This window comes from Excalfactoria chinensis, unplaced genomic scaffold (assembly GCF_039878825.1).
Source record: "Excalfactoria chinensis isolate bCotChi1 unplaced genomic scaffold, bCotChi1.hap2 Scaffold_85, whole genome shotgun sequence".
Taxonomy (NCBI): domain Eukaryota; kingdom Metazoa; phylum Chordata; class Aves; order Galliformes; family Phasianidae; genus Excalfactoria; species Excalfactoria chinensis.
Window position 1 is genome coordinate 19,734 of NW_027315717.1, and position 65,267 is coordinate 85,000.

Genomic DNA, 65,267 nt, shown 5'->3' on the forward strand with positions numbered 1-65,267 from the left:
TGCAGGCTTGCATTCTAGAACATGCTTGCATCATAATACAGGCTTGCATTCTAGAACAGGTTTGCATCATAGTGCAGGCTTGCATTCTAGAACAGCTTTCCATCATAGTGCAGGCTTGCATTCTAGAATATGCTTGCATTCTAGAATACGCTAGCATCATAGAGAAGTCTTGCATTCTAGAACGTTTGCATCATAGTGCAGGCTTGCATTCTAGAACAGCCTTGAATCATAATGCAGGCTTTCATTCTAGAACAGGGTTGCATCATAGAGAAGTCTTCCATTCTAGAAAATGTTTGCATCATAGTGCAGGCTTGCCTTCTAGAACATGCTTGCATTCTAGAACACGCTTCCATCATAGTGAAGTCTAGCATTCTAGAACAGGGTTGCATCAGGCTGCAGGCTTGCATTCAAGAACATGCTTGCATTCTAGAACAGGGTTGCATCATAGTGCAATCTTGCATTCTAGAACAGCCTTGAATCATAATGCAGGCTTATTTTCTAGAATATTTTTGCATCATAGTGCAGGCTTGCATTCTAGAAAACTCTTGCATCATGGTGCAGGCTTGCATTCTAGAACAGGGTTGCATCATAGAGCAGGCTTGCATTCTAGAACAGCTTTCCATCATATTGCAGGCTTGCATTCTAGAACATGCTTGCATCGTAATACAGGCTTCCATTCTAGAACAGGGTTGCATCATAGTGCAGGCTTGCATTCTAGAACAGCTTTCCATCATAGTGCAGGCTTGTATTCTAGAATATGCTTGCATTCTAGAATACGCTTGCATCATAGAGAAGTCTTTCATTCTAGAACGTTTGCATCATAGTGCAGGCTTGCATTCTAGAACAGCCTTGAATCATAATGCAGGCTTTCGTTCTAGAACAGGTTTGCATCATAGAGAAGTCTTCCATTCTAGAAATGTTTGCATCATAGTGCAGGCTTGCCTTCTAGAACATGCTTGCATTCTAGAACACGCTTGCATCATTGTGAAGTCTCGCATTCTAGAACAGGGTTGCATCAGGGTGCAGGCTTGCATTCAAGAGCATGCTTGCATTCTAGAACAGGGTTGCATCATAGTGCAATCTTGCATTCTAGAACCGCCTTGAATCATAATGCAGGCTTATGTACTAGAAAATTTTGGATCATAGTGCAAGCTTGCATTCTAGAAAACTCTTGCATCATAGTGCAGGCTTGCATTCTAGAACATGCTTGCATTCTAGAACAAGCTTGTATCATAGTGCAGGCTTGCATTCCAGAACACGGTTGCATCATAGTGCAGGCTTGTATTCTAGATCAAGCTTGCATCATAATACCGGTTTGCATTCTAGAACAGGGTTGCCTCATAGTGCAGGCTTGCATTCTAGAACAGCTTTCCATCATAGTGCAGGCTTGCATTCTAGAATATGCTTGCATTCTAGAATACGCTTGCATCATAGAGAAGTCTTGCATTCAAGAACAAGCTTGCATCATAGTGCAGGCTTGCATTCTAGAACAGGCGTGCATCTTAGTGCATTCTAGAACAGGGTTGCATCATAGTGCAGGCTTGCATTCTGGAACAGGGTTGCATCATAGTGCAATCTTGCATTCTAGAACAGCTTTCCATCATATTGCAGGCTTGCATTCTAGAACATGCTTGCATCATAATACAGGCTTGCATTCTAGAACAGGGTTGCCTCATAGTGCAGGCTTGCATTCTAGAACAGGCTTGCAACATAGAGCATTCTTGCATTCTAGAACAGGTGTGCATCATGGTGCAGGCTTGCATTCTAGAACAAGCATGCATCATAGCACAGGCTTGCATTCTAAACAGGGTTGCATCATAGTGCAGGCTTGCATTCTAGATCAAGCTTTCATCGTAATACAGGCTTGCATTCCACAACAGCTTTCCATCATAGTGCAGGCTTGCATTCTAGAACATGCTTGCATCATAATACAGGCTTGCATTCTAGAACAGGTTTGCATCATAGTGCAGGCTTGCATTCTAGAACAGCTTTCCATCATAGTGCAGGCTTGCATTCTAGAATATGCTTGCATTCTAGAATACGCTAGCATCATAGAGAAGTCTTGCATTCTAGAACGTTTGCATCATAGTGCAGGCTTGCATTCTAGAACAGCCTTGAATCATAATGCAGGCTTTCATTCTAGAACAGGGTTGCATCATAGAGAAGTCTTCCATTCTAGAAAATGTTTGCATCATAGTGCAGGCTTGCCTTCTAGAACATGCTTGCATTCTAGAACACGCTTGCATCATAGTGAAGTCTAGCATTCTAGAACAGGGTTGCATCAGGGTGCAGGCTTGCATTCAAGAACATGCTTGCATTCTAGAACAGGGTTGCATCATAGTGCAATCTTGCATTCTAGAACAGCCTTGAATCATAATGCAGGCTTATTTTCTAGAACATTTTTGCATCATAGTGCAGGCTTGCATTCTAGAAAACTCTTGCATCATGGTGCAGGCTTGCATTCTAGAACAGGGTTGCATCATAGAGCAGGCTTGCATTCTAGAACAGCTTTCCATCATATTGCAGGCTTGCATTCTAGAACATGCTTGCATCGTAATACAGGCTTCCATTCTAGAACAGGGTTGCATCATAGTGCAGGCTTGCATTCTAGATCAAGCTTGCATCATAATACAGGCTTGCATTCTAGAACAGGGTTGCATTCTAGAACACACTTGCATCATAGAGAAGACTTGCATTCTAGAACATGTCTGCATTATAGTGCAGGCTTGCATTCTAGGACACGCTTGCATTCTAGAACAAGCTTGCATCATAGTGCAGGCTTGCAATCAAGAACAGGGTTGCATCATAGTGCAGCCTTGCATTCTAGATCAAGCTTGCATCATAATACAGGCTTGCATTCTAGAACAGGGTTGCCTCATTGTGCAGGCTTGCATTCTAGAATATGCTTGCATTATAGAATACGCTTGCATCATAGAGAAGTCTTGCATTCTAGAACATGATTGCATCATAGTGCAGGCTTCCATTCTAGAACATGTTTGCATCAAAGAGCATTCTTCCATTCTAGAACAGGGTTGCATCATAATGCAGGCTTGCATTCTAGAACAGCTTTCCATCATATTGCAGGCTTGCATTCTAGAACATGCTTGCATCATAATACAGGCTTGCATTCTAGAACAGGGTTGCATCATAGTGCAGGCTTGCATTCTAGAACAGCTTTCCATCATAGTGCAGGCTTGTATTCTAGAATATGCTTGCATTCTAGAATACGCTTGCATCATAGAGAAGTCTTTCATTCTAGAACGTTTGCATCATAGTGCAGGCTTGCATTCTAGAACAGCCTTGAATCATAATGCAGGCTTTCGTTCTAGAACAGGTTTGCATCATAGAGAAGTCTTCCATTCTAGAAATGTTTGCATCATAGTGCAGGCTTGCCTTCTAGAACATGCTTGCATTCTAGAACACGCTTGCATCATTGTGAAGTCTCGCATTCTAGAACAGGGTTGCATCAGGGTGCAGGCTTGCATTCAAGAGCATGCTTGCATTCTAGAACAGGGTTGCATCATAGTGCAATCTTGCATTCTAGAACCGCCTTGAATCATAATGCAGGCTTATGTACTAGAAAATTTTGGATCATAGAGAAGACTTGCATTCTAGAAAACTCTTGCATCATAGTGCAGGCTTGCATTCTAGAACATGCTTGCATTCTAGAACAAGCTTGTATCATAGTGCAGGCTTGCATTCCAGAACACGGTTGCATCATAGTGCAGGCTTGTATTCTAGATCAAGCTTGCATCATAATACCGGTTTGCATTCTAGAACAGGGTTGCCTCATAGTGCAGGCTTGCATTCTAGAACAGCTTTCCATCATAGTGCAGGCTTGCATTCTAGAATATGCTTGCATTCTAGAATACGCTTGCATCATAGAGAAGTCTTGCATTCAAGAACAAGCTTGCATCATAGTGCAGGCTTGCATTCTAGAACAGGCGTGCATCTTAGTGCATTCTAGAACAGGGTTGCATCATAGTGCAGGCTTGCATTCTAGAACAGGGTTGCATCATAGTGCAGGCTTGCATTCTAGAACAGCTTTCCATCATATTGCAGGCTTGCATTCTAGAACATGCTTGCATCATAATACAGGCTTGCATTCTAGAACAGGGTTGCCTCATAGTGCAGGCTTGCATTCTAGAACAGGCTTGCAACATAGAGCATTCTTGCATTCTAGAACAGGTGTGCATCATGGTGCAGGCTTGCATTCTAGAACAAGCATGCATCATAGCACAGGCTTGCATTCTAAACAGGGTTGCATCATAGTGCAGGCTTGCATTCTAGATCAAGCTTTCATCGTAATACAGGCTTGCATTCCACAACAGCTTTCCATCATAGTGCAGGCTTGCATTCTAGAACATGCTTGCATCATAATACAGGCTTGCATTCTAGAACAGGTTTGCATCATAGTGCAGGCTTGCATTCTAGAACAGCTTTCCATCATAGTGCAGGCTTGCATTCTAGAATATGCTTGCATTCTAGAATACGCTAGCATCATAGAGAAGTCTTGCATTCTAGAACGTTTGCATCATAGTGCAGGCTTGCCTTCTAGAACATGCTTGCATTCTAGAACACGCTTGCATCATAGTGAAGTCTAGCATTCTAGAACAGGGTTGCATCAGGGTGCAGGCTTGCATTCAAGAACATGCTTGCATTCTAGAACAGGGTTGCATCATAGTGCAATCTTGCATTCTAGAACAGCCTTGAATCATAATGCAGGCTTATTTTCTAGAACATTTTTGCATCATAGTGCAGGCTTGCATTCTAGAAAACTCTTGCATCATGGTGCAGGCTTGCATTCTAGAACAGGGTTGCATCATAGAGCAGGCTTGCATTCTAGAACAGCTTTCCATCATATTGCAGGCTTGCATTCTAGAACATGCTTGCATCGTAATACAGGCTTCCATTCTAGAACAGGGTTGCATCATAGTGCAGGCTTGCATTCTAGATCAAGCTTGCATCATAATACAGGCTTGCATTCTAGAACACACTTGCATCATAGAAAAGACTTGCATTCTAGAACGTTTGCATCATAGTGCAGGCTTGCATTCTAGGACACGCTTGCATTCTAGAACAAGCTTGCATCATAGTGCAGGCTTGCAATCAAGAACAGGGTTGCATCATAGTGCAGCCTTGCATTCTAGATCAAGCTTGCATCATAATACGGGCTTGCATTCTAGAACAGGGTTGCCTCATTGTGCAGGCTTGCATTCTAGAATATGCTTGCATTATAGAATACGCTTGCATCATAGAGAAGTCTTGCATTCTAGAACATGATTGCATCATAGTGCAGGCTTGAATTCTAGAACATGCTTGCATCTTAGTGCATTCTAGAAATGGGTTGCATCATAGTGCAGGCTTGCATTCTAGAACATGTTTGCATCATAGAGCATTCTTGCATTCTAGAACAGGGTTGCATCATAGTGCAGGCTTTCATTCTAGAACATGCTTGCTTCATAGTGCAGGCTTGCATTCTAGAACAGCTTTCCATCATAGTGCAGGCTTGCATTCTAGAACGTGTTTGCATCATAATACAAACTTGCATTCTAGAACTTGTTTGCATCATAGTGCAGGCTTGCATTCTAGAACAGGCGTGCATCATAGTGCATTCTAGAACACTCTTGCATCATAGTGCAGGTTTGCATTCTAGTACATGCTTGCATTCTAGAGCATGCTCTCATCATAGAGAAGTCTTGCATTCAAGAACAGGGTTGCCTCAGGGTGCAGTCTTGCCTTCTAGAACATGTTTGCATTCTAGAACACGCTCGCATCATAGAGAATTATTGCATTCTAGAACAGCGTTGCATTATAGCGCAGGCTTGCATTCTAGAACATGTTTGCATTCTAGATCAAGCTTGCATCATAATATAGGCTTGCATTCTAGAACAAGCTTGCATCATAGTGCAGGCTTGCATTCTAGAACAGCTTTCCATCATAGTGCAGTCATGCATTCTAGAATATGCTTGCATTCTAGAACACGCTTGCATCATAGTGCAGGCTTGCATTCTAGAACAGGGTTGCATCATAGTGCAGGCTTGCATTCTAGAACAAGCTTTCATCATAATGCAGGCTTGCATTCTGGAACAGCTTTCCATCATATTGCAGGCTTGCATTCTAGAACATGCTTGCATCATAATACAGGCTTGCATTCTAGAACACTCTTGCATCATAGTGCAGGCTTGCATTCTAGAACAGGGTTGCATCATATTGCAGGCTTGCATTCTAGAACATGCTTGCATCATAATACAGGCTTGCATTCTAGAACACTCTTGCATCATAGTGCAGGCTTACATTCTAGAACAGCTTTCCATCATAGTGCAGGCTTACATCCTAGAACATGCTTGCATCATAATACAGGCTTGCATTCTAGAACAGGGTTGCATCATAGTGCAGGCTTGCATTCTAGAACAGCTTTCCATCATAGTGCAGGCTTGAATTCTAGAACATGCTTGCATTCTAGAACATACTTGCATCATAGAGAAGACTTGTATTCTAGAACATGTTTGCATCATAGTGCAGGCTTGCATTCTAGGACATGCTTGCATTCTAGAACAAGCTTGCATCATAGTGCAGGCTTGCATTCAAGAACAGGGTTGCATCATAGTGCAGCCTTGCATTCTAGATCAAGCTTGCATCATAATACAGGCTTGCATTCTAGAACAGGGTTGCCTCATAGTGCAGGCTTGCATTCTAGAACAGCTTTCCATCATAGTGCAGGCTTGCATTCTAGAATATGCTTGCCTTCTAGAACATGTTTGCATCATAGTGCAGGCTTGCATTCTAGAACAGGCGTGCATCTTAGTGCATTCTAGAACATGTTTGCATCATAGTGCAGGCTTGCACTCCAGAACATGTTTCCATCATAGAGCATTCTTGCATTCTAGAACTGGGTTGCATCATAGTACAGGCTCGCATTCTAGAACAAGCTTGCATCATAGTGCAGGCTTGCATTCTAGAACAGCTTTCCATCATAGTGCAGGTTTGCATCCTAGAACATGCTTGCATCATAATACAGGCTTGCATTCTAGAACAGGTTTGCATCATAGAGAAGTCTTGCCTTCTAGAACATGTTTGCATCATAGTGCAGACTTGCATTCTAGAACAGGCGTGCATCTTAGTGCATTCTAGAACAGGGTTGCTTCATAGTGCAGGCTTGCATTCCAGTACATGCTTGCATTCTAGAACATGCTCGCATCATTGAGAAGGCCTGCATTCTAGAACATGTTTGCATTATAGCGCAGGCTTGCATTCTAGAACACGCTTGCATTCTAGAACACACTTGCATCATAGAGAAGTCTTGCATTCTGGAACATGTTTGCATCATAGTGAAGGATTGCATTCTAGAAAAAGTTTGCATCATAATACAGGCTTGCATTCAAGAACAGGGTTGCATCATAGTGCAGGCTTGCATTCTAGAACAGCTTTCCATCATAGTGCAGGCATGCATTCTAGAATATGCTTGCATTCTAGAATACACTTGCATCATAGAGAAGTCTTGCATTCTAGAACATGATTGCATCATAGTGCAGGCTTGCATTCTAGAACAGGCGTGCATCTTAGTGCATTCTAGAACAGGGTTGGATCATAGTGCAGGCTTGCATTCTAGAATATGCTTGCATCATAGAGCATTCTTGCATTCTAGAACAGGGTTGCATCATAGTGCAGGCTTGCATTCTAGAACAGCTTTCCATCATATTGCAGGCTTGCATTCTAGAACATGCTTGCATCATAATACAGGCTTGCATTCTAGAACAGGGTTGCATCATAGTGCAATCTTGCATTCTAGAACCGCCTTGAAACATAATGCAGGCTTATGTACTAGAACATTTTTGCATCATAGTGCAAGCTTGCATTTTAGAAAACTCTTGCATCATAGTGCAGGCTTGCATTCTAGAACATGCTTGCATTCTAGAACACACTTGCATCATAGAGAAGACTTGCATTCTAGAACATGTTTGAATCATAGTGCAGGCTTGCTTTCTAGGACACGCTTGCATTCTAGAACAAGCTTGCATCATAGTGCAGGCTTGCAATCAAGAACAGGGTTGCATCATAGTGCAGCCTTGCATTCTAGATCAAGCTTGCATCATAATACAGGCTTGCATTCTAGAACAGGGTTGCCTCATTGTGCAGGCTTGCATTCTAGAATATGCTTGCATTATAGAATACGCTTGCATCATAGAGAAGTCTTGCATTCTAGAACATGATTGCATCATAGTGCAGGCTTGCATTCTAGAACAGCTTTCCATCATATTGCAGGCTTGCGTACTAGAACATGCTTGCAGCATAATACAGGCTTGCATTCTAGAACAGGGTTGCATCTTAGTGCATTCTAGAACAGGGTTGCATCATAGTGCAGGCTTGCATTCTAGAACAGGCGTGCATCTTAGTGCATTCTAGAACAGGGTTGCATCATAGTGCAGGCTTGCATTCTAGAATATGCTTGCATCATAGAGCATTCTTGCATTCTAGAACAGGGTTGCCTCATAGCGCAGGCTTGCATTCTAGAACAGCTTTCCATCATATTGCAGGCTTGCATTCTAGAACATGCTTACATCATAATACAGGCTTCCATTCTAGAACAGGGTTGCATCATAGTGCAGGCTTGCATTCTAGACCAAGCTTGCATCATAATACAGGCTTGCATTCTAGAACAGGGTTGCATCATAGTGCAGGCTTGCATTCTAGAACAGCTTTCCATCATAGTGCAGGCTTGTATTCTAGAATATGCTTGCATTCTAGAATACGCTTGCATCGTAGAGAAGTCTTCCATTCTAGAAATGTTTGCATCATAGTGCAGGCTTGCCTTCTAGAACATGCTTGCATTCTAGAACACGCTTGCATCATTGTGAAGTCTCGCATTCTAGAACAGGGTTGCATCAGGGTGCAGGCTTGCATTCAAGAACATGCTTGCATTATAGAACAGGGTTACATCATAGTGCAATCTTGCATTCTAGAACCGCCTTGAATCATAATGCAGGCTTATGTACTAGAACATTTTTGCATCATAGTGCAAGCTTGCATTTTAGAAAACTCTTGCATCATAGTGCAGGCTTGCATTCTAGAACATGCTTGCATTCTAGATCAAGCTTGCATCATAATACAGGCTTGCATTCTAGAACAGGGTTCCATCATAATGCAGGCTTGCATTCTAGAACAAGCTTGCATCATAGTGCAGGCTTGCATTCTAGAACAGGCGTGCATCTTAGTGCATTCTAGAACAGGGTTGCATCATAGTGCAGGCTTGCATTCTAGAACAAGCTTTCATCATAATGCAGGCTTGCATTCTGGAACAGCTTTCCATCATATTGCAGGCTTGCATTCTAGAACATGCTTGCATCATAACACAGGCTTGCATTCTAGAACAGGGATGCCTCATAGTGCAAGCTTGCAATCGAGAACAGCTTTCCATCATAGTGCAGGCTTGCATTCTAGAACAGGCGTGCATCTTAGTGCATTCTAGAACAGGGTTGCATCATAGTGCAGGCTTGCATTCTAGAACAGGGTTGCATCATAGTGCAATCTTGCATTCTAGAACAGCTTTCCATCATATTGCATGCTTGCATTCTAGAACATGCTTGCATCATAATACAGGCTTGCATTCTAGAACAGGGTTGCATCATAGTGCAGGCTTGCATTCTAGAACAGGCTTGCATCATAATACAGGCTTGCATTCTAGAACAGGGTTGCATCATAGTGCAGGCTTGCATTCTAGAACATGCTTGCATCATAATACAGGCTTGCATTCTAGAACAGGGTTGCATCATAGTGCAGGCTTGCATTCTAGAACATGCTTGCATCATAATACAGGCTTGCATTCTAGAACATGCTTGCATCATAATACAGGCTTGCATTCTAGAACAGGGTTGCCTCATAGTGCAGGCTTGCATTCTAGAACAGGCTTGCAACATAGAGCATTCTTGCATTCTAGAACAGGTGTGCATCATGGTGCAGGCTTGCATTCTAGAACAAGCATGCATCATAGCACAGGCTTGCATTCTAAACAGGGTTGCATCATAGTGCAGGCTTGCATTCTAGATCAAGCTTTCATCGTAATACAGGCTTGCATTCCACAACAGCTTTCCATCATAGTGCAGGCTTGCATTCTAGAACATGCTTGCATCATAATACAGGCTTGCATTCTAGAACAGGTTTGCATCATAGTGCAGGCTTGCATTCTAGAACAGCTTTCCATCATAGTGCAGGCTTGCATTCTAGAATATGCTTGCATTCTAGAATACGCTAGCATCATAGAGAAGTCTTGCATTCTAGAACGTTTGCATCATAGTGCAGGCTTGCATTCTAGAACAGCCTTGAATCATAATGCAGGCTTTCATTCTAGAACAGGGTTGCATCATAGAGAAGTCTTCCATTCTAGAAAATGTTTGCATCATTGTGCAGGCTTGCCTTCTAGAACATGCTTGCATTCTAAAACACGCTTGCATCATAGTGAAGTCTAGCATTCTAGAACAGGGTTGCATCAGGCTGCAGGCTTGCATTCAAGAACATGCTTGCATTCTAGAACAGGGTTGCATCATAGTGCAATCTTGCATTCTAGAACAGCCTTGAATCATAATGCAGGCTTATTTTCTAGAACATTTTTGCATCATAGAGCAGGCTTGCATTCTAGAACAGCTTTCCATCATATTGCAGGCTTGCATTCTAGAACATGCTTGCATCGTAATACAGGCTTCCATTCTAGAACAGGGTTGCATCATAGTGCAGGCTTGCATTCTAGATCAAGCTTGCATCATAATACAGGCTTGCATTCTAGAACAGGGTTGCATTCTAGAACACACTTGCATCATAGAGAAGACTTGCATTCTAGAACATGTCTGCATTATAGTGCAGGCTTGCATTCTAGGACATGCTTGCATTCTAGAACAAGCTTGCATCATAGTGCAGGCTTGCATTCAAGAACAGGGTTGCATCATACAGCAGCCTTGCATTCTAGAGCAAGCTTGCATCATAATACAGGCTTGCATTCTAGAACAGCGTTGCCTCATAGTGCAGGCTTGCATTCTAGAACAGCTTTCCATCATAGTGCAGGCTTGCATTCTAGAATATGCTTGCATTCTAGAAAACACTTGCATCATAGAGAAGTCTTGCATTCTAGAACATGCTTGCATCATAATACAGGCTTGCATTCCTGAACAGGGTTGCATCATAGTGCAGGATTGTATTCTAGATCAAGCTTGCATCATCATACAGGTTTGCATTCTAGAACAGCTTTCCATCATAGTGCAGGCTTGCATTCTAGAATATGCTTGCATTCTAGAATACACTTGCATCTTAGAGAAGTCTTGCATTCTAGAACATGATTGCATCATAGTGCAGGCTTGAATTCTAGAACATGCTTGCATCTTAGTGCATTCTAGAAATGGGTTGCATCATAGTGCAGGCTTGCATTCTAGAACATGTTTGCATCATAGAGCATTCTTGCATTCTAGAACAGGGTTGCATCATAGTGCAGGCTTTCATTCTAGAACAAGCTTGCTTCATAGTGCAGGCTTGCATTCTAGAACAGCTTTCCATCATATTGCAGCCTTGCATTCTAGATCAAGCTTGCATCATAATACAGGCTTGCATTCTAGAACAGGGTTGCCTCATAGTGCAGGCTTGCATTCTAGAACAGCTTTCCATCATAGTGCAGGCTTGCATTCTAGAATATGCTTGCCTTCTAGAACATGTTTGCATCATAGTGCAGGCTTGCATTCTAGAACAGGCGTGCATCTTAGTGCATTCTAGAACATGTTTGCATCATAGTGCAGGCTTGCACTCCAGAACATGTTTCCATCATAGAGCATTCTTGCATTCTAGAACTGGGTTGCATCATAGTACAGGCTCGCATTCTAGAACAAGCTTGCATCATAGTGCAGGCTTGCATTCTAGAACAGCTTTCCATCATAGTGCAGGTTTGCATCCTAGAACATGCTTGCATCATAATACAGGCTTGCATTCTAGAACAGGGTTGCATCATAGAGAAGTCTTGCCTTCTAGAACATGTTTGCATCATAGTGCAGACTTGCATTCCAGTACATGCTTGCATTCTAGAACATGCTCGCATCATTGAGAAGGCCTGCATTCTAGATCATGTTTGCATTATAGCGCAGGCTTGCATTCTAGAACACGCTTGCATTCTAGAACACACTTGCATCATAGAGAAGTCTTGCATTCTGGAACATGTTTGCATCATAGTGAAGGATTGCATTCTAGAAAAAGTTTGCATCATAATACAGGCTTGCATTCAAGAACAGGGTTGCCTCATAGTGCAGGCTTGCATTCTAGAACAGCTTTCCATCATAGTGCAGGCATGCATTCTAGAATATGCTTGCATTCTAGAATACACTTGCATCATAGAGAAGTCTTGCATTCTAGAACATGATTGCATCATAGTGCAGGCTTGCATTCTAGAACAGGCGTGCATCTTAGTGCATTCTAGAACAGGGTTGGATCATAGTGCAGGCTTGCATTCTAGAATATGCTTGCATCATAGAGCATTCTTGCATTCTAGAACAGGGTTGCATCATAGTGCAGGCTTGCATTCTAGAACAGCTTTCCATCATATTGCAGGCTTGCATTCTAGAACATGCTTGCATCATAATACAGGCTTGCATTCTAGAACAGGGTTGCATCATAGTGCAGGCTTGCATTCTAGAACAGCTTTCCATCATAGTGCAGGCTTGTATTCTAGAATATGCTTGCATTCTAGAATACGCTTGCATCATAGAGAAGTCTTTCATTCTAGAACGTTTGCATCATAGTGCAGGCTTGCATTCTAGAACAGCCTTGAATCATAATGCAGGCTTTCGTTCTAGAACAGGTTTGCATCATAGAGAAGTCTTCCATTCTAGAAATGTTTGCATCATAGTGCAGGCTTGCCTTCTAGAACATGCTTGCATTCTAGAACACGCTTGCATCATTGTGAAGTCTCGCATTCTAGAACAGGGTTGCATCAGGGTGCAGGCTTGCATTCAAGAGCATGCTTGCATTCTAGAACAGGGTGGCATCATAGTGCAATCTTGCATTCTAGAACCGCCTTGAATCATAATGCAGGCTTATGTACTAGAAAATTTTGGATCATAGTGCAAGCTTGCATTCTAGAAAACTCTTGCATCATAGTGCAGGCTTGCATTCTAGAACATGCTTGCATTCTAGAACACACTTGCATCATAGAGAAGACTTGCATTCTAGAACATGTTTGAATCATAGTGCAGGCTTGCTTTCTAGGACACGCTTGCATTCTAGAACAAGCTTGCATCATAGTGCAGGCTTGCAATCAAGAACAGGGTTGCATCATAGTGCAGCCTTGCATTCTAGATCAAGCTTGCATCATAATACAGGCTTGCATTCTAGAACAGGGTTGCCTCATTGTGCAGGCTTGCATTCTAGAATATGCTTGCATTATAGAATACGCTTGCATCATAGAGAAGTCTTGCATTCTAGAACATGATTGCATCATAGTGCAGGCTTGCATTCTAGAACAGCTTTCCATCATATTGCAGGCTTGCGTACTAGAACATGCTTGCAGCATAATACAGGCTTGCATTCTAGAACAGGGTTGCATCTTAGTGCATTCTAGAACAGGGTTGCATCATAGTGCAGGCTTGCATTCTAGAACAGGCGTGCATCTTAGTGCATTCTAGAACAGGGTTGCATCATAGTGCAGGCTTGCATTCTAGAATATGCTTGCATCATAGAGCATTCTTGCATTCTAGAACAGGGTTGCCTCATAGCGCAGGCTTGCATTCTAGAACAGCTTTCCATCATATTGCAGGCTTGCATTCTAGAACATGCTTACATCATAATACAGGCTTCCATTCTAGAACAGGGTTGCATCATAGTGCAGGCTTGCATTCTAGACCAAGCTTGCATCATAATACAGGCTTGCATTCTAGAACAGGGTTGCATCATAGTGCAGGCTTGCATTCTAGAACAGCTTTCCATCATAGTGCAGGCTTGTATTCTAGAATATGCTTGCATTCTAGAATACGCTTGCATCGTAGAGAAGTCTTCCATTCTAGAAATGTTTGCATCATAGTGCAGGCTTGCCTTCTAGAACATGCTTGCATTCTAGAACACGCTTGCATCATTGTGAAGTCTCGCATTCTAGAACAGGGTTGCATCAGGGTGCAGGCTTGCATTCAAGAACATGCTTGCATTATAGAACAGGGTTACATCATAGTGCAATCTTGCATTCTAGAACCGCCTTGAATCATAATGCAGTCTTATGTACTAGAACATTTTTGCATCATAGTGCAAGCTTGCATTTTAGAAAACTCTTGCATCATAGTGCAGGCTTGCATTCTAGAACATGCTTGCATTCTAGATCAAGCTTGCATCATAATACAGGCTTGCATTCTAGAACAGGGTTCCATCATAATGCAGGCTTGCATTCTAGAACAAGCTTGCATCATAGTGCAGGCTTGCATTCTAGAACAGGCGTGCATCTTAGTGCATTCTAGAACAGGGTTGCATCATAGTGCAGGCTTGCATTCTAGAACAAGCTTTCATCATAATGCAGGCTTGCATTCTGGAACAGCTTTCCATCATATTGCAGGCTTGCATTCTAGAACATGCTTGCATCATAACACAGGCTTGCATTCTAGAACAGGGATGCCTCATAGTGCAAGCTTGCAATCGAGAACAGCTTTCCATCATAGTGCAGGCTTGCATTCTAGAACAGGCGTGCATCTTAGTGCATTCTAGAACAGGGTTGCATCATAGTGCAGGCTTGCATTCTAGAACAGGGTTGCATCATAGTGCAATCTTGCATTCTAGAACAGCTTTCCATCATATTGCATGCTTGCATTCTAGAACATGCTTGCATCATAATACAGGCTTGCATTCTAGAACAGGGTTGCATCATAGTGCAGGCTTGCATTCTAGAACAGGCTTGCATCATAATACAGGCTTGCATTCTAGAACAGGGTTGCATCATAGTGCAGGCTTGCATTCTAGAACATGCTTGCATCATAATACAGGCTTGCATTCTAGAACAGGGTTGCATCATAGTGCAGGCTTGCATTCTAGAACATGCTTGCATCATAATACAGGCTTGCATTCTAGAACATGCTTGCATCATAATACAGGCTTGCATTCTAGAACAGGGTTGCCTCATAGTGCAGGCTTGCATTCTAGAACAGGCTTGCAACATAGAGCATTCTTGCATTCTAGAACAGGTGTGCATCATGGTGCAGGCTTGCATTCTAGAACAAGCATGCATCATAGCACAGGCTTGCATTCTAAACAGGGTTGCATCATAGTGCAGGCTTGCATTCTAGATCAAGCTTTCATCGTAATACAGGCTTGCATTCCACAACAGCTTTCCATCATAGTGCAGGCTTGCATTCTAGAACATGCTTGCATCATAATACAGGCTTGCATTCTAGAACAGGTTTGCATCATAGTGCAGGCTTGCATTCTAGAACAGCTTTCCATCATAGTGCAGGCTTGCATTCTAGAATATGCTTGCATTCTAGAATACGCTAGCATCATAGAGAAGTCTTGCATTCTAGAACGTTTGCATCATAGTGCAGGCTTGCATTCTAGAACAGCCTTGAATCATAATGCAGGCTTTCATTCTAGAACAGGGTTGCATCATAGAGAAGTCTTCCATTCTAGAAAATGTTTGCATCATAGTGCAGGCTTGCCTTCTAGAACATGCTTGCATTCTAGAACACACTTGCATCATAGTTAAATCTAGCATTCTAGAACAGGGTTGCATCAGGGTGCAGGCTTGCATTCAAGAACATGCTTGCATTCTAGAACAGGGTTGCATCATAGTGCAATCTTGCATTCTAGAACAGCCTTGAATCATAATGCAGGCTTATTTTCTAGAACATTTTTGCATCATAGAGCAGGCTTGCATTCTAGAACAGCTTTCCATCATATTGCAGGCTTGCATTCTAGAACATGCTTGCATCGTAATACAGGCTTCCATTCTAGAACAGGGTTGCATCATAGTGCAGGCTTGCATTCTAGATCAAGCTTGCATCATAATACAGGCTTGCATTCTAGAACAGGGTTGCATTCTAGAACACACTTGCATCATAGAGAAGACTTGCATTCTAGAACATGTCTGCATTATAGTGCAGGCTTGCATTCTAGGACATGCTTGCATTCTAGAACAAGCTTGCATCATAGTGCAGGCTTGCATTCAAGAACAGGGTTGCATCATACAGCAGCCTTGCATTCTAGAGCAAGCTTGCATCATAATACAGGCTTGCATTCTAGAACAGCGTTGCCTCATAGTGCAGGCTTGCATTCTAGAACAGCTTTCCATCATAGTGCAGGCTTGCATTCTAGAATATGCTTGCATTCTAGAAAACACTTGCATCATAGAGAAGTCTTGCATTCTAGAACATGCTTGCATCATAATACAGGCTTGCATTCCTGAACAGGGTTGCATCATAGTGCAGGATTGTATTCTAGATCAAGCTTGCATCATCATACAGGTTTGCATTCTAGAACAGCTTTCCATCATAGTGCAGGCTTGCATTCTAGAATATGCTTGCATTCTAGAATACACTTGCATCTTAGAGAAGTCTTGCATTCTAGAACATGATTGCATCATAGTGCAGGCTTGAATTCTAGAACATGCTTGCATCTTAGTGCATTCTAGAAATGGGTTGCATCATAGTGCAGGCTTGCATTCTAGAACATGTTTGCATCATAGAGCATTCTTGCATTCTAGAACAGGGTTGCATCATAGTGCAGGCTTTCATTCTAGAACAAGCTTGCTTCATAGTGCAGGCTTGCATTCTAGAACAGCTTTCCATCATATTGCAGCCTTGCATTCTAGATCAAGCTTGCATCATAATACAGGCTTGCATTCTAGAACAGGGTTGCCTCATAGTGCAGGCTTGCATTCTAGAACAGCTTTCCATCATAGTGCAGGCTTGCATTCTAGAATATGCTTGCCTTCTAGAACATGTTTGCATCATAGTGCAGGCTTGCATTCTAGAACAGGCGTGCATCTTAGTGCATTCTAGAACATGTTTGCATCATAGTGCAGGCTTGCACTCCAGAACATGTTTCCATCATAGAGCATTCTTGCATTCTAGAACTGGGTTGCATCATAGTACAGGCTCGCATTCTAGAACAAGCTTGCATCATAGTGCAGGCTTGCATTCTAGAACAGCTTTCCATCATAGTGCAGGTTTGCATCCTAGAACATGCTTGCATCATAATACAGGCTTGCATTCTAGAACAGGGTTGCATCATAGAGAAGTCTTGCCTTCTAGAACATGTTTGCATCATAGTGCAGACTTGCATTCCAGTACATGCTTGCATTCTAGAACATGCTCGCATCATTGAGAAGGCCTGCATTCTAGATCATGTTTGCATTATAGCGCAGGCTTGCATTCTAGAACACGCTTGCATTCTAGAACACACTTGCATCATAGAGAAGTCTTGCATTCTGGAACATGTTTGCATCATAGTGAAGGATTGCATTCTAGAAAAAGTTTGCATCATAATACAGGCTTGCATTCAAGAACAGGGTTGCCTCATAGTGCAGGCTTGCATTCTAGAACAGCTTTCCATCATAGTGCAGGCATGCATTCTAGAATATGCTTGCATTCTAGAATACACTTGCATCATAGAGAAGTCTTGCATTCTAGAACATGATTGCATCATAGTGCAGGCTTGCATTCTAGAACAGGCGTGCATCTTAGTGCATTCTAGAACAGGGTTGGATCATAGTGCAGGCTTGCATTCTAGAATATGCTTGCATCATAGAGCATTCTTGCATTCTAGAACAGGGTTGCATCATAGTGCAGGCTTGCATTCTAGAACAGCTTTCCATCATATTGCAGGCTTGCATTCTAGAACATGCTTGCATCATAATACAGGCTTGCATTCTAGAACAGGGTTGCATCATAGTGCAGGCTTGCATTCTAGAACAGCTTTCCATCATAGTGCAGGCTTGTATTCTAGAATATGCTTGCATTCTAGAATACGCTTGCATCATAGAGAAGTCTTTCATTCTAGAACGTTTGCATCATAGTGCAGGCTTGCATTCTAGAACAGCCTTGAATCATAATGCAGGCTTTCGTTCTAGAACAGGTTTGCATCATAGAGAAGTCTTCCATTCTAGAAATGTTTGCATCATAGTGCAGGCTTGCCTTCTAGAACATGCTTGCATTCTAGAACACGCTTGCATCATTGTGAAGTCTCGCATTCTAGAACAGGGTTGCATCAGGGTGCAGGCTTGCATTCAAGAGCATGCTTGCATTCTAGAACAGGGTGGCATCATAGTGCAATCTTGCATTCTAGAACCGCCTTGAATCATAATGCAGGCTTATGTACTAGAAAATTTTGGATCATAGTGCAAGCTTGCATTCTAGAAAACTCTTGCATCATAGTGCAGGCTTGCATTCTAGAACATGCTTGCATTCTAGAACAAGCTTGTATCATAGTGCAGGCTTGCATTCCAGAACACGGTTGCATCATAGTGCAGGCTTGTATTCTAGATCAAGCTTGCATCATAATACCGGTTTGCATTCTAGAACAGGGTTGCATCATAGTGCAGGCTTGCACTCCAGAACATGTTTCCATCATAGAGCATTCTTGCATTCTAGAACTGGGTTGCATCATAGTACAGGCTCGCATTCTAGAACAAGCTTGCATCATAGTGCAGGCTTGCATTCTAGAACAGCTTTCCATCATAGTGCAGGTTTGCATCCTAGAACATGCTTGCATCATAATACAGGCTTGCATTCTAGAACAGGGTTGCATCATAGAGAAGTCTTGCCTTCTAGAACATGTTTGCATCATAGTGCAGACTTGCATTCTAGAACAGGCGTGCATCTTAGTGCATTCTAGAACAGGGTTGCATCATAGTGCAGGCTTGCATTCCAGTACATGCTTGCATTCTAGAACATGCTCGCATCATTGAGAAGGCCTGCATTCTAGAACATGTTTGCATTATAGCGCAGGCTTGCATTCTAGAACACGCTTGCATTCTAGAACACACTTGCATCATAGAGAAGTCTTGCATTCTGGAACATGTTTGCATCATAGTGAAGGATTGCATTCTAGAAAAAGTTTGCATCATAATACAGGCTTGCATTCAAGAACAGGGTTGCCTCATAGTGCAGGCTTGCATTCTAGAACAGCTTTCCATCATAGTGCAGGCATGCATTCTAGAATATGCTTGCATTCTAGAATACACTTGCATCATAGAGAAGTCTTGCATTCTAGAACATGATTGCATCATAGTGCAGGCTTGCATTCTAGAACAGGCGTGCATCTTAGTGCATTCTAGAACAGGGTTGGATCATAGTGCAGGCTTGCATTCTAGAATATGCTTGCATCATAGAGCATTCTTGCATTCTAGAACAGGGTTGCATCATAGTGCAGGCTTGCATTCTAGAACAGCTTTCCATCATATTGCAGGCTTGCATTCTAGAACATGCTTGCATCATAATACAGGCTTGCATTCTAGAACAGGGTTACATCATAGTGCAATCTTGCATTCTAGAACCGCCTTGAATCATAATGCAGGCTTATGTACTAGAACATTTTTGCATCATAGTGCAAGCTTGCATTTTAGAAAACTCTTGCATCATAGTGCAGGCTTGCATTCTAGAACATGCTTGCATTCTAGAACACACTTGCATCATAGAGAAGACTTGCATTCTAGAACATGTTTGAATCATAGTGCAGGCTTGCATTCTAGGACACGCTTGCATTCTAGAACAAGCTTTCATCATAGTGCAGGCTTGCAATCAAGAACAGGGTTGCATCATAGTGCAGCCTTGCATTCTAGATCAAGCTTGCATCATAATACAGGCTTGCATTCTAGAACAGGGTTGCCTCATTGTGCAGGCTTGCATTCTAGAATATGCTTGCATTATAGAATACGCTTGCATCATAGAGAAGTCTTGCATTCTAGAACATGATTGCATCATAGTGCAGGCTTCCATTCTAGAACATGTTTGCATCAAAGAGCATTCTTGTATTCTAGAACAGAGTTGCATCATAGTGCAGGCTTGCATTCTAGAACAGCTTTCCATCATATTGCAGGCTTGCGTTCTAGAACATGCTTGCAGCATAATACAGGCTTGCATTCTAGAACAGGGTTGCATCATAGTGCAGGCTTGCATTCTAGAACAGCTTTCCATCATAGTGCAGGCTTGTATTCTAGAATATGCTTGCATTCTAGAATACGCTTGCATCATAGAGAAGTCTTTCATTCTAGAACGTTTGCATCATAGTGCAGGCTTGCATTCTAGAACAGCCTTGAATCATAATGCAGGCTTTCGTTCTAGAACAGGTTTGCATCATAGAGAAGTCTTCCATTCTAGAAATGTTTGCATCATAGTGCAGGCTTGCCTTCTAGAACATGCTTGCATTCTAGAACACGCTTGCATCATTGTGAAGTCTCGCATTCTAGAACAGGGTTGCATCAGGGTGCAGGCTTGCATTCAAGAGCATGCTTGCATTCTAGAACAGGGTTGCATCATAGTGCAATCTTGCATTCTAGAACCGCCTTGAATCATAATGCAGGCTTATGTACTAGAAAATTTTGGATCATAGTGCAAGCTTGCATTCTAGAAAACTCTTGCATCATAGTGCAGGCTTGCATTCTAGAACATGCTTGCATTCTAGAACAAGCTTGTATCATAGTGCAGGCTTGCATTCCAGAACACGGTTGCATCATAGTGCAGGCTTGTATTCTAGATCAAGCTTGCATCATAATACCGGTTTGCATTCTAGAACAGGGTTGCATCATAGTGCAGGCTTGCACTCCAGAACATGTTTCCATCATAGAGCATTCTTGCATTCTAGAACTGGGTTGCATCATAGTACAGGCTCGCATTCTAGAACAAGCTTGCATCATAGTGCAGGCTTGCATTCTAGAACAGCTTTCCATCATAGTGCAGGCTTGCATCCTAGAACATGCTTGCATCATAATACAGGCTTGCATTCTAGAACAGGGTTGCATCATAGAGAAGTCTTGCCTTCTAGAACATGTTTGCATCATAGTGCAGACTTGCATTCTAGAACAGGCGTGCATCTTAGTGCATTCTAGAACAGGGTTGCATCATAGTGCAGGCTTGCATTCCAGTACATGCTTGCATTCTAGAACATGCTCGCATCATTGAGAAGGCCTGCATTCTAGAACATGTTTGCATTATAGCGCAGGCTTGCATTCTAGAACACGCTTGCATTCTAGAACACACTTGCATCATAGAGAAGTCTTGCATTCTGGAACATGTTTGCATCATAGTGAAGGATTGCATTCTAGAAAAAGTTTGCATCATAATACAGGCTTGCATTCAAGAACAGGGTTGCCTCATAGTGCAGGCTTGCATTCTAGAACAGCTTTCCATCATAGTGCAGGCATGCATTCTAGAATATGCTTGCATTCTAGAATACACTTGCATCATAGAGAAGTCTTGCATTCTAGAACATGATTGCATCATAGTGCAGGCTTGCATTCTAGAACAGGCGTGCATCTTAGTGCATTCTAGAACAGGGTTGGATCATAGTGCAGGCTTGCATTCTAGAATATGCTTGCATCATAGAGCATTCTTGCATTCTAGAACAGGGTTGCATCATAGTGCAGGCTTGCATTCTAGAACAGCTTTCCATCATATTGCAGGCTTGCATTCTAGAACATGCTTGCATCATAATACAGGCTTGCATTCTAGAACAGGGTTACATCATAGTGCAATCTTGCATTCTAGAACCGCCTTGAATCATAATGCAGGCTTATGTACTAGAACATTTTTGCATCATAGTGCAAGCTTGCATTTTAGAAAACTCTTGCATCATAGTGCAGGCTTGCATTCTAGAACATGCTTGCATTCTAGAACACACTTGCATCATAGAGAAGACTTGCATTCTAGAACATGTTTGAATCATAGTGCAGGCTTGCATTCTAGGACACGCTTGCATTCTAGAACAAGCTTGCATCATAGTGCAGGCTTGCAATCAAGAACAGGGTTGCATCATAGTGCAGCCTTGCATTCTAGATCAAGCTTGCATCATAATACAGGCTTGCATTCTAGAACAGGGTTGCCTCATTGTGCAGGCTTGCATTCTAGAATATGCTTGCATTATAGAATACGCTTGCATCATAGAGAAGTCTTGCATTCTAGAACATGATTGCATCATAGTGCAGGCTTGCATTCTAGAACATCTTTGCATCAAAGAGCATTCTTGTATTCTAGAACAGAGTTGCATCATAGTGCAGGCTTGCATTCTAGAACAGCTTTCCATCATATTGCAGGCTTGCGTTCTAGAACATGCTTGCAGCATAATACAGGCTTGCATTCTAGAACAGGGTTGCATCATAGTGCAGGCTTGCATTCTAGAACAGCTTTCCATCATAGTGCAGGCTTGTATTCTAGAATATGCTTGCATTCTAGAATACGCTTGCATCATAGAGAAGTCTTTCATTCTAGAACGTTTGCATCATAGTGCAGGCTTGCATTCTAGAACAGCCTTGAATCATAATGCAGGCTTTCGTTCTAGAACAGGTTTGCATCATAGAGAAGTCTTCCATTCTAGAAATGTTTGCATCATAGTGCAGGCTTGCCTTCTAGAACATGCTTGCATTCTAGAACACGCTTGCATCATTGTGAAGTCTCGCATTCTAGAACAGGGTTGCATCAGGGTGCAGGCTTGCATTCAAGAGCATGCTTGCATTCTAGAACAGGGTTGCATCATAGTGCAATCTTGCATTCTAGAACCGCCTTGAATCATAATGCAGGCTTATGTACTAGAAAATTTTGGATCATAGTGCAAGCTTGCATTCTAGAAAACTCTTGCATCATAGTGCAGGCTTGCATTCTAGAACATGCTTGCATTCTAGAACAAGCTTGTATCATAGTGCAGGCTTGCATTCCAGAACACGGTTGCATCATAGTGCAGGCTTGTATTCTAGATCAAGCTTGCATCATAATACCGGTTTGCATTCTAGAACAGGGTTGCCTCATAGTGCAGGCTTGCATTCTAGAACAGCTTTCCATCATAGTGCAGGCTTGCATTCTAGAATATGCTTGCATTCTAGAATACGCTTGCATCATAGAGAAGTCTTGCATTCAAGAACAAGCTTGCATCATAGTGCAGGCTTGCATTCTAGAACAGGCGTGCATCTTAGTGCATTCTAGAACAGGGTTGCATCATAGTGCAGGCTTGCATTCTAGAACATGCTTGCATCATAATACAGGCTTGCATTCTAGAACAGGGTTGCCTCATAGTGCAGGCTTGCATTCTAGAACAGGCTTGCTACATAGAGCATTCTTGCATTCTAGAACAGGTGTGCATCATGGTGCAGGCTTGCATTCTAGAACAAGCATGCATCATAGCACAGGCTTGCATTCTAAACAGGGTTGCATCATAGTGCAGGCTTGCATTCTAGATCAAGCTTTCATCGTAATACAGGCTTGCATTCCACAACAGCTTTCCATCATAGTGCAGGCTTGCATTCTAGAACATGCTTGCATCATAATACAGGCTTGCATTCTAGAACAGGTTTGCATCATAGTGCAGGCTTGCATTCTAGAACGTTTGCATCATAGTGCAGGCTTGCCTTCTAGAACATGCTTGCATTCTAGAACACGCTTGCATCATAGTGAAGTCTAGCATTCTAGAACAGGGTTGCATCAGGGTGCAGGCTTGCATTCAAGAACATGCTTGCATTCTAGAACAGGGTTGCATCATAGTGCAATCTTGCATTCTAGAACAGCCTTGAATCATAATGCAGGCTTATTTTCTAGAACATTTTTGCATCATAGTGCAGGCTTGCATTCTAGAAAACTCTTGCATCATGGTGCAGGCTTGCATTCTAGAACAGGGTTGCATCATAGAGCAGGCTTGCATTCTAGAACAGCTTTCCATCATATTGCAGGCTTGCATTCTAGAACATGCTTGCATCGTAATACAGGCTTCCATTCTAGAACAGGGTTGCATCATAGTGCAGGCTTGCATTCTAGATCAAGCTTGCATCATAATACAGGCTTGCATTCTAGAACACACTTGCATCATAGAAAAGACTTGCATTCTAGAACATGTTTGCATCATAGTGCAGGCTTGCATTCTAGGACACGCTTGCATTCTAGAACAAGCTTGCATCATAGTGCAGGCTTGCAATCAAGAACAGGGTTGCATCATAGTGCAGCCTTGCATTCTAGATCAAGCTTGCATCATAATACGGGCTTGCATTCTAGAACAGGGTTGCCTCATTGTGCAGGCTTGCATTCTAGAATATGCTTGCATTATAGAATACGCTTGCATCATAGAGAAGTCTTGCATTCTAGAACATGATTGCATCATAGTGCAGGCTTGAATTCTAGAACATGCTTGCATCTTAGTGCATTCTAGAAATGGGTTGCATCATAGTGCAGGCTTGCATTCTAGAACATGTTTGCATCATAGAGCATTCTTGCATTCTAGAACACGGTTGCATCATAGTGCAGGCTTTCATTCTAGAACATGCTTGCTTCATAGTGCAGGCTTGCATTCTAGAACAGCTTTCCATCATAGTGCAGGCTTGCATTCTAGAACATGTTTGCATCATAATACAAACTTGCATTCTAGAACTTGTTTGCATCATAGTGCAGGCTTGCATTCTAGAACAGGCGTGCATCATAGTGCATTATAGAACACTCTTGCATCATAGTGCAGGTTTGCATTCTAGTACATGCTTGCATTCTAGAGCATGCTCTCATCATAGAGAAGTCTTGCATTCAAGAACAGGGTTGCCTCAGGGTGCAGTCTTGCCTTCTAGAACATGTTTGCATTCTAGAACACGCTCGCATCATAGAGAATTATTGCATTCTAGAACAGCGTTGCATTATAGCGCAGGCTTGCATTCTAGAACATGTTTGCATTCTAGATCAAGCTTGCATCATAATATAGGCTTGCATTCTAGAACAAGCTTGCATCATAGTGCAGGCTTGCATTCTAGAACAGCTTTCCATCATAGTGCAGTCATGCATTCTAGAATATGCTTGCATTCTAGAACAGGGTTGCATCATAGTGCAGGCTTGCATTCTAGAACAGGGTTGCATCATAGTGCAGGCTTGCATTCTAGAACAAGCTTTCATCATAATGCAGGCTTGCATTCTGGAACAGCTTTCCATCATATTGCAGGCTTGCATTCTAGAACATGCTTGCATCATAATACAGGCTTGCATTCTAGAACAGGGTTGCATCATAGTGCAGGCTTGCATTCTAGAACAGGGTTGCATCATATTGCAGGCTTGCATTCTAGAACATGCTTGCATCATAGTGAAGGATTGCATTCTAGAAAAAGTTTGCATCATAATACAGGCTTGCATTCAAGAACAGGGTTGCCTCATAGTGCAGGCTTGCATTCTAGAACAGCTTTCCATCATAGTGCAGGCATGCATTCTAGAATATGCTTGCATTCTAGAATACACTTGCATCATAGAGAAGTCTTGCATTCTAGAACATGATTGCATCATAGTGCAGGCTTGCATTCTAGAACAGGCGTGCATCTTAGTGCATTCTAGAACAGGGTTGGATCATAGTGCAGGCTTGCATTCTAGAATATGCTTGCATCATAGAGCATTCTTGCATTCTAGAACAGGGTTGCATCATAGTGCAGGCTTGCATTCTAGAACAGCTTTCCATCATATTGCAGGCTTGCATTCTTGAACATGCTTGCATCATAATACAGGCTTGCATTCTAGAACAGGGTTACATCATAGTGCAATCTTGCATTCTAGAACCGCCTTGAATCATAATGCAGGCTTATGTACTAGAACATTTTTGCATCATAGTGCAAGCTTGCATTTTAGAAAACTCTTGCATCATAGTGCAGGCTTGCATTCTAGAACATGCTTGCATTCTAGAACACACTTGCATCATAGAGAAGACTTGCATTCTAGAACATGTTTGAATCATAGTGCAGGCTTGCATTCTAGGACACGCTTGCATTCTAGAACAAGCTTGCATCATAGTGCAGGCTTGCAATCAAGAACAGGGTTGCATCATAGTGCAGCCTTGCATTCTAGATCAAGCTTGCATCATAATACAGGCTTGCATTCTAGAACAGGGTTGCCTCATTGTGCAGGCTTGCATTCTAGAATATGCTTGCATTATAGAATACGCTTGCATCATAGAGAAGTCTTGCATTCTAGAACATGATTGCATCATAGTGCAGGCTTGCATTCTAGAACATCTTTGCATCAAAGAGCATTCTTGTATTCTAGAACAGTGTTGCATCATAGTGCAGGCTTGCATTCTAGAACAGCTTTCCATCATATTGCAGGCTTGCGTTCTAGAACATGCTTGCAGCATAATACAGGCTTGCATTCTAGAACAGGGTTGCATCTTAGTGCATTCTAGAACAGGGTTGCATCATAGTGCAGGCTTGCATTCTAGAACAGGCGTGCATCTTAGTGCATTCTAGAACAGGGTTGCATCATAGTGCAGGCTTGCATTCTAGAATATGCTAGCATCATAGAGCATTCTTGCATTCTAGAACAGGGTTGCATCATAGCGCAGGCTTGCATTCTAGAACAGCTTTCCATCATATTGCAGGCTTGCATTCTAGAACATGCTTACATCATAATACAGGCTTGCATTCTAGAACAGGGTTGCATCATAGTGCAGGCTTGCATTCTAGACCAAGCTTGCATCATAATACAGGCTTGCATTCTAGAACAGGGTTGCATCATAGTGCAGGCTTGCATTCTAGAACAGCTTTCCATCATAGTGCAGGCTTGTATTCTAGAATATGCTTGCATTCTAGAATACGCTTGCATCGTAGAGAAGTCTTCCATTCTAGAAATGTTTGCATCATAGTGCAGGCTTGCCTTCTAGAACATGCTTGCATTCTAGAACACGCTTGCATCATTGTGAAGTCTCGCATTCTAGAACAGGGTTGCATCAGGGTGCAGGCTTGCATTCAAGAACATGCTTGCATTATAGAACAGGGTTACATCATAGTGCAATCTTGCATTCTAGAACCGCCTTGAATCATAATGCAGGCTTATGTACTAGAACATTTTTGCATCATAGTGCAAGCTTGCATTTTAGAAAACTCTTGCATCATAGTGCAGGCTTGCATTCTAGAACATGCTTGCATTCTAGATCAAGCTTGCATCATAATACAGGCTTGCATTCTAGAACAGGGTTGCCTCATAGTGCAGGCTTGCATTCTAGAACAGCTTTCCATCATAGTGCAGGCATGCATTCTAGAATATGCTTGCATTCTAGAAAATGCTTGCATCATAGAGAAGTCTTGCATTCTAGAACATGCTTGCATCATAATACAGGCTTGCATTCCTGAACAGGGTTGCATCATAGTGCAGGCTTGCATTCTAGAACAGCTTTCCATCATAGTGCAGGCTTGCCTTCTAGAAGATGCTTGCATTCTAGAATACACTTGCATCTTAGAGAAGTCTTGCATTCTAGAACATGATTGCATCATAGTGCAGGCTTGAATTCTAGAACATGCTTGCATCTTAGTGCATTCTAGAACAGGGTTGCATCATAGTGCAGGCTTGTATTCTAGAACATGTTTGCATCATAGAGCATTCTTGCATTCTAGAACAGGGTTGCATCATAGTGCAGGCTTTCATTCTAGAACAAGCTTGCTTCATAGTGCAGGCTTGCATTCTAGAACAGCTTTCCATCATAGTGCAGGTTTGCATTCTAGAACAGGGTTGCCTCATAGTGCAGGCTTGCATTCTAGAACAGGCTTGCAATATAGAGCATTCTTGCATTCTAGAACAGGTGTGCATCATGGTGCAGGCTTGCATTCTAGAACAAGCATGCATCATAGCACAGGCTTGCATTCTAGAACAGGGTGGCATCATAGTGCAGGCTTGCATTCTAGATCAAGCTTGCATCGTAATACAGGCTTGCATTCCACAACAGCTTTCCATCATAGTGCAGGCTTGCATTCTAGAACATGCTTGCATCAGAATACAGGCTTGCATTCTAGAACAGGGTTGCCACATAGTGCAGTCTTGCATTCTAGAACAGCTTTCCATCATAGTGCAGGCATGCATTCTAGAATATGCTTGCATTCTAGAAAATGCTTGCATCATAGAGAAGTCTTGCATTCTAGAACATGCTTGCATCATAATACAGGCTTGCATTCCTGAACAGGGTTGCATCATAGTGCAGGCTTGCATTCTAGAACAGCTTTCCATCATAGTGCAGGCTTGCCTTCTAGAAGATGCTTGCATTCTAGAATACACTTGCATCTTAGAGAAGTCTTGCATTCTAGAACATGATTGCATCATAGTGCAGGCTTGAATTCTAGAACATGCTTGCATCTTAGTGCATTCTAGAACAGGGTTGCATCATAGTGCAGGCTTGTATTCTAGAACATGTTTGCATCATAGAGCATTCTTGCATTCTAGAACAGGGTTGCATCATAGTGCAGGCTTTCATTCTAGAACAAGCTTGCTTCATAGTGCAGGCTTGCATTCTAGAACAGCTTTCCATCATAGTGCAGGCTTGCATTCTAGAACAGGGTTGCCTCATAGTGAAGGCTTGCATTCTAGAACAGGCTTGCAACATAGAGCATTCTTGCATTCTAGAACAGGTGTGCATTCATGGTGCAGGCTTGCATTCTAGAACAAGCATGCATCATAGCACAGGCTTGCATTCTAGAACAGGGTTGCATCATAGTGCGGGCTTGCATTCTAGATCAAGCTTGCATCGTAATACAGGCTTGCGTTCCAGAACAGCTTTCCATCATAGTGCAGGCTTGCATTCTAGAACATGCTTGCATCAGAATACAGGCTTGCATTGTCTGCATCATAGTGCATTCTTGCATTCTAGAACAAGCTTGCATCATAGTGCAGGCTTGCATTCAAGAACAGGGTTGCATCATAGAGCAGCCTTGCATTCTAGATCAAGCTTGCATCATAATACAGGCTTGCATTCTAGAACAGGGTTGCCTCATAGTGCAGGCTTGCATTCTAGAACAGCTTTCCATCATAGTGCAGGCATGCATTCTAGAATATGCTTGCATTCTAGAAAACGCTTGCATCATAGAGAAGTCTTGCATTCTAGAACATGCTTGCATCATAATACAGGCTTGCATTCCTGAACAGGGTTGCATCATAGTGCAGGATTGTATTCTAGATCAAGCTTGCATCATCATACAGGTTTGCATTCTAGAACAGCTTTCAATCATAGTGCAGGCTTGCCTTCTAGAACATGCTTGCATTCTAGAATACACTTGCATCTTAGAGAAGTCTTGCATTCTAGAACGATTGCATCATAGTGCAGGCTTGAATTCTAGAACATGCTTGCATCTTAGTGCATTCTAGAACAGGGTTGCATCATAGTGCAGGCTTGCATTCTAGAACATGTTTGCATCATAGAGCATTCTTGCATTCCAGAAAAGGGTTGCATCATAGTGCAGGCTTGCATTCTAGAACAGGGTTGCATCATAGTGCAGGCTTGCATTCTAGTACATGCTTGCATTCTAGAACACACTTGCATCATAGAGAAGGCTTGTATTCTAGAACATGTTTGCATCATAGTGCAGGCTTGCATTCTAGAACAGGCATGCATCTTAGTGCATTCTAAAACATGTCTGAATCATAGTGCAATCTTGCATTCTAGAACAAGTTTGCATTCTAGAAAACGCTTGCTTCATAGAGCATTCTTGCATTCTAGAAAAGGTGTGCATCATACTGCAGGCTTGCATTCTAGAACAAGCATGCATCATAGCACAGGCTTGCATTCCACAACAACTTTCCATCATAGTGCAGGCTTGCATTCTAGAACATGCTTGCATCATAATACAGGCTTGCATTCTAGAACAGGGTTGCATCATAGTGCAGGCTTGCATTCTAGAACAGCTTTCCATCATAGTGCAGGCTTGCATTCTAGAACATGCTCGCATTCTAGAATACGCTTGCATCATAGAGAAGTCTTTCATTCTAGAACGTTTGCATCATAGTGCAGGCTTCCATTCTTGAACAGCCTTGAATCATAATGCAGGCTTTCGTTCTAGAACAGGGTTGCATCATAGAGAAGTCTTCCATTCTAGAAAATGTTTGCATCATAGTGCAGGCTTGCCTTCTAGAACATGCTTGCATTCTAGAACACACTTGCATCATAGTGAAGTCTAGCATTCTAGAACATGTTTGAATCATAGTTCAGGCTTGCATTCTAGAACAGGGTTGCATCATAGTGCAGGCTTGCATTCTATAACAGGGTTGCATCAGGGTGCAGGCTTGCATTCTAGAACAGGCTTGCATCATAGAGCATTCTTGCATTCCAGAACAGGGTTGCATCATAGTGCAGGCTTGCATTCTCGAACAAGCATGCATCATAGAACAGGCTTGCATTCTAGAACAGGGTTGCATCAGGGTGCAGGCATGCATTCTAGAAAATGCCTGCATTCTAGAACAGGCTTGCATTCCACAACAGCGTTCCATCATAGTGCAGGCTTGCATTCTAGATCAAGCTTGCATCGTGATACAGGCTTGCATTCCACAACAGCTTTCCATCATAGTGCAGGCATGCATTCTAGAATATGCTTGCATTCTAGAAAACGCTTGCATCATAGAGAAGTCTTGCATTCTAGAACATGCTTGCGTCATAATACAGGCTTGCATTCCTGAACAGGGTTGCATCATAGTGCAGGATTGTATTCTAGATCATGCTTGCATCATCATACAGGTTTGCATTCTAGAACAGCTTTCCATCATAGTGCAGGCTTGCCTTCTAGAACATGCTTGCATTCTAGAATACACTTGCATCTTAGAGAAGTCTTGCATTCTAGAACATGATTGCATCATAGTGCAGGCTTGAATTCTAGAACATGCTTGCATCTTAGTGCATTCTAGAACAGGGTTGCATCATAGTGCAGGCCTGCATTCTAGAACATGTTTGCATCATAGAGCATTCTTGCATTCTAGAACAGGGTTGCATCATAGTGCAGGCTTTCATTCTAGAACAAGCTTGCTTCATAGTGCAGGCTTGCATTCTAAAACAGCTTTCCATCATAGTGCAGGCTTGCATTCTAGAATATGCTTGCATTCTAGTATACGCTAGCATCATAGAGAAGTCTTGCATTCTAGAACTTGTTTGCATCATAGTGCAGGCTTGCATTCTAGAACAGGCGTGCATCATAGTGCATTCTAGAACAGGGTTGCATCATAGTGCAGGTTTGCATTCTAGTACATGCTTGCATTCTAGAGCATGCTCTCATCATAGAGAAGTCTTGCATTCTAGAACAGGGTTGCATCAGGGTGCAGTCTTGCCTTCTAGAACATGCTTGCATTCTAGAACACGCTCGCATCATAGAGAAGGCTTGCATTCTAGAACAGGGTTGCATTATAGCGCAGGCTTGCATTCTAGAACATGTTTGCATTCTAGAACACACTTGCATCATAGTGAAGTCTAGCATTCTAGAACATGTTTGAATCATAGAGCATTCTTGCATTCTAGAACAGGGTTGCATCATAGTGCAGGCTTGCATTCTAGAACAGGGTTGCATCAGGGTGCAGGCTTGCATTCTAGAACAGGCTTGCATCTTAGAGCATTCTTGCATTCTAGAACAGGGTTGCATCATAGTGCAGGCTTGCATTCTCGAACAAGCATGCATCATAGAACAGGCTTGCATTCTAGAACAGGGTTGCATCAGGGTTCAGGCATGCATTCTAGAAAATGCCTGCATTCTAGAACAAGCTTGCATTCCACAACAGCGTTCCATCATAGTGCAGGCTTGCATTCTATATCAAGCTTGCATCGTAATACAGGCTTGCATTCCACAACAGCTTTCCATCATAGTGCAGGCTTGCATTCTAGAACATGCTTGCATCATAATACAGGCTTGCATTCTAGAACAGGGTTGCATCATAGTGCAGGCTTGCATTCTAGAACAGCTTTCCATCATAATGCAGGCTTGCATTCTAGAATATGCTTGCATTCTAGAATACGCTAGCATCATAGAGAAGTCTTCCATTCTAGAACAAACTTGTATCATAGTGCAGGCTTGCATTCTAGAACATGTTTGCATCAAAGAGCATTCTTGCATTCTAGAACAGGGTTGCATCATAGTCCAGGCTTGCATTCTAGAACAAGCTTGCATCATAGTGCAGGCTTGCATTCTAGAACAGCTTTCCATCATATTGCAGGCTTGCATTCTAGAACATGCTTGCATCATAATGCAGGCTTGCATTCTAGAACAGGGTTGCATCATAGTGCAGGCTTGCATTCTAGAACAGCTTTCCATCATAGTGCAGGCTTGCATTCTAGAACATGCTTGCATTCTAGAACACACTTGCATCATAGAGAAGACTTGCATTCTAGAACATGTTTGAATCATAGTGCAGGCTTGCATTCTAGAACAGGGTTGCATCATAGTGCAGGCTTGCATTCTAGAACAGGGTTGCATCAGGGTGCAGGCATGCATTCTAGAAAATGCCTGCATTCTAGAACAGGCTTGCATCATAGAGTATTCTTGCATTCTAGAACAGGGTTGCATCATAGTGCAGGCTTGCATTCTAGAACAAGCATGCATCATAGCACAGGCTTGCATTCTAGAACATGGTTGCATCAGGGTGCAGGCATGCATTCTAGAAAATACCTGCATTCTAGAAGAGGCTTGCATTCCACAACAGCTTTCCATCATAGTGCAGGCTTGCATTCTAGAACATGCTTGCATCATAATACAGGCTTGCATTCTAGAACAGGGTTGCATCATAGTGCAGGCTTGCATTCTAGATCAAGCTTGCATCGTAATACAGGCTTGCATTCCACAACAGCTTTCCATTATAGTGCAGGCTTGCATTCTAGAACATGCTTGCATCATAATACAGGCTTGCATTCTAGAACAGGGTTGCATCATAGAGAAGTCTTGCATTCTAGAACATGTCTGCATCATAGTGCAGGCTTGCATTCTAGTACATGCTTGCATTCCAGAACACGCTCGCATCATAGAGAAGGCTTGCATTCTAGAACAGGGTTGCATCAGGGTGCAGACTTGCATTCTAGAACACGCTTGCATTCTAGAACACACTTGCATCATAGAGAAGTCTTGCATTTTGGAACATGTTTGCATCATAGTGCAGGCTCGCATTCTAGAACAGCCTTGAATCATAATGCAGGCTTGCATTCTAGAACAGGTTTGCATCATAGAACAGGCTTGCATTCTGGAACTCGCTTGCATTTTGGAACTGGCTTGCATTCTGGAACTGGCTTACATTCCGGAACAATCTTGCATCATAGTGTAGAGGGTATCATGTAATAGATACATCATCATGTAATAGAAGGTATGCGGAAGTGTAACAGAGGGTATGCGTAAGTGTAACAGAGGGTATGTGGAAGTGTAACAGAGGGTATGCAGAAGTGTAACAGAGGGTATGTGGAAGTGTAACAGAGGGTATGCGGAAGTGTGGAAGGCTCATGCTCCCGTTCTGTGGAATGGCAGCATCCCGAGTACTCAGCTCTTGGAGGAGAACATCATATCCCAGGGGATGACGCAGCCAGAGACGAATCACCGGAGGAGGACACATATATAATCTCGCTCCCAGCCTGGAACGCTCTCTCTCTCGCTCTGTCTCTCTCGGAGCGCTCTGGCCCTGTCGTCTCTCTCTCTCAAAACGTTCCAGCCTGTCGCCTAGAGATCACAGTAGGCCTCCCGGTTCTCGGGGACACTTTTTTTTTCTCTCTCTCTCTCTCTGTCTTGTTCGATTTATTAGCCGCAATTATATTGTATCATATTGTGTTATCTTGTATTCCAATATCTTATTTGGTAAAGTAAATTTTCTCCTTAGACTGCTGCCACTGTTTTTGTCCATTTCCCTCCTTCCAGGGGCAGCAGCCTCTATCACAGGTAAATCTAGGTAACCCATTTACACCGTGCTGCGCTGCTTCAGTCCAATGGCTTCATGATGGGCAGCGCCGCGTGTTTAGTGCCAGGGGGCAGCAAGGGCACATTGCTGAGCGAGAGCCAAAAGAGGAGAGGCTGGAGGACAAGAGTGTCTGGTGGCCATTTTCAATTGGTTTGTTGGCTTCTTCCTCCTTCCTCCAGCCTGCACGGTGGACTCGGTACAGCGAGCCACGAGGCACTGCCTCCTGCTGCCTGCCTGCCTGCCTGGCAGCAAGAAGCGCTGCTGGAGATGGGAGACAGGATTGTCGGGTTGGGTGCAGCAAAGGGGGAAAATGAGGGAAACCCAAATACTTGCGAGTGGTCATTGCATCTTAGGTCTGGGCTCAGCCCGTGCAGCAGCACCTCGGGGCTGGGGCCGAGCCCGGTGCCTGGGGCTGTGCTGCCTGCAGGAGGGCTGCGGGGCTGGGGCAGCCGGTGTGGGTGCAGCACATGGGCATGGGGGAGGGCCGGCAGCAGGGAGGGCGTTGGGCCTGAGCCCCGCTCGTGTTGGTCACAGCACAGGGGCCGCAGGGGACGCCAGGAGCGCAGAGCAGGGAGGGCCGGGCTGTGTGCAGGCCAGGGCATGAAACCTTCCCTCGGCAGCTGCTGAGCTGCTGAGCTTTTCCCCCACGTCTGCAGACTCTCCGATGAGGCTCTGCAGCAAAGCCAGCCGGGCCATCCTGATAGTGCACAAGGGGTTAGGAAAGGGCACGACTGAGCGGTCATTGAAGAGCACAAAGCAGCGAAGCACAGCACGAGCCATTGACTGCCTGCACAGACGAGCTTCTGCAGGCACCTCCGTTGGAGATCTGCGTACTGAGTGTGGGCGGAACGTGAAGGGAAAGGAGGAGAGGAGGGGAAGGAAGGCAAAGAAAGGAAAGGAAAAGAGGAGTCCAAAAGGCCAGAGCAGGAAAGGAGAAGGAAAGCTCCGTGCCGCCGGCGCCACCCGCCAGGAATCCGGGAGCGAACCCCCCCACAGGCCCGGGCCGGCCCCAGGCCGCCCTTAGCAACGGGACGGCGCAGGCGGTTGCTAGGGCCGGGGCAGGAAGTGCTTCCTGCCGGCCGAGAGCGCTTCCGGGGCAGCGCGGCGTGGCGGCAGTTTGAATGGGGCCGGTAGGAGCGGGCTGTGTGCTGCCAGCGGGGCCGGGCCGCGGTGCGGGGCACGGAGGGATGTCGGCGGAGCAGCTCGCGGTGCTGGCGGCACGCAGAGGCGATGCGTGCGGTGCCAGCGTAGTGCGGAGCTGAAGGAAGGGGAATCCATGTCCTTCCTCTGGCTGTCGGCGAGCGGGACGAGTCAGGGCTGCAGTTGTGTGTGATGGTGTTTGTTGCTGGGACCGGCTGCCCGAGCAGAATGGGGGCAGCGAGAGGGAGGCTTGACAAGCGCCCGCAGTCAGCAGCACGGCCCGTTCCTGCCCGCCTTGTTGCTGCTGTTGTGAGTCTGTTGGATGTGGAAGCTGGAGGTATTAATGGTGGGTCGTGGTTGAATCCCCCAAGAGGCCGCCCAAGGAGAGGCGCTGGATGCCAACATGGAGAGCAGAGCTTGTGTGTCCCAGGAGGCAGGCGTAGTCAGGTCCGCTTTGGAGCCTGCTGTTGTTGGCGCTGAGCTCAGGAGCCCCATCAGTGTGGTGCTGCGTGCTGCGTATGGCAGCCCGAAGAGATTCCCTTGTGGTGGAAGGGGGAGGCCGAAGGAGGCCGAGGGCCCTTTGCTCAGGGCCGGCTCCTCTGTGCCCTCTTGCTGGCCGGAGAGCAGGGCTGCCCGCTGGGCACAGCGAGTGCCTTCTGGCTGCCGTGCCGTGCCCTGCCCTCCAGCCCCCTCCTCATGCCATGTGGAACGCCAGTGCCAGCAGTGCCAGCAGCTCGGCCGCCATTTTAGAACCCTGGCCATGTCACAGCCGTCGCCTTGGTCACCGCTGCCCCACGCAACGCACTCGCCTCTCCGAGCTCTGGCCGTCAACAGCCATGTGGGCAGCCAAGAGAGCGAGGCTGGACGATGGGCAGGATGGAGGTGGGAAGATGGAGCCGGGGACCGCAGGATCCAAGAGGAAGAGGGGGCCCGCCATGACCATCGGGCAGCAGACAGGCAAGAGAGCCCGTTCCCATCGCGCCTGGACCAGCCCCGTGACCACCTCCGTGGAGCCCATGGAGGTGGATCCACCTCTGGACGAGCCCATGGAGGTGGATCCACCTCTGGACGAGCCCATGGAGGTGGATCCACCTCTGGACGAGCCCATGGAGGTGGATCCACCTCTGGATGAGCCCATGGAGGTGGGTCCGCCCGCGGCACAGCTGGCCTGGCACCACACCACCGTGCCAGGCCCCGCATCAGTACCACCAGGGCTGCAGCATCGCTGGTCCAGGCGCAGGGCTCCTTCCCATCTGCGCGGCCCCCGGCATTAGCTGGGAGACTTCATTTAACATCTGCTCCTCCACTGCGGGTCCCCGGTCCCATCTTAACCCTCCTATGTCCCATCTTAGCCCTGTTTCTATTGTTGTTTTTCACAATAAGTTTAGTTGTAGTGTTAGGAGTAGGTTATTGTTCGTGTTTTTGAGTTAGGAGTAGGTGATTGTTCGTGTTTTTGATTAGGAGTAGGTGTTACTGTTCATGTTTTAGTGTTAGGAGTAGAGGATTGTTCCTGTTTTAGAGTTAGGCTTAGGTTACTGTTGGTGTTTTATTGTTAGGTGTAGGTTTTTGTTCCTGTTTTAGAGTTAGGCTTAGGTTACTGTTGGTGTTTTATTGTTAGGTGTAGGTTTTTGTTCCTGTTTTAGAGTTAGGCTTAGGTTACTGTTCGTACTTAGAGTTGGGTGGGTTCCTACCAGCAGCTGGCAGCAAACAGCGCTCACTCGGTAAGCACACGCCTGCTTTCTCACCCAAAGACGTGAGCGCTGCTCCACGAGTGCAGAGATGTGCTGACATCTCCCAGGGATGGGATTTGCAGCTTGTGACTCTTCTGTTGCAGGTTGTCGAGGGGCAGCGCGTGAGTGGCTGTGAAATGCAATTGGGCTTCAGGAGAGCAGTCTGGAGCTGCGTCTGGAGCTGCCATTGTAAGGTAGGTGTGCCTTACTGTAAGCGTGCTCTGAAGCAGTGCTGGTTAAGCACGGCTCACTCCTCTGTCTTCAACAGATCAGCTTTCTGCTCGCTTTATTTCCGTGGCTGGCATTGCAGAGCACAGCAGCTGCAAGGCCGCGAACACGTCCACAACCAGGTACGTGAACATGGGTAACTTTAATGGTAAGAATAACATTGCTGTGATAGTAATAGGGCAGTGGTTACGTGTGTGTGATGGAGCTCAGGGATAGGTTTAATCCTGCCTGGTAAGCTCTTCCCTTATTTGACGTCCACCCGTCCCCTCTGCTTCTCTTCCCCCACCTGCAAGTGCAGCAGTACTGAAGGCTGAGGGCTCTTGTCCTAGGCAGGCTGGCAAAGGGAACTGGAATGCAAGTTTGATGTCCCTCTTTGTTCTCGGGTCAGTAGGCCCTGGATCTCTTCCGAGCAGCTCTCTAAGTTAGCCTGGAAATGTTTGCTAGCAGGAAGTGACCCCGTCGCAGTGCCTGAGACTAACGGTGCCTTTTTCCCCCTCTCAGCAGGCAGCCTCCGTGAGAGCAGTGGAGCAGCAGGCTGTCTGCACTATGGCTGCTGAACTGCATTTCTCGCCACCTGAGATCCCTGAGCCCACACTAATGGAGAACGTGCTGCGCTGCGGACTCTTGTTTGGAGCCCTTTTCCAGCTCCCGTGTGTTCTGGCCATCATCCTGCCAGTTTCCAAGTCCCCAAAGGCAGTAAGTAGCGCTGTGTGAGACTGATAGCAATGCTCAGGCAGTGGGCTGGGAGGGAACCGTCTGTAGCTGTTGCCTACGGCAGAGTGCCCCGGCACTGCTGAGAGTGCCGCACTTGCTTCTGTCCTTCCTTCCGCACTCCAGCAGCCTTGAGGTGCCAGCTTGTCCTATCCTGCAGCTGCTGCTGCGCCCTATGAGCTGCCAGGCAGGGGGTCCACTAGCCAAGGACCGCCTTGCTATAGAGGACTTTAGGCTCTGGTTTGCATGGGATTTTTGGCAACTAGACAGAGGGGGAGTTTCTAATGTGCCCTGAGGTCAGGAAGGCGATTTCCAGTGCTGGTCCCCAAAGCTGCTCGGTCAGGTGACTTGAGCTCCCAAAGCCAGCTGTCAGCCAGTTGTTAGGGAGCTCCCTGACTGTGTCCCAATTGCTTCTCGTAGGACTCGGAGGGTTTTGAGTCTAAGACTTGGGAGACGGTGAAGAAACCCAAGGCGAGTGCTGCACAGCTGAGCAAGAAAGCCAAGAAGGAAAGCAAAAAGAAACAATAAGGGCTTGAGCAGTGAGGCGCAAAGGACAGCAGAATCGCTTGGAATGCTTCCTCAGAGGTGCACCAAAGGACACAGACTGCGTGGTCCTGTTTTCAGGCATGGCCGTGCTTTCCCTTTTGTGGACTGCGGAGAGGAACTAAGGAAGCTGTGTCTTTAGTCATTACCAGTATCCCGCCTATTTGATTTCCCATTGAAATGCATTTTGGTTGCATTTAGCATCTCTTTCTTGCAAATAAAAGCGAAACAAACATTTGAATAGTGGTGCTGCCTCTTTCAGTAGCTGCTCAAAAGGTGCCTGGCTCGGGCTGTCAATCGCAGGGCCATGAAGCGGTCGGCTTCACATCCCTCCCTGGAAATGGAGCTGCTTGTCCCACGTTTCAATTGGCTGGGAGTGTGGATCTGCCTGGGGGTAGCGAGGCCCTACAGAGGGATCTGGACAGGCTGGAGAGCCGGGCTGAAGCCAATGGGATGAGGTTCAACAAGAGCAAATGCCGGGTCCTGCACTTTGGCCTTAACAAGCCCAGGCAGCTCTATAGGCTTGGGGCGGAGTGGCTGGAGGACTGTGTGGAGGAAACGGAGCTGGGGGAACTGATTGATGCTCGGCTGAACATGAGCCCACAGTGTGCCCAGGTGGCCATGAAGGCCAACGGCATCCTGGTGTGTATCACAAACAGTGTTACCAGCAGGAACAGGGCGGTGATTGTCCCCCTGCACTCGGCACTGGTGAGGCTGCACCTCGAGTACTGTGTTCAGTTTTGGGCCCCTCACTGCAAGAGAGACATTGAGGCCCTGGAACGCGTTCAGAGGAGGGTTATGAAGCTGGTGAGGGGTCGGGAGCACAGACCGTGTGAGGAGAGGAAGGAAAGGGGGAGGGAAAGGAAAGAAAGCGAGAGGAAAGACACGACATGAGCCGTTCATGATCGGCTCCTTTTCCGGCAGCCGCCCCCCCCCAACAGGCCCCGGGCCGCCCCCAGCCCAGCCTGAGCCACGTGACAGGAAGTGCTTGGCGGCGGCGGAGAGCACTTCCGGGGCGATGCAACATGGCGGCCCGGCGGGGCCGGGAGGAGCGGGCTGTGCGCTGCGGACGGGGTCGGACCTCGGTGCGGGGACACGGAGGGGCTGCCGGGGGAGGAGCTCGCGGCGCTGCCGGCACCCAGAGGCGGCTCCCCGGTCTCGCTGCGGAGTCAGCCGGCCGGCCCCAAAAGCCTGGAGGCAGAGCCTGAGCCGGCCCGGATCGTGCGGTGCGGCTCCGGCCGTGCTGGGCCGCGCGGCAGGAAGACGTCCGTTTGTTTGCCGGTCGCTCGCTGGCTGTAAGATCCGGGTGGCGCCGGGTGCCGAGCCGCGACTCCCCGGCGTGCTTCGGTCCGCTGTTGTGCGACGTGTCGGTGTTGACGTGCGGAATCAGACTCTATAACCAGGATCAGGTTATAAAGCAGGTACGTGTTTATTCAGCGCTGGGCACATGGGGGATGGCTCCTCCTAGCATGTGCACTGATGGACAGAAGCGTTAGCAAGTTATAGAGCAAGCATATACATATTCATCACATATCCATTGTTCTTCCGGGAACTCATGCACATGCTGTCCCTCCTACTGACGCGTGCGCAGTCCGTAGTGGGGGTCTCGCTCCGGTGGTCGTTGGGATGAAGTCAGTAGTCTTCCTCAGGTTCCTTTGACCCAGTTCCTCTACTCAATCAGTCAAAGCCAATTTCTTTGGCTACCTTTCCCTTATGCATACCCCCAACGGTATTGTCTTAACTATAGACCCAGCTGTATTATCCCAGCTGTGTTATCCCAACTGTATTATAACTATAGCAGTGTCGACATGTCCCACTAGTCCTTTTCTTCTAACATTCCCCAAAGCCTACGATGCTTAATCTTCATGAAAGGCCCCTATTTACCTAATTCTTACTTTCAGTGTGCCTTGTTGTTTCAGGTGTCCGAATGAGGACTCCCCGCCGGAATTGGTGCCGAGCAAAGCGCGGGTGAGGAATGGATCCGCCTCGGTGCCGTATTTGGCTGGGGCGGTGGGCATGGATGAAGGTCGGTACGGATGGACTCGGTCTGGATTGCAGGGAGCGGGACGAGTCCGGGCTGCGGTTTGGCGTGGAGGTGTTTGTTGCTTTGAAGGGCCGCCTTCATAGGCCGGAGGGAGGGAGAGGGAGCTTTGAACAGTGCGAGCAGTCGGGAGCACGTCGCGTTTCTGCTGCTGTGTTGGCGCCTCCAGCCCCCTCCTCATCCTATGTGGAACGCCAGCACCATCAGTGCGGCTGCCAGTTTAGAACCCTCCCCACCTTGGTCACCTTGGTCACCGCTGCCGCACGCAACACACTCGCATCTGACAGCTGTGGCAGATAACAGCCATGTCAGCAGTGAAGAGGGCGAGGGTTGAAGTTTGCCCAGTTTCAGGAGGGAGGATGGAGCTGGGGGTCCTGGAAGCGAAAAGGAGGAGGGGGCCCGCCATGACCATCAGGCAGAGGAGGGTTAAGAGAGCCCATTTCCATCGCGCCTGCACCAGCCTGATGACCAGCAACCATGCGGAGCCCATGGAGGTGGATCCACCCGCGGCTCAGCTGGCCTGGCACCACACCACCGTGCCAGGCCCCGCACTGGCACCATCGCAGCTCCACCGTTGCTGGTCCAGGCGCTGAGCTCCTTACCTGCTGCGCAGCCCCTGCTCCCGGCATTAGCTGGGTGGTATTTTTGTAACATCTGCTCCTCCTTCGGGCCTCTTCTGCAGCCAAGTTCTGTGGGCCCCCAGTCCCATCTTTACGCTGTATGTCCCAGTCCCTGTTTCTCTTGTTGGTTTTTGGGTTAAGTTTATTTTTAGAGTTAGGCGTAGGTTATTGTTGGTGTTTTCGAGTTAGGCATAGGTTATTGTTCATGTTTTAGTGTTAGCAGTAGGTTTAGGAGTAGGTTTAGTGTTAGGAGTTGGAGTTTTCTTGTTAGGAGTTTGTTCCTCTTCATGCTGTAGTGTTAGGAGTAGTTGGTTGTTCCCATTGCAGAGTTAGGCATAGTTGGTACTGTCGAGTTAGGATTGGGTTCCTACCAGCAGCTGGCAGCAAACAGCGCTCGCTCGGTAAGCACACGTCTGCTTTCTCCCGCGGAGCCGTGAGTGCGACTGCTGTGAGAGCGGAGGTCTGATGCCATCTGCGAGGGATGGGATTTGCATCCGGTGGCTTTTCCGTTGCAGAATGTCCAGCAGCAGAGCGTGAGTGGCCGTGAAATGAAGCTGGGCCTCAGGAGAGCAGTCTGGAGCTGCGTCACGAGCTTCCTGCGTGGCCAGCACAAGGTAGGTGTGCCTTACTGTAAGCGTGCGCTGAAGCAGTGTTGGTTAAGCACGGCTCAATCCTCTGTCTTCAGCAGATGGGCTTTCTGCGCGCTTTATTTCTGTGGCCGTAGAATTTCCCTCTTTCTTACCATCAGATCTGCGAAGGCTTTTTGTGGGAAGGTTTTGAGGGATGAGGGAGTAGAAATTGCTTTTGTCACGAGTCATCTGGAAAGGTTTCACACAAATGGTGACATTTGCATAGGCTTGAATTCAGCATCATATCTGCTTCTCCCTGGGTTCAGGTTCTTCAGGTCTCCTGCCTGCTTTTTACCCTTTTATGAATGGAGAGTGGAGTTTCTACCTCAGAGCAAAGTTTCATGATTAACAGAAACAAATATGGAGCTTTCCAAATGGACATAGTTGTTTCTTGGTAAGCTAGCAGTCCTCCTTATCCTCACCAGTACCACTTGACCTCCATTTTACCTTGTCGTGGATAATGACTGAGCTTTCTGGGGAGGATATTAGATATCAGATGATTTCAGCTCTGCATTTTTTTCTTCCTTCGAATAGCAAGGGACTGCTGTGCTCTCATTAATATCATCAGTGAGTAGATGGTGCCTCCTGTTTGAGCCTAAACTGCTTTCCATAGTTGAGTGGTTGGAAACATTGGAAACTTAAAATTGCTGGCGCAGAGTGAAGGTTGCGAATACAGTTAGAATACAGTTATACAGTGCTCTATCCCCAGAGCTTTCCATCATTTTTCTTAACACAGCTTACGGTTCATTATAAAAGAAACTAACAAAGATGAACTTGGGTTGGCGTAGCCCATTTTAAATGATCCTTCTGTGTCTTTTCCAGACTGAATGTAGCAGGTAGCAGAATGGAGACTTTCCCGAAGCGCTGAGGAACAGACACAAGCTTTTTTTGAAGGCTTCAACGCAATTCTGCCACAGCAGTGTCTGCGGTACTTTGATGCTAAGGAGCTGGAGGTAAAGGATTCTTTGACTATTGCCAGATCCAGGCTGCTCCACGTAATCCTTCAATTTCAGTCAGTGTCTGAAGAGCAGAGTTCATTACGGCTGGTGGTTCTGTTTCCAGGATGCTCACGTGAGAGAAGCCTTCTGTATCAGTGAGTATTTGGTTAGTGTGTTGTTCTTCGCTTTCTTCTTTGCAACCAACTTAGACACATTTCTAATGTTAAGATTCTGCCAGCATAATTTTTTTTGGCTAATGGTGTTTTTGTCATCCTTGACAATGTGATTTGCGTGTGTTTAAAGAGTGAGCAATTGGAAAGCAAGGGAGATAAGAACCAGATATCAGTGGATGGTTAAATTACTGAGTGGACCAGGTTTTAGCTGCTTTTGTTCTCTCCAAATTATACTCTGCAGCAGAACATCGTATTTCTAGCACAGAATGGTACGGTTAGGCAATGGCAAAGTATACGTTCCTAGTTTGAATGTCTAAATACAAACGTTTTCGTGACTGGGTTTTCTCTTTTGTGGCCTCTCCACATTTTCTTTGTGAGCGGATGTTGTTATTTGCTGTGGAAGTCTGAGAGTTTAATATTAAAAACGAGCAGGTGCTTTGAAGTACAGTAGTATGTACTTCATGATACAGTAGTATTTAAGTACAATAGTCTTGCTGTAGAAGCAACTAGCTTGTAGTTTCCATGTTTCTGATCCTTTTTCTCCCCTAGAGGTGCTCCTGTGTGGAATGCAAGAAATGGATCCGAATGACTGGCAGAGGCATACCATCTACCGGCATTATACCAGAACCAGCAGACAGATGCTGTGGTTCTGGCAGGTTTGTAGACATCTTTTTTTCCTCATAAGAACACAGCAACAGCTTAGTGAGCAGCAGTCAGAATTACTCAACAGATACATAGCGTGTAAATATAAATGATAACTGCTGATCCAGCTGTCCGAGGGGTGATGGGGAAGTGAACGTCTCAATATTAAACTTAACATCAGTGTTAATTGTTATTTTTCAGTTTGTGAAAGAAATAGATAACGAGAAGAGAATGAGACTTCTACCGTTTGTTACTGGAACGTGTGGATTACCAGTGGGAGGATTTGCTGACCTCATGGGTAACGAGCCCTCTTTAATGCATTTTATGCTTGTGTTAATTCCTTTTTTCCTAATAAGGACCAAGCTGTGTGTTTAAGGGTATTTTCTAATGAGTTTATTTGGAATCTTTTTTCCGAGTCTTCCATGTGGGTAGAGCTGTGACAGAAAAAGGGACGGAGGGAATGTGAACATGCCTTGCATCAGTGACTTGGTAGATGGTTTGGACGTGGTCCTGGCAGGGCAGCCTGCTCTGGGTATCCCTGCTTGCTCAGAGTAGAAGGACTAGGTAAACTCCAGGGATTCCTTCCAGTACCAAACCAACGATGGGATGCAGTGGTTGAGTTTCTTTGAAAACCGCTTGATAGTTTTGCATTTCACTACGTGGGTTTCTTCAGAGGGATGTAGTGAGAGACAGATGTCTTTGTGCTCTGCAAGTAGTTCTAATCTTGTTTTTGAGCCTTTCTCGCGCTGTTGTCATGTATTAACTACTGGTAGACACAGGCAGTTAGACCTAAGAATTCATTGCTTGATTTTTGTACAGGGAGCAACGGACCCCAAAAATTTTGCGTTGAGAAAGTTGGGAAGGAAAACTGGTTCCTAGAAGTCACTCCTGGTAAGTACGAAGGGTAAAACTCTGCCGTGGTTCTGTTCTTACGAATGACAATCTCCTTTCACATTGTAGGAAGTGGGTGTGATATGGAAGTGGCTGAGATTGTGTGAAAGCAAAACACTGGGTGATGGCAGTAAGCTCTGCTGAGTAATAGCTGAACTTCTGAAGAGCAGTTTTGTTGTGGAGCTGATTCCATTGTAAATGCCGTGGATTTGCACACCACTAAAAACATCAAGTTACTTTTAGTACTGAAGGTAGTACTTTCTTCTAAAGAGTCTGGGATCGATCTTTCATGATCACCACACCCGATCTTGGCAATGAAAACAAATAGCCGCATTCGTGCTCCCTGTTGGCTGGAGGAAATGTAGCTTCTGCTCAGTTTCTCAGTTCTGCTGGTGCTTTGTGAAGATGCTCAGATTTCAAATTTCAGATACAGAAGAGAGATAAGGTGAGAGTTGTTACTAAACACGTTGCCAGTTCTAGAAAGTTATCGCTGCTCAAGTGCTTGTTGTGCTTTAACTCTCACAGACAAACGCACGTCAAGATACAGCTGTTTTGGAGGGTACAAATGCAGTTATCCCTCTGAACAGGACAGTTCACATGCCTGTGTTCCTAGTGGATTTTTTTGGTGGTCTAAGCTGTTCTTCAATACTTAAGGTTTCTCTTTCTTTTCATTTTCAGTCGCTTGCACCTTCCACCCTAGAAGAATTAGGAGCAGCTGAAGGAAAAGCTGTTATTTGCAATTGAAGAAACAGAACGTTTGGGGCAGGAATAGCTGCGATTTGCACCTTGAAGAATGTGAACTCAATGTGACGTTCTTCTTCGCTTCTTCTGCTTGTTGCACACTTGCTTGTAAAGTAGACTTGACTTGGATTATTTGACAATAGTAGCGTGTAAGTAAATGGATGTTATCCTGAGGTTTTATCCACGTAAACTCTTGGATTTCTACCGAGCACTTTCAGAAACCAAAAGAGCAATCAGATATGGCGACAAAGGAATTGTGACCCGAGTAGAGATTTAATACAGCTCTGGGCTCTGCTTTGTTTTACCTTTCGTCACTTAGAATGCGTCCCTAAGGACTGAGAGATTTTTTTAAAATAGTTTTGTCTTTCCTATTCAGTAGCATATTTGGCTACTGATGTACTGGGAAGTTCAGTAGTAGCTGCAGTGCTGCAGCAACATCATCACCTCTTGACAGCAGTGTTATTAGAGCCGGCTTGTAACCGTCCTCTGCCTACTGTGAGCAAATCCATCACTTAAGCTATTCTTCTAACTCAGGTGTGGCTGGACTGTTTTTCCTTGCCTGGAGTCTGCTCACGTGCCAGTGGGACTCAGACTGCTGTTCAGGGGATGTCAAACTGTGGCACCAATCCAGGGCGTAGCTTTGCTTTGTTTTCCTCACAGTCTTGCTAATTTCAGCAAAAGAACCGTCTGCCCAAAGTTGCTGGAGATTTGCTTGTGCCCTCTGAGGAGTTCTGATCTTTTTCTGTGTAACACATTTAATTTTTCAAACTATGTTCACACTGTGGTTCTTCACTTGTTTTGCAAAAGGCAAGACCACCTGGGATTGCACTGATTCAACTTAGATTCCCGTTTGCAGACTGATGTTTCCTGTCAGGAGTGTTAATGGACGTTTTCCTCAGTGTTATTCTTCCACGATGCTGTCAGTTTTCTCTGGAGACTTCTTTGGTGTCTCAGGAAGAGGTACAAAATAACTGGGTTTTGAAAATGATGGTACTTATCATTTTTGGTGATGAACTGATGATGCAATATTAGCATTATCAGTTCTCGGAGGACTTGAAAGTTTGTACATGGATTCCAGACTGTTTGTGTTTATATGCTCTATTGAACAAGGCCATGAGCTTGGATAAGCAGCACTGGATGGTAAAATACTGTACTGAAATTCATTGTCGAAATGTCCTTGTATTGTAACTTCCAAGACTCAGGTAACTGTAACAATATCTCCGTAAGTCAAATACTGGCATCCTTCCGGGAGCTCCATCTTTCTTCCTCTGGGCTCAAAGTCCTCTGGGGAAATGCCACTCCTCCCCTCCCTTCTGAGAGCCACAGTGCCCAAAGAAGGCAGGCCACAGGACCAGAAGGTGAACTCTGGAACTGCCACCGCTCTGCATGATGTTCTGATGTGGGATATCTACAAAACATCCCCAAACCACAACAGGTAGCACGGAGCTGCAATGGGGAATGCCCTCCACACACGGCCCTGTCGGTGCACGATGCTGCAGGCACGCTCCTTGCCATCTGCACACACGTGGGCCGGCTTTGCACTGCCGGGCACATCATCTGGCCTGGGCACTGCAGGTACCCACATGATGGGGTGCAGACACGGCAAGGCCAACCCTGGCTGACTGTGCATCTCATTCCCGCTTGGCGTGGGAAGAGGGACTTCAGTGGGACACAATTGCTCCGAAGGAGTTTTGGGGCTCGGTTACAAATGTTGCCCTGACCTGTTGGCCTTGTCTGTCACCAGCTGCAGTGGTTACAAAGCACACGGAGGATACATTGCGTTGTGTAAGCTGAATAAAACACAGGATCACACAAAGTACAAACGTCTGAGTTACAACAGCACACATCACCAACTTGTCACAGACACTAGCTCGTGGTTCTGCAGGAGTGGTGACACAAACATTACAGACCATTACTGATGTCAACATCTTCCTTTCCCACCCTTTTCTTCCCTGCACACGAAGCAGCAAGCTGCAGGCCATCAGAGGGCTTGCAGTGACATCAGAAGGTGGCTGCGGTCATCTGAAGGCTTTTCTGGTTGTCGGAGGGCTCCACTGGTTGTCAGAGATGTTCACTGACCATCAGAAGGCTTCGTTGATTGAGTTGGGATGTCACCGGTCATCAGAGGGCTTCATTGGTCAGTGGAAGATTGGAGGTGTCCATGGGAGGGGATATGCAGCCCTTGTTCTGGGTGATGGGTAGGGGGTTGGGGCACTGAGGCACGCGGCCTAAAGCAGACCCAAAGGAGTGACAAGTGGCTGCAATAAGAGAGGGGCTAAAAGTAGGGTGTTGTGGTCACACTGTGTCCATGCAGAGGTGGATCAAAGGGCGAAGGCTTTGGGAGAAAATGTACGGAGGAACTGAGAGAGAGCAGAGGGAGGGTACTGGGGTTGATGGCAGCATGAGGAGCTCCATCCTTTAGGACTTTGGAGCGGATGATGAGTGAGGGAGGGGAAGCCCACAGGGGTGCAGGACATGGTGTGCATGGCATGGAGCTGGGGAGGCCTCCCAGAACTGTGAGGTGGCCAGTCCCTGCTGAGCATGAGAACAAGGACACGGACACAGAGAGTGTAGGTTTGCTGAGGGATTTATTGATCATCAGAGGGTGTCACTGATCATCGGGGTCCTCACTGGGCACCAGAGGGCAGCAGTGGCAAGGAGGAGCCTTGTCCCTGCAGGGTTTGTCCCCAAGGACTCGGGGCAGGAGAAGGACTGGCAGCAGCCAAGAGACCCGGGGCAGGACATGGGTCCCCTGGGGACAGAAGCCACAGCCCCTGTCCCACCTGCATGGTGTCTCTGGCCATCCAATAGGGCACCCTGAGCCTGCCCCTCCAGATTCATTCCTCTTCACAGCCCCATAGAGCACAAAGGAAGGGCTGGAAGTGACAGTGCCCAGGTCCCCCTGGAACAGGCCACGGACAGTCCCCTCCATGCCATCAATTAATTCCCAGCCCCTGATGCCTGGTCCTCAGGGCTGCGGAGACACCCAGGGTCCCCAAAGTGCCCTGTGGTGCAGGGACCCATTGTGAGCACTAGAACAACGTGGCCAAGTCACGGTCATGTAGCCTGCTCAGCCCCAACTGCCCCCATTGCCTCCTTCCCCTTCCCACTGCCCACCCATGGCAAGAGGGAGCCCAACAGAGGCTTTGGAACACCAGGGGTGTCCCCAAGGCCCAGGGGAACTGAGAGAACAGAAACATATCCCAGCCCCATCCTCTCCCCTCAACTCACAGGCCCGGGAGAGGGAGAAAGCAAAGATGGGTCAGCAGTGCCAGCATCATAATGGGCAGCTGGCCATGATGTCACCGCGTTGCCGTGGTGGCGTTTGTGACACGGCCACCCGGGAGGGGGGTGAAGGCAGAGCACAGAGGTGGGTCCTGCATCCTGAAGGAGCATCTGGTACAGAGCAGACGCATCTGAAGGATGAGCTCCAGCATGGCTGACGCCGACAAGGAGCAACCTGGAATGAGCGAGGACGGCCCCATGGTGGGCCATGCCTCTGGACGAACACGCAGTGAAACTGAAGGTACACGGGCCCACAGCCACCATGGGAGCAGTGCTGCAGCCAGTCTTGGGATGGAGATGACACTTCCATCTGCCACCTCCATCCTGCCCAGCAGTGGGAGGGGTGCCAGGAAGAGGCAGATGCAGAGTGTGACCTGCTTTTCCTTTGCCCTCCAGAGCGAGTTGCCGTCTGGGATGCGGTGGCCGCCTTCATCCGAGATCAGCTCCTGGTGCACAAGGTGTGTTTGTTGGCTGTCGGGTTCCTCCTCGCCCTGTCTGGCTCAGCCTGGACTTCCTCTGAGCCTTCCCCTGCACACACAGCAGGAAACTCACCCCGTGTTTCCCTGCTGAGCTGTGTTTTGGAGGAAGGGCGAGGGGAAGGAGCGGGCTGTGCAGCCCCAAAGCCGTCCCCGCTGCCCTGGCTTGTGCCTCTGAACAGCAGGAGGGGGCTCCTGAGCACTGTCCCCGCACAGAACCACCTCCAGCTCTTCCTCCAGCCAGTCCTTAACTCTTCCGCCCTTTCTTCCTCCTCTACTCGCAGGGGGTCTGGATTCCCACCTTCGGCTCCTTTGACATCATCTCCAAGGAGATCAGGATGGAGAACAAGACCGTGACCCTGTGCTGGCCCGTGTTTCAACTGGCCAGCAACCTCATTGCAGTGCACCACCTCAGGTCCCGCAGGGGGTCCCTGCCAGGTAGGAGGGGGGATGAAACCCTTGCTGGCTTCATGGATGGGGCAAACAGGGCCACCGCCTCCCTTCTCAGAAGCAGACCTCCCCCTCTGAGGAGCCCGTCCAAACGCGGGGCCGTTCTGGATGATGTCCCTTAGAAGCAGTTCTAGGTGGAAGAGCAACCTTATCATCAACCCCATCCCTGGTATTTTCTCAGTTGACAGGAAGGTGGAGGCCCTGAAGAGCAGCCAGGTGGCCGCAGCCGCCTCTGTGAGCTGGAAGACAGCACAGAAGTGCATCCAAAGCACCGTGTCACTGCTCTCCAGCTGCCTGCAGAATGGGGAGAACGTGGCTGTGGTTCTGAAGGATGTTGGAGTGCTGCTCATTGACGGGCTGACCTTCCAAATGAAGTTCTATTACGACTTCCTCGAGAAGCTGTCGGGGAAAGAGAACTTCAGGAGAGCCGTCCGCAAGGTGAGCCGTAGGTTTCTCCATAGCCCGGGCAGTGCCGTGAGCCTCACTCAGCCCGCACACGGCCCACCAGGACCTGGGCAGCTGCTCGAGCCGTGCAGGTGCTGCGGTGCTGTCAGCTCTCCCTGCCTCGGGCTCCTCGTGTCCCCTGTGCCTCAGCCATGACCAGGACATCTCACAACCTCCCTGTTCCTCCCCTGCAGGCCCCCTCGCTGCTGGACATGGGGGTGTCCCGTGTGACACCGGTGGCTTCCCTGGTGTTCTCTGGCTGCCTTGTTGTCTTTCCCAAGTGAGTATTTTCTGCTGCTTAATGCAGCTGCTCAGCTCTCATTCTGTAGCACTTGTGCCTTGTGTCCGTCAGTGTCCTGCCCAGGAGGATGTGCCAGAGAATCACAGAACGATTGGAGCAGGAAGGGAAAAAAAGAGCACCCGGTCCCACTGCCCTGTGGGGAACAGGGACACCTAGCTCCAAATGAAGTTGCTCTGAGCCTGGTCCAGCCAGGCCTTGAATGCCTGTCCAGGCACCCAGCTGCTCTCTGGGCAAGACATCCCAGTGCCTCACCACCCTCCAGCCAAAACCTTCCTCCCATCCAAAGCCAGTCTTCCCTCTTTCCGCCTGAAACTGTTTCCCCTCCTCCTATCCCAAGTGACCCTGCTAACGGCTTTAGAAAGCCTTCATGCAGCACGAAAACGTGCCTGTGAGCAGACAAGCAGAGTGAGCGGCAAGGATTGCTGTTGCACTGTCACACCGCTCACTGCCTTTTCCTTGCTTCCAGGTTTCAAATGGAATTGGTCCCCAAACTGCCGCCCCTGATACGCCGCCAGTCCTCCGGGAGCTTCTCTGGGTCAGGGAAAGCAACCAAAGTAGAGACTTTGCCACCTCTTACTGGGGGCAAGAAAGGTAAAGTGGCTTCCAGCTCCTTTCCACAGCACGGACAACCAACTGGAGGTGGGCAGTCCCTTGCTGACCATCAGCCCAGGGCTCTGATGTGCATCAAACCTTTGTGCCGGCTCAGCACGGCCTCTTCCCCTTAGGTTATGGATGGCCAGTCCAAAAGGAAGGTGCAGGGTGTGACGTACCCCCATCCCTGGCTATGGCAGGAGGATGTGGGGATCTCAGGCCCTGCCCTCCCCCACTGGGAGGGCAGGGACCCCAAAAGTCACCCTGCCGCCTTACTGTCACCAGACAACTCCTCTTTCCCAAACCCAGCATCCCTCCTGCAGCCCCAAAGCAGACCTGAACTGCAGAGAGGAGGAGTGGGGACAGAGATGGTTTCAGGGCAGGTTCTGGGAACAGGCCTGAGTGCTGCTTGTGAGCGAGCCAAAGGCTTGATGGCGAATCTCCTCTTCCTTCCCAACTGCAGTAAGATTTGACAAGACTCCAACCTTCATCAGACGCCTGAGCACTGCAAGTGTTGATGGAGGGCAGTTGCGAAAGATAAAGAACAGACTGCGGAGGGAGAGCATCGCCTGCAGGTGAGGCTGGCAGCTGTGGGATGGGTTGTGCATGGAGGTGACCCAACGAGAGCCCATTCCCTAACACCAAAGGGTCGCTGCTTGTTTGTGGTCGCCCAAGAGTGCTGGGATGGGGACGCCAGGATCCCCCCAGCTCACAGGGCTGGCCCCTCTCCACATCTCCGGAGAGCCCCGGGGCAGCCGGTCAGCTGTCTGTGGGGAAGGCTGCATTACAGCCCAGGGTCCTGGCTCAGTCTTGAGGGATGCGGCCCCAAAGCCATCAGCCACTCAGGTGGACCCCTCCCGCTCTGTCCTTTCAGTGTTCTGCCACCCATCCGGGCAGTGCATGCAGCCCCAGAGCAGCCGATGAGCTGCCAGCTGCAGGACCATGAGGAAACGGATAACCAAGAAGGGCTGGGCCGAACAAGACGGGTCAAGTTCCTCGATGAAGAAGGAGAAGCAGAGGAAGCCCAGCATGAGGGTGCGCTGCCCGAACTGCAGGAAGATGAGACCCCAGACAAACCATCCAAGCTGGCGCTTCGGGCATGTGACTCGGTGACACTTCTGAGGAAGAGGGTTGAGAAGAGCAGGGAAGAGTGGGAACAAGCCAAGGAAATGGCAGCAGCAACATCCCGTGGCGAGACCAGCCTGCCCGAGGAGTCTTGTGACAGATCTGTATTGCTGCCTCCCATAAGGGAAAAAACGGGGTCTCCCACTAAAAAGATGGTAGCAGCAACATCTCATGGTGAGCCCAGTTTGCCCAAGGAGCCCTCTGTTGTCCCATCTGGGTTGCTGCCACCCATAAAGGAAGAAGCAGGGTCTCCCATGCAAGAGATGGCAGCAGCAGCATCTCGTGCTGAGTCCAGCCTACCCAAGGAGTCCTCAACCATCAGATCTGGATTTCTGCCTCCCATAAGGAAAGAAACGGGGTCTCCCAGACGTCAGTCTCCAAAGACCAAAGCCCCACCCCGCAGGAAGAGCCCACCCAACACACGCTGATGCGGGTATGGGGTGCCCAGGACAGACAGAGCTCCACCGGAGGCTGCTTAACAGCTGCTGAGTCCCATTTGGGTCATTGAGACCCATTTGTGTCATTACTGCACACCACCTCCTTGAAGAAAAGCAAAGGAACAAGGAGAGAGAGTGAGGATTCTTCCAAGACCCCTTCCTCATTAGGAGCAAAACCCCACTGCTGGAAGTGTTTGAGACAAGGGATAAAGACTGTCATATAGTCTTATGTAATATTAGTATAATATTAGTAATATTTGCTCTTGCTATTCTACATCACAACATCATACTCAATATAAACATCTACCTATAAATAAACAATAATCAAAACTCCATATGCACACGGGTCTGTATACATATATATACACAGAGTTACCGACTACTTGGAGGTGGCCACAGCCAGGCAGGAACAGATCCCAGCAGTCCCTGCTGAGCATGACAACAAGGACACAGACACAGAGAGTGTAGGTTTGCTGAGGGATGTATTGATCATCAGAAGGTGTCACTGATCATCGGGGTCTTCACTGGTCATCCGAGGATGTCAGAGTGCAGCACTGGCAAGGAGGAGCCTTGTCCCAAGGACTCAGGGCAGGAGAAGGACTGGCAGCAGCCAAGAGACCCAGGGCAGGATGTTGAGTCCCCTGGGGACAGAAGCCACATCCCCTGTCCCACCTGCATGGTGACTGGGCCATCCAATAGGGCACCCTGAGCCTGCCCCCTCCAGATCCGTTTCTCTGCACAGCCCCATAGAGCACAAAGGAAGGGCTGGAGGTGACAGTGCCCAGGTCCCCCTGGAACAGGCCACGGACAGTCCCCTCCATGCCATCAATTAGTTCGCAGCCCCTGATTCCTGGTCTTCAGGGCTGCGAAGACACCCAGGGTCCCCCAAGTGCCCTGTAGTGCAGCGACCCATTGTGAGCACTAGAACAACGTGGCCAAGTCACGGTCATGTAGCCTGCTCAGCCCCAACTGCCCCCCATTGCCTCCCCCTTCCCGTTGCCCACCCATAGCAAGAGGGTGCCCAACAGAGGCTTTGGAACACCAGGGGTGTCCCCAAGGCCCAGGGGAACTGAGAGAACAGCAACACATCCCAGCCCCATCCTCGTCTCAGGGTCACCCCTCAACTCACGGGTCCAGGAAGGGCAACAACAACAGGTGGTGGCACCTGGGGAAGAAGAGCCATGGGGCAGCCATGAGGGAACTGTGAGACTGGAGGATCAAAGGGTGACTCCATCCAAGTCTCCTGGTTTGTCCCAGGGCTGCCCCCATCCCCACAGCTGCCAAGGTCTGTGTGCACCTCTGCCCATGGAGGAGCCCGAGGCTGGAGTTGGACATAGGGACATGGCAGGAGTTTGGGGGGCCCAGAGGGGATTAGGGGTGCCCAGAGCCTTGGGGGTGCCAAATATAGAGGAAGGGGGATCTCAAAGGGAGGAGAATGGGGGAAAATTAAACACAGGGGGTTGGGCACCTAAAGAGATGAGAATCGAGCTGCCAAAGAAAGGAGACCAGTTTGTTCCACCTCAATATGGCACAAACAGCTGTGTTTTTGGAGTGATGCACTGCCAGGCCAAACAAATGTGGGCAACCTGTGCCTATGCATGGGGAAAATGGGAAGACTGTAGCCCTCATCTCATCATAAATGAAGAGACCTGGCTGGGGAAGGACAGCCCCCCCAACTTCCCTCTCCATTCTGGGTCCTCACCTGCGTGGTCTGGCTGCGCTCCTTGGCACACTGTGGCAGAACTGTCTGACATCTCAGGGCAGGCAGCAGCATCTCCTCCCCCAGCACCTTCCTGATCTGACACAGAAGGCCTGGAAGGAGGTGAGGAAGCAGCTGCAATTCCTCTCCTCTACCGGCAGCCCGACCACTACCATGCAGACTGCACAGGCAAGCTACAAGGAAATTCAACCAGGAACTGCTGTGGGGATGGGCACCAGGCAGGGCACGGGCAGCTGAGGGGAATCGCATCGGGTCACTGCGGCCAGAAGAGGCTCCAGGAGCAGCAGTAGGGGCAGCTCCCATGGAGGGGGGAAGCAGGGGCAGCTGGGCCTGCCGTGCAGATACACAGACAGGCATAAAGATACCTCACATGGCATCGTGGCTCCTCTGCCTCGTTCGGGGCCTGGCAGGTCTGTCTTCAGACAGGCACTCAGACAAGCCTGGACACCCAGAGCAGCCTTTTCCAGCTGGCGGCCGGTCACCAGTGGTGTCCCCCAGGGCTCGGCACCGGGGCCGCTCCTATTGAACACCTTGATCAGGGATCTCGGCCAGGGCATCGAGTGCACCCTCAGTAAGTTCACAGACAGCACCGAGCTGGGACGGAGTGCTGATCTGCTGGAGGGGAGAAAGGAGCTGGAGAGACCGCATTGATTCGATGGTTGGGCTGCAGTTGGACTGCAGGACCTCGAAGCTCTTCCCCAGCTGGAGCAATTCTAGGATTCCATGATCCCAAATGCATCCCAAGTCCATCCCATATCCAGAGCCCAGCCCATATCTATCCCATTTCCGATATCCCATCCCGTATCCATCGCATATCCACATCCCCACAGCCCACGTGCCAATCCCAAATCTCACAGCCCAATCCCAATTCCCAATCTCATTCCCAGTCCCTCATCTCCAACCCACCTCCCACCTGTCAATCCCAATCCCTCATTCCTAATCCCAATCCCGATTCCCATCCCAATCCCCCATCCCGTCCCCGGTCAAATCCGAACGCATCCCAAGCCCCGCCCCTGCCGCCGCTCCGCCCCGCCCCCGCTCTCTCATTGGTCATGAGCAGCTCCGGCCCGCCCCCGGCCACTCTTTGGTCAGAGGCAGTTCCGTCCCGATCGTACTTCTCATTGGTCAGCGGCAGCACCGCCGGCTCCGATTGGCTGAGGCTGCCCGGGCAGCCCCGAGGCGGAACCGCGGCACGACGGGAGCGCTGCTGAGCACGGCGGCGCCGGAGGTGTGCGGGAGAACGGCTCCGGGCCGGGGCCGGGGAGAGGAACCGTGCGCGGCCCGAAGCGGCCCGCCCTGCCCTCCGGCGTGGGATGCGGGGATTTGGGGCGGCTGAAGGACTCGGGGCCCCCACCGCCGCAGCGCCGCTGCCCGCATCCGGGCCGTCCCCCCCGAGCCGTCCAGAACTGCTCCCGGTGCCTCCCGGGGCTGAGGTGGGCTGTGGGTGTAGGGGGCAGTGGGGGGGATGGGGGAGCTGAGGGGGCTGTGGGGTAACGTGGGGCTATAGGGAGGGTATAGAGTAATATGCAGGTACGGGGGGGGGGGGGGGAATAGGGTAATACGGGGCTGTGGGGGGCAGTGGGAGGGATCTAGGGGTGAATAGTGGGGGATATGTGGTTGTAGTGGGCTGTGGGGGGATATGAGGAATTGGGTTGCTCTGAGAGGAATATGAGGGCTGTTGGGGGATGTGGGGATGTAGGTAGCTGTTGTGGGAATGTAGGGGGGTGTGGAGGTATGGAGGGGCTATTGGGAGAGATCTGGGGCTATAGGGAGCTTTTGGGGGGCTATAGAGGGATATAGAGCAGTGCGGGGTTTATAGGAGGATATGGGGCTGTAGGGAGCTAGGGGGACTGCAGGGGTAGATGTAGGTGTATATGGGGCTATGGGGCGCTTCACAGTGGCCATAGGAGGGTTATGGGGTTATAGAAAGTTGTCTGGAACTTTTGACGTGGTATAGGAGGATATGGGACAGCAGGGGCTCTGGGGAGGATATAGGGGACTGTGGAGGGGATACAGGGCTGATGCTGGGCTGTGGGGGGCTACAAGGGATCATGGGGTTATAGGGAGCTGGGGGGCTGCGACATTATATAGGGCTGTGGGAGAGCTATAAGGTTCTAAAAGGGGCCTGTAGGGTGCTCTGGGTGGGTTATAGGAGGATTATGGGGGATATGTGTCTCTAGGGAGCTGTGGGTGGGCAGTAGGAGGATTCTAGTGGGATACAGGGCTATAGGGGATGTATGGGGCTATAGGGTGATATGGGGCTACAGAGTGGGTTATAGGGGCATGTGGGGCTAGAAGGCTCTCCCTCGCTTCCCCTTTCCCTTTCCCCCTCCCTTCCCCCTTCCATAGCAGGGTGGGTGAAAAGCTAGTCCCGAAATTTAAATCAGAATTGGAATTGTATTGGACTAGAATATGACTGTTTTGTGGTCTTGGATCTGAACTGCGTTTTCTCCTGGGGCTTCAGGTCCAGGTACTGTTTAATAATGACTGTGGAGAAGGTTTCAGCATCCAGTCTCCTGCTCAGGAAGAAAGAAGGAAGTTTCTGGAGAACTTGCTGACTAGTGGAGCTGCTGCTGAACCTCCCCTTCCAAGAAGGCAGCAGGTGAGGCCGTGGTGCATCTCAGCCCTTCCTCAGTGCAAGGTAGCAGTGATTCAGGCTGTGCTTTGCGCTGCTTCTCCAGCAGCACTTGTGCTTCTATCTGAGCAGCAGGCGGCCGCCAACGTTGTCTGCTGACTGCATGCTGGGCAGGCACGGGAAGCCCTGCCTGCAGCAGCAGCAGCTGCCCTGCTTTGGTTCAAAGCTGTCAGACCTCTGTGCGTCTTTGCTCCCCCTCCAGCTGGTTGTGAAGAGCCCTTCCATTGTGGAGAGGGCTGCGGCTTGAGTTGAGCATCTCCTGGTGTGTCACACAGATCCAGGGCTTTCAAGAAGCCGCTGCTTTCAAGTGCTTCAGATGGTGAATGTTCCTGGACAGAGCGCTTGTCCCCTCCAAGCTCTGAAGCCAAGGTTTGTTCTGCAGGTCCCGCTGATGGAACAGGCATCAAACAGCCTAGAGCTCATGGCTGGGGAGAGACTGCGTATTGCTTTGTGAAGGGAGAGCTGGAGGAGGGCTTTGAGCAGCACTGCGCAGGGATGCAAGCAGCTGGTAAGAGAAGAGGTGTGTGTGCTGAGAGCAAGGGCTGTACGGCTCATGTCTGGGTGCTGACATGGAATGCAGGCAGAGCTCTTTGCAACTAAGTGTTGGCTTCACTTTAGCTCCTCCTTTCCTCTCTCCCTTTGAGCAACCTCTGTTACCATTCTGCTGAGAATGGCTAAAGGTGCACCCGTGGCTGGCATCAAGACTAACTTGATCAAGCCATAGGAGAGCTCCAAACAACAAGCAGCAGAAAATTGTTGCATGTTCTAGGGGAATATGCAGACATCACACGTGACAGGTTATGCATAGATTACTGAATTGTTTGGAGATAAATCTATCCCCCTTTTTGCTGCATTCTTTCCTCTTTTCCTCCTTTCCAGCCTCACTAAAAGAAATTCTCATCTCTGCTGCACCTTCTGTCCCACCAGGACCTCTCACTGCCTGGACAAACGTTTTCATAACACTTCTGGGCATGTGACATTTCCATAACTGACCAATCCTGACTGCACAGCAGTTCCCATTCACACGTGTTATTCCGTCAATTAAAAAGAAAACGAGAGAAAAAACTACCAATCTGAACAGCCAGCAGGACCAAGCTGAGCTCTGCTGTGTGATCTAACTAAGAGCTCGGTCCATCTGCAGGTGTCAGCAGTGTGAGCTACGACTTCTTACTGGTTGGGGTGCGAGGCCGAGAAGGCGTGGAGGGCGCGGCTCCAGGCCAGCCAGGAGATGTCACAGCACGGATGGCATCACCCGGAGCCTGTGTGCTGTCACAATGCGCTGCCATGACGACGCCGGGCCCTCCCCAAGGACAGCCGGCCACTGGCTCCAGGCACCTCATTTGTGAGCTGTGCTGCCCGCAGCCGCTCGCCGTGCCCTGTGCCTGAGAGCAGCCCCAGCAGCAGAGCAGCTCAGCCTCATTGCGCTCATTCTCCAAGGCTCAGAGAGGTGAGGGAGAGCTCCTGCACACTTCAGGCTGCAGAGCCCAGCTGCAGGATGCGGGCTTGGCTGCAGTGTGTGTGAGGGGCGTGTAGCACGAGACTGGCAGGACTGGCAGTGAACACCTTCCTGCTCAGGAACTCCCATCAGTAACTGCTCTGCTCTTGCCTTTAGGTTTGGAGGCACATGCCTGCCAGCATGGACGGAGCTTGGGTGGGGACCTGGAGACCTCATCGTCCACGTGGCCTCATCTCGGCCCAGTTCCCCAGCCCTGGGCCCCAGTACTCCATCCCGGGGACAACAGGTACAGCAACCATCCCTGTGAGGCGCATTGGGGACATCACGGGGCAAAGCAGCTCCCCAGCCTTGCCCTGTTCTGTCAGAGCCTCCTGGCTCTGGCACAGCTACAAGCCAGGCCTGGCCGAGGAAGGCCAATGCTGCTGGTGCTGCTCCTTGTGACCCGAGGACAAAGGGGCCTGCTTCTGGTCTGGGTCCAAAGGAGCTCAAAACATGCAGCTGCACAGGGGTGTGCTCTCTTCTGCTTTTCCTCCTAGGTTACGTGGGCCACAGCCCCACCAAAAACCGTGCCCCCGCGTACACGTTTAGAGGGACCAAACGGCCTGCGGCAGAGAGCTGTGGGCCAGGTCCCTGCTACTTTGTGGAGCCGGCCATCACTAGGAATGGCAAGCACGTGGTTCCAGGCACCCACCTCCGGGGACGACCCATGACAAAGACCACCGTCACCCCTGGACCGAGTGAGTAGCACTGCTGCAGCACTTCTCCCAGACAACATGAGCACGCAGCACGTTTGCCTGGGGTCAGCTCATGCCCTGATGGAGCTGTAGGTCTTTTTTGAGAGAGCATGAGCTGCTCTGAGCAGCGATAAATGCCCTCGGAGAAGGACAGCTGCCCAGCACCATGGGCCCAGGGCACAAGGCACTATGTCTGAAAAGTACAAGGAGCAGGGAGCTGACAGGAGGGACAGCAAGGCAGGACATAGTGGCGGGGCACAGAGAAGTGTCCCTGCGTGCTGCCTGTGTCCCCCAGCAATTCTACAGCTCTTCAGAGGACCCTTTCTGGCTGCAGAAGGAGACCAGCCCTTCACAGCTTTCTTCCTCCTCTCCTCTGTCCCAGGTGACTACCGCACCGAAGCTGCCAACAGGCACGTCTTCAAGTGCCCACCGGTGCAGTCCATGGCCTTCCGGCGGGAGCCCCTCCGGACAGACCGCCCTCCAGGTACGTGACCCTGGCAAAGACAGACCCTTCAGCCTGAGCATCCTCCAGGGACGGGCTGCTGCTCAGCACCAGCAGAGGGCCTGCTGCATGGCCTGCGTTGCAAGATGTGGTGCCGGGCCACAAGCTTTCTTACATGACCACCACCTCTCGGCCAGCAGCGTCTCCAGCTGCTCATGCTCGAAGCTGCTGGCACTGGCCCTGTGTCAGAGGAGAGGGAGGAACTGGCAGAGGGGCAAGATGTCCCTCCACTTCCCACCAGTGGGCTGGACAGGCTGCCCCTCGCTGCTGCTTCCATTTCCTCCATCCCCTCACGCACACACTCTCTGCTGCTCCTCCTGCAGGTCCTGGCACTTACACACTGCCCAGGCTGATGGGGCCCAACACAGCCTACACATCGGCCAGCCCCTGCTACTCCATGAGGGGAAGGAGCCAGCGCGGTCGCTTCGATGAGGACCTTGCCAAGGTGAGCTCTGCTGCTCCTCTTTTCCATGTTAGCATCCGAACCTGGGCTGCTCTCCCTGTGCCACAGGGGCTTCCAACCCTGCTGCAACTTTGCTTAATGCAGCCTTCCAGGGAAAGAGAGAGCCTTGAATGTGACCCCAGCCCCGTGTGGCCATGCCTCTCTTGCAGACTCCAGGTCCTGCGGCGCTCCCCAAAGTGGCTGTGGATGCCTACAAGACCAGGGCACCTGCATACACCATTGCAGCCCGACCAAAACATGGAGAGGGCAAAGCAGTGAAGCCTGGGCCAGCAGACTACAGTGTAGGCCGGGTAAGGCCTCAGCTCAGCTCTTCCCCTCTGCTTCACAAGCACAGCCTTCATGCCTCTTCCCCTTCCCCTGCGGCTTCCTCCAGCCAAACAGCTTATAGCTGCAGGGACCAAGTGCAGGACAGTAGGCCTGCTCTCTGCCTTCGTGCCACCTTCTAGCAGAAGAAGGGAGGAACAGCACAGCACACAACTTTTCCTCCCTCTGCTCCATTTCCCTTCAATGGGTCGCCTGGTCCTTCACAAGCTCTTCTGGGGGATGCAACTCACAGGGGCTCCAAGCAGCACACCTCCAGCATAGGAGAATTAGCTGTGAGGTCCCAGGTGCATATGAGGGGCCCATAAGAGCACATGTAAGGCCAGCACACCTCCCTGAGCCAGCTCTGCTCTAGCAGGGAGCCACACCAGCTCTGCACTGGCGCTCAGCCCTTCCCAGTGAGGCACCAGGGACTGTCTGGGATTGGGAGGGGTGCAGGACAGCATGAGCAAGGGCAGCAAAGAAGGGCCCTTGCTGATCTGCCTTTCCTTTCTGCCCTCCCAGGTGACGCTGATCAAGCCCCAGGCGCCTGCCTCCACTTTTGGGATCCGGCATTCCCTCTACACAACCCCTCTCATCGTGGAATAAGACACAAAGTCTGGAAGGCCGTGGTTGCTTTCCTGGAACGGGAGGGGAGGAGAAGAAAGAGCAGCCAACTGCCGGTTTCCTTCTGATTCCATTTCCCTTCATCCAGTTGGGCTTTTGCCCATTATACTGTTAGATGTTAGTGTTAGGAGTAAGTCATTAATAAATTAATTTAGTACCTTTATGTATACCTTCTTGTTGCTCTGTTTTCCTCACCACTGCACACAGGAATGTGCTGCCGCTCCCTGAAGCCTTTCTAACATCAGCACATTGCAAACCGCTGATGCTTGCTTTATCAGTCACTTGCATTACTGAGGTCTGCCATGTGCTGAAGTAAGGAATCAATGCAGCAAATAGCAAAGGGAGGCCGGCGTGGGCAGTGCAGCCCTTCCAGCGCCATCAGGTAGATGTCAGTGAGATGCCTGGGGCTGGGTGACTTAAACACCTGCTGGTGATCATCTGCCAGCTTACAGGATGGCCGGCAGCATTTCCTGTACCCATGACAACACCTGGCTTGGCCATAAGGACATTCCTGGAACAAAGGTTGAAGGGAAAATAATGAAACACGGAGGCAAAAAGGGAAGAAAAAGCAATGGATGGCAACAAAGATAGAGAAAGCAAGTAGGAAAGCTAACCATAGCACAGCAAAGCAAAGCAAGGCAAAGAATGGAAAAAAGCAAACTTGCAGGAATGGAGGAATGTGGGAAGAGCTGTGCCCCTGCTGCCACAGGAGCTGCATGGGAGGAAAAGAATCTGGGCCAGAATGTAAAAGGAACTCCTTTGGGTTCTGGGTTTGAAGCAAAGCTGAGAAGCCATGCCTGGGAGGAGCTGTGGGCCGCTCCAGGCCACCTTACTGTCTCCCCAAGAGATGAGGTGCATAGGCTTGGCATTGGCTGAAGTGCTGGCCAGAAGCAAGCATCCGTGTGGAGGAAGGCAAAGAGCGGAGGAGGATCCAGGGTAGCTACCGGGCATGGCCTTGCTCAGCAAGGGGAGGAAAAGCCTGGAGGGCATGAGCAGGGAACAGAGAAGGGCAGGCAGTAGGTGTGAAGCTGGGAGCAGAGAATGGTTTGGGTTGGAAGAGACCTCAAAGATCACACAGTTCCAACCCCATTCCTTCTCCCCATTCATTCCCCATTTCTTCTCCCTGCTTCATACAGGAACTTACAGACATTATGGATGACAAAGTAAGGCTCATGGAGAAGACTGGGTATACACAAGATCTTTAATTCATCGGTGCTAGAGAACTGCTGGAACATACTTGTCCAGGTCATGGGGGATCTCTGGGATCCCTATGCGTCTCTATGGGGTCCCTATCGGTCTCTATCAGGTCACTAGGGTGGCTGTGTGTGGTGATATGTGGTCCTTATGGATCTCTTTGGGGTGATATGGGAACTGCATGGGTCATAATGCGGTCGCTAAGGGGCAACATGGGGTCCCTGTGGGCTTTATGTGGTCACAAGGGGTCTCTGTGGGGCTCTGTCGCGTGATACGGGACTCTATGGTGTCCTTATGGGTCACTTTGGGATCCTTGAGGGGCTCTACGGGGCCCAAGCCTTCTCCTTCCCTCCCCCCCCCCCCCGACACGGCACGATGCTGTTCCCCTCTTTGGCCACAAGGTGGCGGTAGAGACCTCGGAAACGGCTTCTCCAGCGGGGTCGGCGCAACTCTTGGGTGTTCCGTTGGTTAATTAAAACAAGGATGGGGTCGGGGGGAGTCAAGTGACTCCTTGGAGGCTGACCTCAAGGTCACCTCAGGCAGGATGGCTCCAGGGACAGACTTAGAAGAGGAAGTGACCCCCTTGTGCCGTCCCTATGTGGTAACCCCCCCAAGTTCAACCACAGGCCAGAAAGAATCCTTCCAGACCCATAGCCTGAAAGCCTCAGCCCAACTCCTTGCAGAGGGCACCTCAGGGACCTCCCCAAAACCTCAACACCGACCCTATTGGCTGCTGGGGCCAACCAGTGCCAACCAGCGAGGCAAGAGCTGCCTTGAGAAGTGAGCAGCCCCTTCATCATCCCACTGCATCCGTGTGGAGCTGCACCATACAGACGCCATGCAGCTCTTCCATGCATCTCTCTTCCTATCTCCTGCAGGCTCCTATACACTCAAACTTCTCCATTTTGCCACCTTCCAAAACAGCACCTCCGTGCTTGTGGGAGCAGTGGGGCTCTTGGGGGATGTGGAAATGGGATCTCTGGACAGCAACACTGGGAATATCCACTACTACCGACCCTGGCTGTGCTCATCCTTGCCAAAAGGAGACTGGGATTTCATTGAAAGCTGCATCAAGTCATACGTGAGGGATTTCAGCAGGCTGGTGCAGATGTACATCATGATGCCCTGTACGTGTCCCTTCTCCACCCCATTTCCAAAGTCCCCTCTGGGATGCTGGGGATCAAGCTTTGATATAATAAGGACAAATGGTCACATTGTGGCTGACTGTGATAAATGGTGTGTGTCTGCTGGGCAGACTGGGGACCTGTGGTCACCTGAGGCAACTTTGGGCACCCTCAAATCCCTTGCCAGCCCACTGGCTGCACTCTACTGTCCTTCCTGACATTAGTGGCCTTGATGGGAGGGACAGAGGGACAGTTCCAGGGCTGGACACCACCTCGATGGGCCTTGCAGGAAATCAGACCACAGGTGCCAGATTTGGGCTATCAGGGACACTTTGCCATCACCACTTCTCTGTGGAGTAGTTCCAGAGAAGGGAAGTGATGCTCTGTGCTCATTCCCCTGGGGCTGACTCAGTGTCACTGGGTGCCAGGGCTCAGCCCCAGCATCCCTGCATGGGCTGTCCCTGTGTCACCACCATGGCAGGGAACAGCCCAGAAGGAACATGTTGGGCTTGGAGGGGGGATGAGGGGCAGGGTGACATTGGAGCAGCACCGGGTGCATTCCCCAGAGCCCAGCAGCCCCTTGGGGACTCATAGATTTTCCCCATGGCACTGAGGGGATGACAGTGCTGGGACAACATGCCTTCATCCTGCATGGAGGGAGGACACAAACATTCATTTTGGACCACCAGGACCCCTTTTTTTGACACTGGATACGAGAGCCAGAGGGTTTTTTTTGCATGGGGACAGCACTCAGTCAGACCTTAAGCAGTCATGAAGCCGAGTGCCTGCTCATATGATACGTATCATAAAGGTGATACATATCAACTCTACCACTCTACCCCTTGCCCCCAGACCCTTTTGTCGTCCAGTCCTCCATAGGCTGTGAGCTCCAGTCCAACAGGACCATCAGGACCTTCTTTGACATTGCTTACGAGGGCCAGAATTTCATCCACTTCTGCCTGGATACAGGCACTTGGGAGCCGATGCAACATAACCAGTTGTCAGCCAGAGCTGTGCAGCTGCTGGCCAATGCCAGCACTCTCAATGAGGTGATCCAATTGCTCCTCAATTACACCTGTGTGGATATTCTGAGGCTTTTCATCCAGGCTGGGAAAGCAGATCTGGAAAGACAAGGTGAGCTGACCCCAACATTGCCACATCAGCTCCCGATTTTGGGGGGGAGGCTGAGTGGTGCCACACTGCAGACCCCTCATATCCAACCCTCAGTGCCCCCCACCGCCGTGGTCTTTGCCCACACGGCCGGCCCAGAGCAGCTCCTGCTGGTTTGCCGTGTCACCAGCTTCTACCCACGGCTCATCACTGTCACCTGGCTGCGGGATGGTCAGGAGCTGCTCCCGAGCCCGGCGCTGAGCACCAGCACGGTGTTACCCAATGCTGACCTCACCTACCAGCTCCGCAGCACCCTGCTGGTGTCACCCCGGGACGGGCACAGCTACGCCTGCCGTGTGCAGCACCGCAGGCTGGGTGACCGCAGCCTCCTCGTTCCCTGGGGTAGGTTGTCCCCCTCGGGAATGTGGCTCCCGAGCCTTGTTCCCTCGGCATGAGGAGCAGGAGAGCTGACGGGCTGTTTGTTCTCAGAGCACTCCAAGAGGGAACTGAGTGCGGGGATTGGGGTCGTCCTGCTGCTGGTCGCGGCCACCATTGACGCACTGTTGGTACGGAGATACAGGTGAGACCACCTCCTGCCCCGCCACTCCTTTCAGAGCCCCCCCGACCCTCCCCGCAGCGCCCACTCTCGTTGTAGGAAGCGGCAGCGGGTGGACGAGGAGCGCAGCGTCCCACTGGCGGAGCGCCGGAGCGCAACGCAGAACGGGACCACCGCAGGGCAATACGGGGGCTGCGGCAGCGGAACGGCAGGTGAGGGGAGGGGGCACATCTGAGCTCTTCTCAGAGCTGAACCGTGTGAGAGCCCCCCCACTGCTCGTGGCAGCTCCCCCAGCCCTAATAAAAGTACCCACCTGCCCAAGAGCAGCGAGCTGTGACCTCCCGTCGGCACCTTCTGCATTTTATCGCCCAACCACCGCCTTTATTAACCCTCTTCCGGAGATATTTGTACCCAGACCCTCCCTCCAGCGACACCCACCGACGGCGCTGGAAGAGCTGAGCAGCGCTGAGCTCTGCTGTGCTCCCAAAGAGATGCTCAAACATTGCCGTGCTCAGCACGGAGATGCGGGTTTGAGCGAGACCAGGCAGGTTTGAAGCGAATGGAGCATGGAATAACCAGATAATTTGACCCACAGGTTACCCAGCTTGTGCGGAAATCCCCCTTTGTGGGCATAACCGTGCTGTGGGGGCGACATGCTCCCCGGCGATGGGGGCAGCACCCCGATTTCAGCCGTGGGAGGAACCCATCCGTGCCCTTGAACGATTCCAGCTCTGGAAGCAGAGGATCCCGACAGCGCCTCTGCACGCCTCCGGGCAGAACGGGGCTGGGGAAGGGGAGTGCAGAGGGAGGGGGCTCGAGGGAAAGGCTCGGGGGAGTGAGGAGAAGCGATGCTCTGGGGGTACATACACCGTGGGAGCATCTGAAA

At 48.7% G+C, this 65,267-nt stretch overlaps 2 protein-coding genes, 2 long non-coding RNA genes and 1 pseudogene across 4 annotated transcripts; 4 read left to right on the plus strand and 1 right to left on the minus strand.

The window, feature by feature from the left end:
- The first annotated feature begins 34,679 nt into the window (after positions 1-34,679).
- Positions 34,680-37,025, plus strand: LOC140265444 (uncharacterized). The gene is made up of 3 exons (XR_011906260.1): positions 34,680-34,954; positions 36,799-36,888; positions 36,963-37,025. It is a non-coding gene; the product is annotated as an uncharacterized lncRNA (long non-coding RNA).
- An 11,165-nt stretch (positions 37,026-48,190) lies between these two features.
- Positions 48,191-52,234, plus strand: LOC140265446 (uncharacterized). The gene is made up of 8 exons (XM_072361369.1): positions 48,191-48,377; positions 48,533-48,594; positions 48,897-49,050; positions 49,244-49,500; positions 49,701-49,786; positions 50,274-50,398; positions 50,862-50,973; positions 51,273-52,234. The coding sequence occupies exons 1-8, from the start codon at positions 48,275-48,277 to the stop codon at positions 51,949-51,951; spliced, it is 1,578 nt and encodes a 525-aa protein (XP_072217470.1). The 5' UTR covers positions 48,191-48,274; the 3' UTR covers positions 51,952-52,234.
- A 239-nt stretch (positions 52,235-52,473) lies between these two features.
- Positions 52,474-54,635, minus strand: LOC140265437 (uncharacterized). Its single transcript, XR_011906259.1, has 3 exons — positions 54,046-54,635; positions 53,663-53,772; positions 52,474-52,601 (listed from the first exon to the last, which is right to left on the minus strand). It is a non-coding gene; the product is annotated as an uncharacterized lncRNA (long non-coding RNA).
- Positions 54,636-54,877: 242 nt separating this feature from the next.
- On the plus strand, positions 54,878-60,515 carry LOC140265432 (ciliary microtubule associated protein 1A-like; annotated as a pseudogene).
- Positions 60,516-62,429: 1,914 nt separating this feature from the next.
- On the plus strand, positions 62,430-64,616 carry LOC140265365 (T-cell surface glycoprotein CD1b-3-like). Its single transcript, XM_072361281.1, has 5 exons — positions 62,430-62,718; positions 63,568-63,849; positions 63,943-64,227; positions 64,315-64,405; positions 64,481-64,616. The coding sequence occupies exons 1-5, from the start codon at positions 62,430-62,432 to the stop codon at positions 64,614-64,616; spliced, it is 1,083 nt and encodes a 360-aa protein (XP_072217382.1).
- The last annotated feature ends 651 nt before the right edge of the window (positions 64,617-65,267 follow it).

Bases quoted from the DNA above. Each gene is read 5' to 3' on its own strand.
- LOC140265446 (XM_072361369.1), top strand. From the start codon at position 48,275: ATGAGCTCCAGCATGGCTGACGCCGACAAGGAGCAACCTGGAATGAGC. The intron at 49,787-50,273 runs GTGAGTATTTTC...CCTTGCTTCCAG, and splicing joins TGCCTTGTTGTCTTTCCCAA to GTTTCAAATGGAATTGGTCC. The intron at 50,974-51,272 runs GTGAGGCTGGCA...CTGTCCTTTCAG, and splicing joins AGGGAGAGCATCGCCTGCAG to TGTTCTGCCACCCATCCGGG.
- LOC140265365 (XM_072361281.1), top strand. From the start codon at position 62,430: ATGCAGCTCTTCCATGCATCTCTCTTCCTATCTCCTGCAGGCTCCTAT. The intron at 64,228-64,314 runs GTAGGTTGTCCC...GTTTGTTCTCAG, and splicing joins CAGCCTCCTCGTTCCCTGGG to AGCACTCCAAGAGGGAACTG. The intron at 64,406-64,480 runs GTGAGACCACCT...CTCTCGTTGTAG, and splicing joins CTGTTGGTACGGAGATACAG to GAAGCGGCAGCGGGTGGACG.